Here is a 72089-nt window from a genome sequence, read left to right as displayed (position 1 = left end):
CACTCATCTGACTGTTTGACAGAGTAGAAAGTCCATATGAAGTCACTCACATATCTGGCGATTGGTGTGGTTGCTCACTGGGACACCATGGTTCTTCTTCATGGCTTTTCATTTTCCTCTGTTTCCTCACATCCTGGTGGTCTCAGAATTCCAGGAAGGCAAGCCCCAAAGCAAAAGTATATATCGAGTTTCTGACCACACCCCACCAACCCTGCCTACACACACATTTACTCATGCTCCATTGGACAAAGCAAGTCATACGGCCAAGCTCAGAGGCCATCTTTGAGAGAACTTAGATGGTTCCATTGAGGGTACAAGTAGCTGAGAACTTGTTACCTTTTTAATTCACCACTCTGGCTATTAACTCAATTTCATTTTTAATTTTATATGTTTGTTTGTTTTTTCTTTTATTCTTAATGAGGATTCATTGTGGTTTATATATTTTATTGTTTCAGGAATTTTCTCTCCAGAAAACTTTGGTAAACTTCATTAGGTCTTGGGTAAGTTTATTAGGTCTAATATTTTTTCTCTGTGTTTGTGTAAAATACATATACATTTTATTTATTACATATAATACTGAAATATATTTTATAATATAACAGTGTATATTATTATATGTTAATATAAATTATATACAATACCTACATAATACATGGATATTCTATCCCTTAGGGCCCTGGTTGGCAAACTGCGGCTGGCAAGCCACATGTGGCTCTTTGGCCCCTTAAGTGTGGCTCTTCCATAAAATACCACGTGTGGGTGCTACCTTGATAAGGAATGTACCAACCTATATAGTTTAAGTTTAAAAACTTTGGCTCTCAAAAGAAATTTCAATTGTTGTTCTGTTGATATTTGGCTCTGTTGACTAACGAGTTTGCCCACCACTGCCTAGGGCACTGCTTTAGCTTACTTCTATTGATTATATTTTCATTCTCATTATTTTCTAAATATTCTACAGTTGCAATTCTGGTTTCGATTCTGTTTCTTCAATCTTTGAATGGGGTGAGTTAAAAGAGAAAAAATTTTACATATTGATCATAACACTTTTGGTATTTTTATAACCAGAGACTAGGGTTTGTTTTTTCTTTATTGGATTTATTGAGGTGACATTGGTTAAAATAATTATATCTGTTCACTGCACTTCGTACTACATTAAAGTTTTAGCAATTATTGAGCTATTAATAGTGACCTAATTTATGACCCACTTTTTATAAGTTGGAAATATGAACAAAAAAGTTTATTCTATGTTTTCAGATTATAGCCTTTGACATGGATGTATGTAATCGATAAGGAAAATATTATAAATATATATATTGTAGTATATGTAAATAGTCTTTGACATTTTATAGATGTGAATTCAAATAATTCATAAGGGAATTTGTATACATATTACATTGTCATAAATTAGTCCACAAAGATTACCTTGATAATTTCTAAATTTAAATACAGACCAAAGTATAACTTTTCATTTTAATTAAGAATAAAAAAGTGCAATATAAAACAAAAACTTCTTAATAATCCTATTCAAAATAAAAGTTCAAATTAAAATTTCAGAATATTTAGAAAATAATCAGAATGAAAATAGAATGAATGGGATCAGGTTAAAGTTGTTCTCAGAGACAGAAATGTATATATCCATGTCCATATACATATACACAGATTTTAATTAATTTTATATAAATTTTTTTGTTTCCTTATTTTTTATCTATTTAATTTGTATTTATAGTCATTCTAGTATTTCATGAAGATTTTGTCAGTAATTTTGATAATGTCATTTCATAAATAAAATTTCTTAGAATCTAATTTTCATTCTGGATTATTATACTCTTTATCATTATAAATTCTCTTCATTTTTTCCAGTGCTTTCTGCCTAGAACTCAGTTTTCTGACATTTATATTGTGTCTTTTATTTTCAGGAATGGCAATTTCCTGGTATGTGTTTTCTCTGATATTCTTTATCTATGAAACTCAAAAACTTGATTTTTCCTCCCCAAAATATAAAATTTCAATTATAAAAATTAAAAATTTTCTCACCCCAGAGATATTTTCTTGTATATATATTTGAATATTATATCTTTCATTTTTGGTGCTCTCTACTTTTCTCTTTTAGTTCTTCTTTATCTGATCTGCATGTTTATTATTTTTTCTTCTATTTCTTCAATCTTAGGGCCTTTTGTATGTTTATACAATGAAACCTTTTTTCACATCAATCATTGTATTTTTAGTTGTATATTTTGCTTCATTATTTTTTGTTTTGTTCTTATTCAGTGAGAGGAGGGGAGGCAGAGAGAGATAGACTCCTTCATGCATCCTGACCAGAATCCACCCTTCAAGCCCACTAGGGGGGGGATGTTCTGCCCATCTAGGGCATTGCTTCATTGCTCAGCTACTGAACTCTTCTTAGCACCTGAGGCAGAGGCCATAGAGTCATCCTCAGCGCCTGAAGCCAGCTCATTCCACTTAAGCTATGGCTGCGGGAGAGAAGAGAGAGAGAGAAAGAAGTGAGAAGGGGAGGAGTGAAGAAGCAGATGGGCGCTTCTCCTGTGTGTCCTGATCAAGACTCAAACCCGAGACATCTACACACTGGCCTGACACTCTACCACTGAGCCAATTGGCCAGGGCTTATTGTTTCTAATTTGTGTTGGTTATAGAATAATGTTAATAAACCTTAATTTGTTTCCTTAGGTCTACACTGTTCTTTTTGTCTCATTCTGTTGTTTTGTATTGTAAGGGAGTAAAAATTTTTCTCAACCCTCCTTGAATGAGTCTGAAAGTTAAACTATTAGATTAAAAGAAGAAAAGAACACAAAGTTATTCACTATAAACTTTATGTGATATTGGGCCCTTCATAAAGAAATGAAGACAAAAAGAAACAGACTTGATTATTTTTATGCTGGGTTTGATAAAGTAGATAGATATGAAGGAATATGAGAGGTCAAAAAGTATGAAGTAACTATAGTAAACTGGGGTATTTAGCAAGGCCTGCTTGTTTAAATTTTTCTAGGTGTCCCTTTGTCAACTGAGACAAGGATACATCACTTTGTATAGGGAGGACACCTCTCTCATGAGGTTTTTAATGCCTGTTTCTAAGCAGAGGGTAGAAGAAAGAGCAGAGAGACCTTCCTGCTTCTGCTGTTTTCTCAAACTCCTTCATCTTAATATTTAGTATGCCAAGGCGCCATATTTTGGAGTAGTGTGTCTTGAACCACATCAGTATTTACTATTTTAATGCTTATTTTATTGACTTTGGCTCGCATTAATTTATTCCAAAACATGAAGCCCTTGTAAGAAACTTTTTTTTGTTTCCTGGAGTATGTTTTCTTCCAACTGTATTCTCCACCAACTTTTTCTTGATATGTTGTGGGTTTTTTCCTACTTCTTTTGTATATTTACATTTTTGCTGAGGTGGCTTAGCAGTGGTTGTGATAGAAAACTATTGTAAAAATTGAGATAACACAGAAAGGCTTGAAACTCTTGATTTTTTTTCTCTTAACCCAAGTCTACACTAGAAGATACTCGTGTATCCCATAGTATCCTATAAATGCTGCCACCTTAGAATTTATATTTTATTGTAACTATTTGTATTTCCCATTAAATCATTGCTGTTCAGAGAATTCCAATTAATCTGAATTAGAGTCACTCCAAGGGCTTACTGAATATAAAAATGCTTGAGTCATTATCCTATCTACTGAATCTAAATTAGTGAGGGTGAAGTTTAGAAATCTGTATTTTAAATTCAGATCCTAGTAAATCCTTTTGAATAAACCCTGAGTTCCTTGGAGGTATCCTGCTTATCATGGCTTTACCATAGTGCCAAAAATAAAGTAGGGTCTCAAGATATTAGTATTAGATAAGTGAACAAATTAATAATGAAGTTTCATATTACATGTATCTTATAATGTATGTGTTAGCCAAAAAAGGTGACATCAGTATTTAAATTCCAGTTTTCTTTTTTTTTTTTTACCATTAACTAGTCTAATATTGTTTTATGAAGTCTTTCATGAGTTTTTTCTCTGCCTTTTTCATTTTCAGGAACTTAAAAAAAGATTATTTCAATGAAATGTAGAAAAAAATTTATGCAATAAAAACTGTTCTGAAATAACTTGGCTTAGAATATCATTTAATGATTGATAACTATTTGACTCTAGAAGCAGCATCACTAGCAATCCATTGTTGATAAACTCTGACAGATTTAGGTTTGCCAAATACCTTTATCCTTAGTTGGAACTGAAAGAAGTTGATTGCAATAACCGTAGTGTTGTGAAATATGCTGGCATTGGAATCTGAAAGAGATAATTTTGAGTGTCATTTCTGTCTCTTGCTATCTGAAACTCAGTACTTTTTCAGGAGCACTTTTGATGAATGATTCAATGAGATCATAGGTCAATAATTAAGCACAAAGCATGCACTGATAAGTTATAATGATTATTTTTTAAATATAAATAATTTGAGGATAAAGTATAATAATTATGTCTGGAAGGAACCATAGTTTAATAATTGTAGCAACAGGCAAAGAAGACTTCAGTATAAAGTATTAGATTAATTATGTGAAAAAATATTTTAAAATTGGTAAGTATGAACTATATAGTGAACACTTGGAAAAGTGGGTAAATATAATATAGAATAAACCCAAATTTACCAGTCAAAATGTTTTTAATTAAAATGATTCTGGGAATTAGTATAGTACAAGTTTCATTTCAATTGCCTGAGCAGTGATTATGGAGGAAAAAACAAGAGTTGCTTAATGTGGCAGAAGATTCAGTTTCTCTTCATCAAGAACAATCAGAACATCAATCAAAAAAATTAACAGGAGTGATGTCAGAGGAACGGCGGAGTGAGAGATACTTCCAATCTTTTCCCTTGAAATTTCAACGAATTCAAAAACCAAATACAGAGAAAAAAAAACAAAACCCTGGAGCACCTGAAATATATATACACCAGATTATCTAAGATATGTTTGGAAAAGGCAACTGAAGATAGAATCTACTCCCAGAGGAAAAAAGTGGGACGATGGAGTTTCTCTCTTTCCTCACTGATCTAAGGAACAGAGGCACTTTTAGCATGGGTTTCATTTCAGATATGGGAGAAGTTGTGAGACTGAGGGACAGAAGAGAAGGAACTGAATTAAAGCAGGTGCGCAAATAAGAGCAGGACTGCGACAGTTCCCTGCATCTGCCTGAATCACGGGGCTCCATCAGAGGTCGTGGGTGCTGGGCATGCACATAGCAGGAACACGGCTTGGTGCCAGCATCTGCCTGCATTGCTACGATCATGGGCGCTGGGCATGTACATAGCCTATGGCGGGCTCCTGAGACCAGAGCGCAAATAGCCTATGGAGATAGGCTGGCGGGTCACTGAGGTGTGCTGGATCTGCCCCCGTAGCCCATGGAGTTTGGCCTGCCTCATGCAGAGGCAGGCTTGATTTGTGATCTGTGCCCTGCCCTTCCTGCTCCCAGAGCTTCTAGCATACAGCCCTTGCCTTGTCCAGGACTGCGCTTTGAGTGGTATCAGAGGAAGGACTCCGCTGTGCGTTGCTTTGCCAACAATGGTAGTAGCGGATCATCCACAGCTGAGTCACCAGGCCGCTTGCTCCTGTGAGAGGCAGAGGTGCTGGGCATTTGCTCTGTTGGGACATGGGGAGAGACACCTGGAGATCTGAGACTGCTATTGTTAGACACATAAAATTGCAAAGCCCTTAATGACAAGCCCCACCTACCAACATGACTATGGCCTTGCTACTTCATTACAACAGCAACACCTCAACCTCAGCAGAACTCCACCCAAGAGCCCCACAGAGGCAAAACTTGTATTACAGTGCCACCTGCCAGAAAAAGGGAAAAGTTACCTCTCAAAACTGCAAAATACACTTTTTTTTGCTTTTTCTCATTTTCTCTTCTTTCCTTTGTCTTCTTTCTCTTTTTTCATTTGAACTTCATTATCTATAGTGGCTATATTTTTTATTCTTGTTTTTTTTAGTGAGGATTTTATTTCTGAAACCTTCCCTTTTACTTCTTTTTTTTCTCTCTTCCCTTTACTTCTCCTTCCCTTTTCTCCTTTTTCTTATTTTTTCTTTTTTTCTCTCATCTGAATATCATTTTTTGTCAAATTATTACATTTTGAACATATACTTTTTTTTGTGGCATTTTGCTTGTTTTTTACTTCACTTTTTTCTATTTTTTTTTATTTTTCCTCAGTTCCTGCTCCTTGTTCTCTGTAGTTTCTGTTTCACTTCTCATTATCTATAGAATTTTAATTTTTTCATTGTGTTTTTTTAATTTTAATTTTATTTTTAGTTATCTCTTATTAGTGTTATTAACAATACCACTCTCAAATGCCATCAAGGAAAAGGAAATCAAATGTCATGGATACACAAGACAGAGATGTAGCTCAGATAGATGATGAAAAATCTCCACAAAAGAAATCTCAATTACATGGAAATCTTGGAGCTAAATGACAGAGTTCAAAATTGAAGTTCTAAAAAGACTCAGTGAGATAAAAGAAAACACTGAAAAGTAATTTAGTGAGCTCAAAAAAACAATTTAATAAAAAAAAGAATACTTCACCAAGGAAATTGAAATTATAGAAAAGAACCAGAGATGAAAACCTCAATACATGAATTGAAAAGTAAGGTAGCAAGCTTGGCTAATAGAAAAGGACAAATAAAGGACAGAATTAGTGACATTAAAGACAGCCAAATAGAGATACTACAGAGAGAAGAAGAGAGAGACTCTCAAATTTTAAAAAAAAATGAGAAAATCTTACAAGAATTGTCTGACTCCATCAGAAAGATCAATATAAGAATAATGGGAATATCAGAAGTAGAGGAAAGGGAAAAGGGAATGGAGAACATATTCAAACAAATAATTGATGAAAATTTCCTACACCCATGGAAAGAGTTAAAGCCTCAAATCCAAGAAGCTAACAGAACGCCAAGTTACCTTAACCCAAACAGACCTACTCTAAGTCACATTGTAATGAAATTATCACAAATCAATGACAAAGAAAAAATTCTCAAGACAACTGGAGAAAAAAAATATATAATATATAAAGGGAGGCCCATTAGGCTATGATCAGATTTCTCAGCAGAAACTTTACAGGACAGAAGGGAGTGGCCCCAATATTTAAAGTACTGAAAGACAGAAATTACCATCCAAGAATACTATATCCATCAAAGCTATCCTTCTAATATGAAGGGGAAATAAAAAACATTTATAGATACAGAAAAGATGAGGGAATTTACCACCAGACAAACCCTACTTTAGGAAATACCTTTGGAAAGGTGGTTATCCAACCAGATACAAAGAAGAAAACTACAAGTAAAAGCTCCAATAAGACCACAATAAAAGCAAGGATAACCTGTGACAACAATAACATAAAAGGGGAGAGGACAAAGATCAACAGTAGCAAAGGAGGAGGGAATGCAGAAGCATTCATGAGGTAATAGACTATAATGAATATAATAATTTTTTTAAATAACCTAAAGGTAATCACCCCTGAAAATGCCACTACTGAAACTCATAGCTTAAAAAAAAAAGAAACAGAGGAAAGAGGTATGAAATACCACCAAACAAAAGTAAATGACAAAAAAACAAACAAAAAGAACCAAACAAGACACAGAGCTATCATAAAGCAATATATAAAATGGCAATAAGAAACCCTCAAGTGTCAATAATTACATTAAATGTAAATGGATTGAACTCACCATTAAAGAGGCAAGGAGTAGCATATTGGATCAGAAAGCAAAATTCAACTGTATTCTGCCATCAAGAGACATATCTAAGCTACAACAATAAAAATAGATTCAAAGCTAAAGGTTGGAAAACAATTCTCTAAGCAAATACTCAAAGAAAAGCAGGTGTAGCCATACTCACGTCTATATTGACTACAAGACAACAAAGGTAATCAGAGACAAAACTGGGTATTTCATAATGATAAAGGGGACATTGTATCAAGAAGACATAACACTTTTTAATATATGTGCACTAAACCAAGGAGCACCAAAATATATATGACATCTACTAACTGATCTAAAAATAGAAACCAACAAAAATATAATCATACTTGGAGATCTCAGTACACCACTGATGGTTCTAGATTGTTCATCCAAATAGAAAATCAATGAAGAAATATTGGCCTTGCCTGACCTGTGGTGGTGCAGTGGATCAAGCGTCGACCTGGAATGCTGAGGTCACCAGTTCAAAACCTTGGGCTTGCCTGGTCAAGGCACATATGGGAGTTGATGCTTCCTGCTTCTCCCTCCCTCCCTTCTCTCTCTCTCTCTCTCTACCTCTCTCTCTTCTCTAAAAATGAATAAATAAATAAATAAAAATAATTTAAAAAAGAAATATTGACCTTAAATAAAACACTAGAGCAGTGGTTCTCAACCTGTGGGTCGCGACCCTGGTGGGGGTCGAACAACCAAAACACAGGGGTCGCCTATGGTCGCGACCCACAGGTTGAGAACCGCTGCACTAGAGAAAACAAATATGATAGACATCTATAGCATTTTTCTCCAGTGTACATGAAAGATTCTCAAGAATAGACCATATGTTAGGCCACAAAACTAACATCAACAAATTCAGAAAGATTGAAATTATTTTATTTTTCCTCAGTTCCTGCTCCTTGTTCCCTGTAGTTTTTGTTCCACTTCTCATTATCTATAGAATTTTAATTTTTTCATTGTATTTTTTTAATTTTAATTTTATTTTTAGTTATCTCTTATTAGTGTTATTAACAATACCACTCTCAAATGCCATCAAGGAAAAGGAAATCAAATATCATGGATACACAAGACAGAGATGTAGCTCAGATAGATGATGAAAAATCTCCACAAAAGAAACCTCAATTACATGGAAACCTTGGAGCTAAATGACAGAGTTCAAAATTGAAGTTCTAAAAAGACTCAGTGAGATACAAGAAAACACTGAAAAGTAATTTAGTGAGCTCAAAAAGCATATTCTCTGACTATAAGGCTATGAAACTATAATTCAAATGCAATAAGGAAGTAAAGAAACTCACAAAAATTTGAATATTAGACAACATACTTTTAAAAAATGACTCAGTCAAAGAAAAAATGAAAGTAGACATCAAAAGATACATACAGACAAACAAAAATTACAACACAACATATCAGAATCTCTGGGATAGAGCAAAAGCAGTAAGAAGAGGGAAGTTCATATCATTACAGGCTAATATCAAAAAACAAGAGAGATCCCAAGTAAACAACTTAACATCACATCTTAAGGAACTAGAAAAAGAAGAACAAAAGTAACCGATAACCAGCAGAAGAAAAGAAATAATAAAAATTAGAGCAGAAATAAAAGAAATAGAGAACAGAAAAACTATAGAAAAGATCGATAAAATAAAGAGCTGGATCTTTAAAAAGATTATCAAAATTGACAAACCCTTGGCAAAGCTCACTAAGAGAAAAAGAGAAAGGACTTATATAAACAAAATATGAAATAAAAGAGGAGAAATTACTACAGATATGGATACACAAAGGATCATTGTAGAATACTATGAAAAATTATATGCCACCAAATTCAACAATTTAGAAGAAATAGATAAATTCTTTGAACTATACAATATTCCTAGACTGAATCATGAAGAAATGGAAAGCCTAAATAGACCCATAAGCAGGAAGGAAATAGAAATAACCATAAAAAAACTCCCCAAAATAAAAGTCCAGGGCAAGATAGCTACATTAGTGAATTCTACCAAACATTCAAAGATTTGGTTCCTGTCCTTCTCAAAGTCTTTCAAAAAATTGAAGAAGAGGCAACACTTCGAAACACATTTTATGAGGCCAACATAACCCTCATATCAAAACCTGGCAAGGACAAAACAAAACAAGGAAACTACAGACCAGTATCTCTAATGAATACAGATGCAAAAATCCTAAACAAAATACTAGCAAATCGAATACAACAAAACATAAAAAAAAAAAGACATCACAATCAAGTGGAATTATCCCAGAGCACAGGATGGTTAAACATACATAAAACAATTATCGTAACATATCAACAAAACAAAACAAAAACCGTATGATCCTACCAATAGATGCAGAAAAGGTATTCGATAAAATACAACATCATTTTATGTTTAAAACACTCAATAAAATAGATACAGAAGGAAAATACCTCAACATAATAAGGCCATATATGACAAATCATCAGCTAACATCATACTAAATGGTAAAAAAACTGAAAACTTTTCCTCTAAAATTAGGAACAAGACAAGGCTGCCCACTTTCTCCATTTCTATTCAACATAGTGCTGGAAGTTCTAGCCAGAGTAATCAAAAAGAGAAAGAAATAAAAGGCATTCATATTGGGAAAGAAGAAATAAAGGTTTCACTTTCTGCAGATGACATGATCCTGTACATAAAAAACCCAGAGACTCCACAAAAAGACTAACAAAAACAATAAACCAATACAGTAAGGTTTCAGGATACAAAATTAATATACAGAAATTTATTGCTTTCATATATGCCAACAATGAAACTTTGGAAAAAAAACAAAAAATAATCCCCTTTACAGTTGCAACAACAAGAACAAAATAAAATATCTAGAAATAAACATAACAAAGAATGTAAAGGACCTATGTACTGAAAACTACAAAATATTACTAAAGGAAATCAAAGATAGATACAATGAAATGAAAAAAATATCCCATGCTCTTGGATAGGAAGAATAGATATAGTTAAAATGGTCATATTATCAAAGCAATCTACAAATTTCATGCAATTCCCATCAAAATTCGAATGTCATTTTTTTAAAGAAATGGCACAAAAAATATCATCAGGTTTGTATGGAACCATAAAAACCCCAAATAATCAAAGTAATCCTGAGAAAAAAACAAAACTGGAGGTATTACAATACCTGACTTCAAATTATACTACAGAGCCACGATAATCAAAACAGCATGATATTGGTAGAAAAATAGACACACAGACCAATGGAACAGAATCGAGAACTCAGAAATAAAACCACATATATATGGGCAAATCATCTCTAATAAAGAAGCCAAAAACACACACTGAAGAAAAGAAAGCCTTTTCAATAAATGGTGCTAGAAAAATTGAAAAGCCACCTGAAAAAGAAAGAAATGATTACAATTTGTCCCCCTGCATAAAAATTAATTTGAAATGATGAAAAACCTAAATATAAGACCTGAAACAATAAATTACATAGAAGAAAACATATGTACTAGACTCATGGACCTTGGCCATAGAGAAAATTTTATGAATTTGACCCCAAAGGCAAGGGAAGTGAATGCAAAGATAAATGAATGGGACTATATCAAACTAAGAAACTTCTGCACACAAAAGAAACTAACAACAAAACAAAAGACAGCCAACTAAATAGGAGATGACATTGGCAAACAACAGCTCAGATAAGGGGTTAATATTCAAAATATATAAAGAACTCACAAAACTCAGCAACAAATAAGCAAACAATCCAATAAAAAATGGGGTGAGGATATGAACAGACACTCCTCCCAAGAAGAAATACAAATGGCCCATAGATATATTAAAAGATGCTCATCCTCACTAGCTATTAGACAAATGCAAATCAAAACTACAATGAGATATCACCTCACACCTGTTCAAATAGTTATTATCAACAAGACAGGTAATAACAAGTGTTAGAGAGGCTGTGGAGAAAAAGGAACCCTCATTCACTGTTGGTGGGAATGTAAATTAGTACAACCACTATGGAATAAAGTATGATCGTTCCTTAAAAAATTAAGAATAAAACTACCATATGACCCAGCAATCCCTCTACTAGATATATACCCTCAAAACTCAAAATTATTGTTATGTAAAGACACATGTACCTCATGTTCATCGCAGCATTATTCAGTGGCCAAGACAGAGAAACAGCCAACATGCCCTTCAATAGAGGATTGGATAAAGAAGATGTGGTACATTTATACAGTGTAATACTACTCAGTCATAAGAAACAATGACATAGTATCATTTATGACAACACGGATGGACGTTAATAACATTATAGTGAGTGAAATAAATAAATCAGAAAAAGCTAAGAACTGTATGATTTCATACATAGGTGGGACACAAAACTGAGACTCATGGACATAAACAGGAGTGCCGGGCTTTCTGTGGGGTGGAAGATGGAGGAGGGGAGGGACATAAAGAGAAACAAATATAAGGTGATGGAGATTGATCTGACTTTGGGTGATGACTATAGAACACAATCAACTGTCCAAATGATGTGGAGATGCTTACCCAAAATCTATGTACTCTAGTTAACCAATGTTATGCTGTTAAATTTAATTGTCTAAATAAATTTAAAAAAAAAAAAAATTAACAGACTATGTTGAAAATTTAGAAGCTGGAGCTAACATGACAATGACAATTTCATCAAGGAGCCAAGAAAGATTGTAGAGACCAGCTCCATATCAATACGAAGATAAAACTCGGCTGTCCTTTATTTCAGTTTGGCTAGGCATGTGGTTCCTGGCTAACACTAGCATCTACAATAAATATAAGAATCAAATATAAAATTTGGGAATAATTTTGATAAATTGTATAATAGAAGTAGAACACCCAATAAAACATTGTATTTGTGGCCAAATTTATCAAGCTATTCTCTTGAAATTTAGCTTTACAATATTACATTTCCAAATTTTTATTGGATATGCATTGATCACTCTTATTTCACTATCATATTTTAATGCCAAAGCATTAAATTAATTATATTAATTTAATTAGATAATCATTTTTCTTTTATTCTCTTAAGCAAAAATATTTTTAGCTTCCAGTTGAATTTAATCAGAGGTTAGATGCAGTTAAAGTTTTTTTCTAGCCATGGAAGAATTTCATTTCTTCAGAAACTCAGATAGCAATATGTTGCTCACTCTTTCACATGCCTGCTATGTTCTATAATGCTATTCTCACTTTTCACCTGCCATTGACATTCATTTTAGAAAGTACATCAATCCTGTGTAAATATCCCTCACACAAGGTAAAACTTATTTCTCTCCCCATGTTCTCCTCACCTTAACTCACCCCATATTTACCTGCAACAGATAAATATATCTTTTCAATAAAATATTTTTTTTCCTCAAACACACAGATTTTCTCCAAGTCTGAAATTCACCAACTTGATTAAAATGTACATTACATCTTAATATTTGAGCCAAAGAGTACTCACTAAGATACAAAATTTCTTTTGGAGGGGGGAGGATTTTTACATATTTATTTCATATATTTTAAATCAAATTTTAATTTTTAAATTACAGTTGATACATGTTATCATATTAGTTTCAGATGTACACATCAGTGATTAAATATTATATAACTTACTAAGTGATTATTCTGATAAATCTCACATCCATCTGACACCATATAGAGTTATTAGAATGTTATTGGCTATATTTTCCATGCTGTACTTTACATCCCCATAACTATTCTGTAACTACCAGTTTGTACTTTTTAGTTCCTTCACCCTTTTCACCCATTCCCCCCAAACCCCCTTTCATCTGGCAACTGTCAAAAATGTTCTCTGTAGGACTTCAGTCAAGATGGTGGCAGAGGTAAATGCGGTACTGAATCCTCCCATAACATCAAAATCACAACCCAAAATCTAGCTAAATGGAAGTCCTATAACTCAGAATTTAAAGAAGAATCCACACTGTGACTGGTAGGAAGGACAGAGATGCAAAATGGTCAGTGATTTAAAATTGAGAGGGATATCTCAGCTGCAGAAGTCTCCCCTGAAAAGCAAGGGGTCCCAGAAACAACCAGATCTTCCAACCCAGGGTTCCAGAGTCAAAAAGAGAAGTCCCTAGGATATCTGGATGTAAAATCCAGCAGAGATTGAATGAGACACAGGGCTGCAGGAGTCCCAGGAAGCTCCTCTTAAAGGGCCCACACATGGACTTACAGTCACTCCCTCTAAGCTCCAGCACTGTGGCAGCAGCTTCAAAGGAACCAGGGACATACAGGAAGAAACTGAATTGTATGGCCTAATGTAGTAGGTGTTCTTTAGGGCCCAGTGGCACAACCTCCTTGTTTACCCAAGCTGGGCACTCGAAGTGCATCCACTATGTTGGCTGTGTATCCCCTCCTGTTGTAGTTGAGTCTTGATTGCTGTTGGTATATCAATGGGAGGGAATAATTCCAAGGCTGATCAGCTGCAAAAACTGGCTTTGACCACTTACCACCAACCTCCAACCCCCATGGATGATCAGCTGTACAGGGGCCCCCATCCTACAGAGCAGGACTTCCTTCAGTAGGGCTCTTGTGCCCACTAAGTCTGCCCCTTGACTGTGTTGCTTGTGGAGGTGATTGGGTGGTGGTTCTTCAAAGTGGTCTGAAGCTGTCCACTGGATGCCTGGCTCTGGGGCCTCCTGGGAGGTACAGGCTAAGGTCAGCTTCCACCTGTGTTCTGCCTGGGGCTGCCAGGCATGAGGTATAAAGCAATCTGCCCGTGGCTGCTACTTGTGCTAGGCTTGGAGTTTTCCAGGCAAGGCCAAGCTATGAACCAAGGTTAGCTGCTGTTAGTGCCAGGCCTGGGACCACTTACCAAGAGTTACAGGGTACACAGAGGCCAGATGCTGCTTGTTTGAGAGATTGTAAGAAAATCTAAAACATGAGCCAAGACAAGCCAAACAGTATGAGCCAGGTTGATGGAATCTTAAATATAACCCCTTCTTGCTGGCTTTGAGGGGGGAGGGCTCATCAAAGAAACAACGGCCTCTTCCAGCATTTGTCTGGGAGAAAGTTGCTCTCCCCCAGATTTTGCTTTGATGCTGGACAATTCAGGTCCTCCTAGTACGCCCCTGGTGCCTTTCAAGCTGCTACACCAGTGCTGGAGCTCAGAAGGAGTGAGTCTGTGTAAGTCTGAATGGGGATTCTTTAAAAGGAACTGCCTAGGATTCTCACAGCCTTCTGACTCCCTTAGCCTCAATCCTCACTGGTTTTTACAACCAGATGACCAGATGTTATGGGGACTTCTTTTCCTGGCAGCCTAGGCTGGGGTTCTGGTGTAGCGCTGAGAACTCTCAGTCCTCAGGGGGCTCGTCTGTAGCCAGAATATCACTCCAAATTTTTATCTGCCACACGTGGATGTGGGGCCAACCCATTCCATGCTTCTGCTCCTCCTACCAGTCTTGATGTGCCTTCTTTTTTAAATCCCTAGTTGTAGGACTTCCATTCAGCCATGTTTCAGGTGGTTCTGAATGATGGTTATTCTGTAGTTTAATAGTAATTTTTGATGTGATTGTGGGAAAAGGTGAGTACCACATTTTTTAAGATGCAGAGTTTCTTAGTACCACTGAATCCACACCTCCTCTAGGTCCAAGTTTATTCTAAAATACTTTCACTTAGAAAAACAATTTATGATTCACAGTGTCTATAACATGATTATTTATAACACACTAAAATATTATGATTTTATAATAATCACAATGTCACTTATTAGGACAAGCACCATATTATATTTTTTACACACATAATCTGATTTTTTATTATGTCTTTCTTTTCTTGCCTTGGCATTAAGCAGAGTAAAATGCTTGTTGAATGAATAAATGCATGCATTAATGGATGGATTAAGACATATAAACTCAATTTCAAATTGTTTATATTTCTGAACTTACAACAAAATAGATTTCTTTTTCTTCTAAAATTAACAGTTGGCTTTTACCAGGAAGACATTCTTTTATACCCTTTATACACTTTATCTTGACTCATCATCAGAACCACCTTATTATCATGATCCCTCTTGTAAGAATGAGGAGATAGAGACACAATGGGGCTGGTGGGTTAAAAGAATGAGGAGATAGAGACACAATGGGGCTGGTGGATTAAGTAGTTTTCCCATGGCCATTACACTCATGTGTAATAAAACTAGGGTCATGAATCTGTGTGGCCTGGCATCAGAGAACACTGCTAAACAATAGTACCCAACCCTGCCTCCCAGAGACAACATGGGTGGGATCTACACAAACATAGCTCTCTGATCCAACGCATATCATCCCCAGGCTTAGATAAAAAGAAAGACTTCCTAGCCCAGCCCTTCCCTTCAGGCAGGTTGGCTATGCTGCCAGTAGAGAAAAGGAGGAAATTTAGGCATTTCATGAGAAAACTGGATCCTGACCCATATGGTCAGAAAACCAGTAACCAACATCAGGATAGCCAAGCGGTCTAGGATGCTGTGTTTAGAAAACCAGCAGTCTGTAGTTGTAGAATCTGGCAATTGCACATGTGTTTTTATTTTACAGCATTGGAATCAGGCTTCCCCAGAGAGAAAACAAGCCCAATTTTAAAAGGGTATAATCCTGACTCTTTGTAAGATTGGCTAGGCATTCAGAGACTAGGCTGACCAGGTACAAGTACCTACCAACCTTTTATAAACATGCTAGTACATCATCCAAACCTTGACATTTTAAATGCAGAATTTAAAAATTAATTTAAACCACTGTATTATAATCAAGTTGAATAAGCTTGCTTTATATTTAAGGTTTATAGGCATCAGGGTAGAAATCTTCAGTATAAAGAAATGACTACAAGGAGAACCCAAAATCCTAAAGGATTTTTTCTCTTGAGTCCCCTAAGCAATATATTTCCTTTATGTGGTGAATTATTCAAAACAGAAACCCCTCAGAGAGAAATACAAGGAAGTTGTTCTTATATATGAGTTCTAAGTTAATTTGTTATTCATTAATCAAGAATCATTTATTTATACCTTTAGCCTAATAATTCTCCTTTTAGGACATTTTAAGAACAGAAAGAAATGATCAGTTATAAAGACTTATGTTAGTGTATCTATATGTGTCACCAACATCTGGGGTCCTTGGGAATTCCTGAGATGGAAATCAAGAGAGTTCACCACAAAATAATAATAATAATAATAATGCCCAGTGAGAGGTTTATTATAGCTTGGGTATGCAAAGGAGACAGCATTCAAAGGGGAAAAACACTGCTGCTCTTCAAACAAAGGCCAGGGAGAAGTTTTCAAGAAATTTAGTAAGAAAGATGATGTCTAAGTATGTAGAGGTAGAGGTAGGACTCTTCTGCTCTTGCAGGACAACTACATGCTTGCTCATGTGTCCTATGTCTCATTAGCATGTTAATGTTCCACTCAGGGGTGTGGTTTTTACTACTGTAATGAGGATAAGGTAACACAGGGATGGTTCTAAAGCTGAACTGCAAATGTGCTAGGATTGAGAAAATCTCAATGGAAATTCCAGTCTCTCTCTCTCCCCTTTATTTTACTGAGAAAGAGAGAGAGAGACAGACAGACAGTAAGGGAGAGAAATGAGAAGCATCACTTCTTCATTGCAGCTCCTTAGTTGTTGATTGATTGCTTTCTCATATGTGCCTTGACCAGGGGCTACAGCTAAGCCAATGAACCCTTGCTGAAGCCAGTGACCTTGGGCTTCAAGTTAGTGACCATGGAGTCATGTCTATGATCCCATGCTCAAGCAGGTAACCCCTGGCTCAGGCTGGTGACCCCTGGCTCAAGCCAGTGACCTTGGGGTCAAACTTGGTTCCTCAGCATCCCAGGTTGGTGCTCTGTCTGCTGCACCACCACCTGGTCAGGCAGAAATTTCAGTCTTATCAGGAGAGGTTCAACTTGTCTCATTTGAAATAGGAAACAATTAATAATATGGAAATAAAGAAAGTTTAATAATGTAAAAAATTTTAGGTAATTATCATCATTTGTACATCAAAATAGTCTACAGCTATTATGTCATAATACAGCAATAGAAATGTTTCTAATATTATAATAAAGTAAAAAAATAAGATATACAGCATAATCTCAATCTTGTAAAAGAAAAACAGATATGCATAAAAAAAGGACTGGAAAGGAAACACATCAAAATGTGATATTGGATATCTCTGGATGATAAGCTTATAGATGATTTCTACTTTTTTAAAGTTTTCAGTCTCTCTAAAATTTTTTTAATGTGATAAGTTAATTTTCATATTGGAAAAATTCTGTAATAATCTAGTGATTTCATGATAAATTGCTAGCTTTAAGCATCACAGAGGCGGAGTCAGCTACGGACATACGAATCAAGGCTTTGTGCAGCATTCGGCAAGGTAAGGAGACTGTGTTCATTTTGTCTTTTATGCTACAAATACATGAGGGACTCAGAGATTAAAATGTGGCCAGTGAGAATGCATTAGAAGGGAATAAGACTAGTATTTCTATAGTGCTTTTACTATTTCTACAACATGAACATTATCACTGTTTTTCTTGAGTGAGTCTTGTTTCATTAACCAGAAAAATAGCTTTAATTTTATTTTTATACTTTATTATGTGGTTGATATTTTGAACACCTATTCCTAAACATCTATTGCCAAGATCCTCTGATTATGTATGTTTTTACTCAGCAAGAAGTGGCTCAATAGGACTGAATGCCCTGGACGTTAGTTACTAGTGACAGAAATGAGTTGCTTTTGAAAGAATTTATTGCAACTTCCACGCAATAAAGAATGGCTACTTCTACTGCACATTCACAACCAAGCTTCTAGGAATATCAGATATATGATTATTATAACTGCCAGGCCTTATAACTTTGGCAAAAATTTTGGCAAGAAAATATTGTGGAAGCATCATAACCAAAATAAATGTACATACTGGGTTGTAATTCATAAATAGTGGTGAATAGTGCAGCAAACATTGCATTTTTGGAAACTGTGCATCTAATAACTGCATGACATTGACTCTCAATTGTTTAGGTTTCATTCTAATGGTTCATAAATGCTTCGGTTTCTCCAAGTGGCTTTTGCTTAGTTCTTGAATCTGCAAATGGGTTATTGGTGCAACACATACTCTTTTGAGCAGGAGCTGGTCTGTGTGAACTGAGAGACAATTATGGGGTTAAGATTTCCTATCTTTTAAACATTCTGTCAATAAAGATATATGTCCAAGAAATTGCTCATAAGATTTCAGTCACAAGTAATATTGTTTCACAGACCTTTCCATTCACTGTAACACATGCCAAATTTGGTACACTGAAAAGAGTTGTTTAAGGATGTCTCCATGGCTTTGGCCAGATAGCCTGATTGGTAGAACATCAGCCTGAAGCACAGTGGTTGCTGGTTCAGTCCTGGTCAGGGAACATACAGGAATGGATTGATGTTCCTCTCTCTCTCTCTCTCTATCTATCTCTTCCTCTTTCCCTCTCTCTCCCTTCCTCTCTGGCTAAAATCAATAAATAAAAATTTAAAAAATATATCTCCTTGGCTCAGAGTTGTATGTTATCATGTATTTGATAAGTCCCCAGAAAAAAAGGTATGGTTTTCAAGATAAACTTTGATGTTGTTAAGAAACAGCCAATGGTCTTTTACTAAGAGCAAAACTACTTAAGATCAACCTTTTTCTAAACCACCGCAGCAAAACCCACAGAAACTCAAAAAATAAATCTTACTGTGAACCATTTCATCTCTTGCCATATCTGGCATAGATTATAACCTCTGTTTCCCTCAGGAAAGAGTTTAGGACTCCATAAGAACTATTATGTACTGAGCGCCAGCCACTTGCCTGAATTTACCTACATTAAACTCATTACCATATTTAGAATTTAATGAACTTGTCCCCAAAACTCATAACTGTTAAGAGAAAGCACCTCAAAATCCAGGCCTATTGATTCCAAAGTCTGTGCTCTTTAAATAAAAAAAAAATAGCTTTATGATTTCTTATTTACTATCTCAAAAGTCAGATAATTCCTATAAGGTATGGGGAACAAAGGGAGGGCCGTTTTCACCAGAAGTCACATCAAGGGATTACTTGTTTTATTTTAGGGAGAAGGGATAATCATTCACTTAATTCCTTCCATTTGTGATGTTTTTATGCCAGTGGAGGAAATAATCTTAATGTTTGGTCCATGTTTGCAGTAGTAATATGAAGTTTTTCTCAAATATTTATTTATTAAAATAAGGTTTCTAAGAAACATACAACCATTAAGTAAAACCAGTTGTTGAGAAGTTTCCACCCAATGCAATTGAGTAGGTATTGTTCTTAGCCTCACTTTACAGAAAAGGAAACTAAGGCACAGAGTGGGTTAAATAAGTTGACCATAGTTGGTAAGTGGTTAGTCTGGGTTTGAGCCCAGGCACCCACTCTACTGAATCTCACATGTGATAATGAGAACTGACCCAAAGTTTGTAAACATTAAAAAGATACTATGCTAAGAAATGTATACCACAGCACATTTTTAAATATGCAAATTAATAATATATATATATATACACTATTCTTTTATTTGGACTATATGTAAATAATGATTGAAACATTGTATAATTATATAAATATTATGAGTTCCTGCTTTGAAAATATTTTGTAATTTATCATCTGAGTAAAAATAACTATTTCAATTTAGTGATATTAAATTTCTTGTGTTTCTTATTCCAAGTTTCTTTAACTAATTCTGAACTTGTAGGTAGAACAGGAAACATATAAGGCAAAATCAATATGCAATAATATTTTAGAAACCTTGATTATGAATAATCAGAGTTAGAGTCGATTTTGAGGATATAGTGTGCATGCATATTGCAATTGGTACTAGAAGTAGAGGTATATTCTGAAATGATCCAGAGGAGAAAATAGTTTGCAAAAATGGATTAACTTCAAGTTCAAGCTGTGCTCAAGAAAGATAGTATTGACATTGGATACCAAACAGTAATTAATTCTCTATCATTTTGGTTTATTCTGGGTTATATCATATGATTTTTTTTGCATGATATTTGCTTTCCTGATTTGAGTTTTCTAAGACAAGTCTAAAAATTAGTTTCTATTTTCTCATAGTAAGGGAAAGCAGTCCAGCCATATTTAAACCGAAGAAGGACATCAGCTGAGTATTTACTTGCAGCTATTATTATCAACCTATGTATTGGGACTCAGGATATCTGTGCTCTCTACACCAAACCATGTTCCTACATGACTGAACTGGAGAGGTACACCTTTATAACCTAACTGTCCAAAACTACTCTAATGGAATCTATGAAATAAAAGTAGCAGAATAAAAGATTTTAAGCCTTTTTTCCCACCCCAACATACCAAGGGATATGACACATCTCACCACTATCAGTGGGTCACCAGATATCATGAGAAATGAGGTCACCTGGTAGGTGTTCAAAACCTGGAGGGAAGATATATGTGTTTTTTAAATCTCACTAAAGCAATTTGGATATACTGCCTAGCTTGTCTTAGAAAATTACTCAGTGATAAAGGGATTTCTAAGGAGCAAAATTCCATACATTCAGTGAGCAGTTTACCAATGTTCATAATAGACAGTGATGACAACCATTGTTGCCACTAATAACAGTTACTACATCCTCTAGATTATTATTAAATTTAGTCCTATAATCATTCAGAATAATTATGCCCCTGTTGTATTTTAAAGACTGTTTTGTTTTAAAGTTTATGAGGGCCTTATAATATAAGAACCTATAAAACTATTAAAAGATCATTTGTATTTCATCTTGTTGGATTCTTGCTTATACAGAAGATCTGGAGACACAAATGAAGTTTTTCAATTATTTTACATGCACTGGCAAAGAAAACTGTCTTAGTCAGTTTAGGCTGCTATAAAAATATCGTTGCAGGAAGTGACCCCAATGGAGAATAAGATACTCAGACAACTTGATTAATAGAGGAAGGAAAATTTATTAGTAGCGGGTGGAGCACATGGAGTTAGTAGTACCAAAGCATGAGCTCCTTATAGATTTTCTTACTATAAGGTTATATACCTTTATAGTATCTAAGCAATGAGTGCATGATTCCTTTGTTTAAGGTTTTCTAACACTCAAGGAGAGGGGATGAGGAGTTTCAGTGGGGAGAGCAAGGAGGAAGGGGTTTCCAGATCACTGGTTGTAGCTACATATAGATTTTGCTTTTCTTGTTTTGTGTTGTAAGTGGCTCTAAGCAACCATTTAGAGAACTATGGGATGTAGTTAATTTATAACTGGCTGACTCAGTTATCCTTGCTGGCCCCTTTCCCTTGTATTCTACTGGTTTCTCCCCTCTCAAGGGAGAAGGGAGGCTTGCTTGCTCCCTCCTCATTCCTCCCTTTGAGACTCTAGAACTTTCTTTTATGCTGGATTCTCACATTCTTAGCACATGTATACTTTTCATCTACCCTGTAGTTTCTCTCCCAGCTGAGAGGCCTGCAGGTCTTCCTCTCGGTCATGGCATCTGGCTTATGGCTGCACATGCATCATACCTCAGTGCAACTTGACAGGTTTCCTTTAACTTTGGATTGAGCTATTGTTGGTCCTAACTATTTTGGTCCTATCTGCCTGCTTCTATCTTTACATCAAATACTATCATGGTAAGAAGATCTGTAAGATGATAAGACATAAGGCAGGTTATTCCCTGGGTCACACACTGAATATTGAGTTTGATAGGTACAGGTTCCTTTCTGAGTTCCCTTACACTCATAGAAGTTATAGAAAAGCAAGGTGGTGGAGACCTTTCGACCTTCCTTGGTGATATGGATACATAGTTCACAGTCCTCTGCCCTAGTTGCCCTCCCTCCTCAGAGTCCAATTATAAGAAGCCCCACAGTGAGGTTACTCAGGCTTTGGCTGTGCATGGACCAGCCAGTGTCTTGTTTGTGGTTGGAACAGGGCATGTTGTCTTTCTCAGGGTCAAGTTACAAGGGTTGGCAAGGTCAGTCTCTGCCGTATATGAGGGCATCTCTGCAGGGGCTGCAGGCTTCAGTCAGTTGTGGTGAATCCAGGCAGGTATGCCTTCTACCTTGGCAGCAGTGGGAGTGGTCAGGATCACAGTATAGGGTCCTTTCCACCTGGTTTGGAGGGGAGCTGGCTTCCAATCCTTGACACACACCTGATTCTGGTGGGGCAGTGGGAAGCACCTCTGGCTTGGGCAAGTTTATGCTGGGACTTGATAGATCTGGCACTAATGGGCCTGCATCAGTAGCAGTCTATGAGGTAGCCAGGGGGCCAGGTATGGAAGGGTGAAGCCTGGCCCGTACATAAGGTGGAGGAGCCAAAGTTTTTGCTTCTTCTGGTTCACTAGGGGTTAAAATTTCTGGACCAGTGGTGGCAGTGGCTCTCTGGATTTGGTGGAATGCTTACTTATCTTTGCTACCAACACAGTGGAAGCCTGACCTGTAAGCCAAGGGGGAGGGTGCAATACCAGTTTCAGCCAAGTGTCTGTGTAGGGAAACTGGGGTGGCCTGAATATCTAGTAACTACTTGCCACACTTTCTGCATAAGGGACCCATCCAGGCTCTCTTCTGTTTGCTACCCCACCCCAAAAGTGGGCCATTCTAGTTCACTCAAGGTTCTCAATTTCTCTGAGGTCCATAATCCCATGAGAACCCTTTCTTAAAGTTCTTGATCATTGTGGACAGGAAGTAGATTTTCCCTGTGGATCCCCCATGCCTCCCAGACAAACACCAGTCATGCCACAAGAAGGGATTGGAGGTCAGGTAGGGAAAACTTGGAGAGGATACTACTCACTTCATCTGTCACCTGCCACTCCCCTCACAGAGATAGCAGACCCTCTTGGATTGTGGTAGGCAGATATAAACTATCAGCATGCAATTCTTCCCCTTAGCTGTACAAGGCACCCTATAGAACCACAGTTTGGGACTCAACACTTGCGTCAGCCCTATGGGAGACAGTTGGAACCTTCTCCTTGTATTCATCTTGTTCACTCCACACTCACTCTCTTTCATACAGCCTCCCACAACCCATGGAGGGTTATGAGTCACCACTTCTAACCCATGTGGCCCACTCCCCACACCTGTGGAGGGTGACAAGTCACTACTCCTAACCTGTCCTGTGGAAGGTGATAAGTCACTACTCCAGAGAGTGATCAGGCCTCCCTTCTGCCTAGTAGGGCAGGACTTCAGCTATCAATAGCTACCTTGTGCCTCATATGACTTACCATGGCTCTGACATGCCATTATCCAATCCTTGCTGGGACCAGCAGATGAAACTTCCCCTTCTGTCCTGTTAGGCATCCACACAGGGAAACCCCCAGTGCACACTCAGCAGTTGCATCTAGAGGGCTGTTTGGGGGCTCCCCAGTGGGGTACCTGAAGTCTGCCAAATGAGGGTGTCATTCCTCCTTGCTTCCCAGCCAAGCACCAAAAATCTTTTGCAGGAAACAACCTTGACAGAGGCTAAGACACTCAGACAACTTGATTAATAGAGGAAGGAAAATTTACTAGTAGCCAGCAGAGCATGTAGGGCTAGGAGTACCAAAGCACAAGCTCCTCAAATTAGATTTTTTTACAGGTTATTTACCTTTACAGTATCTAAGCAATGGGTGCATGTTTCCTTTGCTTAAGGTTCCCCAGGACTCAAGGAGAGGGAAGGGGGAGTTTTTGTAGGGTCAGCAAAAGGGAAGGGGTTTCCAGATCACTGGTTGTAGCTACATACAGATCCTGCATTTCTTGCTTTGCATTGCAAGCAGCTTTAAGCAATCATTTAGAGAGCTATGGGATGTAGTTAATTTATAACTGGCTGATTCAGTTACCTGTGCTAGCTCCTTTCCCTTTTATTTTTCTGTTTTTTTCCCTCTCATTGGAGAAGGGAGGCTTGCTCCCTCAATATATTATAAACTGAGTAGCTTAAATAACAAATATTTATTTCTAACAGTTCTGGAGTCTAGAATGTCCAAAATAAAGGTGCTGGTAGATCCAGTTCTGCGAAGCGTTTCTTCCTGACTTGCAGATGACTGCCTCCTTGCTGTTTCCTCACAGGGCTGAGAGCAAGCTATTCTCCCTCTTCTTACAAAGACACTAATCCCGTCATGGGAGCTCTACTCTCATGACCTCATCTAAACCTAATTGTCTCTCAAAGACCTCACCTCCAATACCATCACATTGGGATTAGGGGATTCAATGTATGAATTTTGAGGTGACCCAAACATTCAGTCCACAGCTATGAGTATAAAAAATTCAATAATACTAATTATAAGTTATTTACCTATAAAATATCATAGATAAAGGAGCTTCTGTTTATAACTCTGTCATAGTTTCTCCTATCTTTTGTGATGATATTTTTCATAAGGCCTTGAGCAGGGAATATGAAAGGAGGAAAACTGACAAAGATTTTTGTTTTTGTATTTTTTCAAAGTTAGAAATGGGGAGACAGTCAGACAGACTCCAGCATGTGCCCGACCGGAATCCATCTGGCACGCCCATCTGGGGCATTGCTCCGTTGCAGCCAGAGCCATTATAGCACTTGAGGCAGAGGCCATGGAACCATCCTCAGTGCCTGGGCCAACTTTGCTCCAATGGAGCCTTGGCTACAGGAGGGGAAGAGAGAGATAGAGAGGAAGGAGAGGGGGAAAGGTGGAGAAGCAGATGGGTGCTTCTCCTGTGTGCCCTGGCTGGGAATTGTTTCCCAGACTTCCACAGGCTGGGCTGATGCTCTACCACTGAGCCACCTGTCCAGGGCCAAGAAAGATATTCTAAACTGAGATACTAGGAGTATTATAATGCATTCTGTAGTTTGATTCTAATGAGGTCCCTGGAGTCCTTAGCAAAGTTCCATGTTGTGAGAGTGACTGCCTTTTTAATGAGGTTCTTTTGAAATTCATGTCAGTAAATTACTTTAAATTAAGGCCACCCACGATGAACTAGACATTATATAATTCTGAAGAACTTTTTCTGATTAATCATAATTCTTTCTCTCCTGCCTATTGTTCCTCCCTCCTTCTTTTATTTTTATTCTCTTTTTTTTTTCTTGCTTGTTTTTAACCTTTTTGAGGAGATTATACAACTGATGTGTCTGGTATAGGTGAATACCACTTCAACCAACTCCATGTTAAGAAAGACTATCTCTTCAAGATTAATTTTAGTGGTATCCAAACATAGATTAGCTAGTGACACCACATTTATTTAGAAAGGAACACAAGGAAGTTATTTCAATTTAGTTACTTCATGGAAAGAAAAATTCTATTTTCTTATTGCCTCAAATAGGCTCTAAGCAGTTTCTATTAAGAACAGGTAAAATCAAGGCATGTGGGCAACAAGACACATGACCATGTAATCTAATGTTTTGTAAACTGAGTGGAGGTTTCCAAACATCTCAATTAGTTCTTTCCCAAGGGTAGTAGAATGTTAAAGATCATTCCATTTCTTTTCAGATGAAGAGGGTTAGAACAGCAGAGAACAATGTAATTACTTCAATTAAGCCAATATTTTTGTTTATATAGAGACGAAAATATGCCATAGTATTTCAGGATTTCCTCAGAGACATTTTCTTTTTGGATCTATATAAAATCATTTAGACCAGTGGTCCCCAACCTTTTTTGGGCCATGGACCAGTTTAATGTCAGAAAATATTTTCACGGACCAGCCTTTAGGGTGGGACGGATAAATGTATCACGTGGCTGAGACAAGCGTCAAGAGTGAGTCTTAGACGGATATAACAGAGGGAATCTGGTCATTTTTTAAAAATAAAACATCGTTCAGACTTAAATATAAATAAAAAGGAAATAATGTAAGTTATTTGTTCTTTCTCTGTGGACCGGTCCTAAATGGCCCATAAACCGGTACTGGTCCACGGCCCGGGGGTTGGGACCACTGATTTAGACCACATAGAACAAAGTTTGTTACATAAATTTTAGAGCTTCAACAAATCTCCAGTGATAATACAGGTGACATGTACTAAGTTATTTTATCCTTTGCATAGGAGCCTTGATTTTCTGCCCAGATATCTTCTTCATTATAATTATTAAAGTTATTTATAATGTCATCCTGAAATATGGGAGAATTAAGCATCTTCTATAGTCATTAAGATATTGTACATAATCCTAAATTTTCTAATTTTTTTATTGCTAGATTGTGAAGAATTCCCTAAATCTACTTAAATAATACACTGAAGCTATAAATCTTGTTTCTACATAAAGAAAAAATAATTATGGACAGAAATCAGACATATATAATTCTTGTTTCATTACTTTCCCTATGTAAACTTGTACTTTATCCTTATCCTGAACTGTCTTATTTTTTATTTGATAGAAGTTATTTTTATCTATATTATTAAATTAAAGAGTACTCACAATTCCTGGGCCTAGGATAAATTTTAAAGTGCTCTTTATGATGATATGTAATTAGAAAATATTTGGATGTTATATAGAATAATTCATTCATTCAAAAATACCATTAGTCTGTTCTCTGTATCCATGAGTCTATTTCTATTTTGCTTGTTTGTTTATTTTGCTCTTCAAATTTCACATAGAAGTAAAATCATATAGTATATTTGTCTTTCTCTGACTGACTTATTTCACTTGGCATAATACCCTCTAGGTCCATCCATGCTATTGCAAATGGTAAGATTTCATTCTTCTCAGAGAAGAGGGGTTTGAGACTGAGTGAAAAATATGAAAGCATTAAGCAGTACAAACTAGTAATTACAAAATAGTCATGAGGATATAAAATATGGCATAGGAAATATAGTCAATAATATTATAATAATTATATACAGTGCCAAGTGGATACTGAAAATATAAAGGGGACCACTTTATAAGGTATGACTGTCTAACAACTATGCGGTACACCTAAAACTAATACAAAATTGTATTGATGTAAACTGTAATTGAAAATAAAATTTTTAAAAAGTCCATTAGCAGCCTCCAAATGGGGATTGTACTGCCTGGTGCTGGCATTATGGGGTTCCAATCCAGTGTGGGCCACAGAAATGAAAAAAATTCTTAGCAAAGACATCTGAGGCCAGTGGTTTCAACATTTTATCTATTTACAGCAGAATCTGAGGTTGAGGGCATAGGTAACAGAGTCCAACTTTCCCAAGGCAGAGAATTAGAAAAATCTAAGTAAAGAACCAACCTGAGGTTTGTTCCAGAGCTCTCATTGCAGTGAAGGGTGCTCACCAGAAAACAAAGCCAGAAGTCCAGTCATGTCTACTTTGTCAACTTAAAAAGAGGCAGAAACTTAGTCTCTGTGCAAATGCCCTTCTTTGTCACTAGCGAGGCAGACATTGGGAGGACTACCTTAAGATTTCCCTCTCTGAGGCATGGATCAGGACTGAGTTAGAAAACAGTGAACCTAAGCTCTGGGTTGGAATTGTCTGGGGAAGACAGAGACTCATGAAATATAAAATTACAGCCTTGGAAGAAGCATAGTAAAAGCTCTAGTTTATTACTTTTACCCCTTAAAATTAATCTACCCTTGATACAAAGCCCTTTATCAGAGTTGAAAATTCCCCTTCTGCCCTAAAGGAGAAAACTCTGGTACAGTATTTGAGGTGATCCAGGGAATAATGATAATTAATGCACATGGGAGCTTCTCATTCTCTGAAGTGTTCCAAAGTACACTAATTTATTTGATTCGCACAACAATCTATGAGAGATTATTTTACAGATGAAGAATCTGAAGCATAAAAAGATTAGGTGGCCTGCCCTGTGGTGGCACAATGAATAAATTGTCAACCTAGAATGCTGAAGTCGCTGGTTTGAAAACCTAGGCTTGCCTGGTCAAGGGAGTTGATGTTTCCTGCTCCTTCCCCCTTTTCTCTCTCTTTCTTTTTCTCCTCTCTCTCTAAAAGAAAATGAATAAATTTAAAAAAATTTTAAAAATTAGGTAACTTGTTCAAGGTTTACTCACTCAATGAAGACTTAAACACAAGCACTCGCCCCCAGAAGTCATGCTTGTAACCACAAAAATATGTTTCCTCTTCAGCACAACCCTCCTTTTGTACTCCTCACTGAGTATGATTCCTTGCACAAAATCAAAGCCCAATAAAAATCTGTTGGACTGGAAGATAAATGAGGATGATACATTAGTGAATGGATAGATGAAAGAAATCCCAGCTGAGAGAATACAAGCTTTGTTTGAAAAATAATGCTGAGAAGTTTTCTATTATAGTCTCATAAAGCAGAAAACTATCACTTCACTAATAACCCAGCCAGCTCCATCTTTTATTAGCAAATGCTTTCTGTAAAGCTTTCAAAACTAAAATAGGACTCAAACTGGCTAAATACAATAAATAATATGTGCAGTTCTTTGAAAAAATAGAAATGAAAGGGAACATTAGAATAAATGGAAAAAATGTTCTGAGCCAAGCATCAAAAATTGCGTACACTCTTTTACTACTGTTTTTATATGTCAAAAGTAGTTCTTTAAATGCTCATTATTCATATTTTTATTAAAAGACATAGTGTTTTTAAAATTCTAACTTGAATGAAAGTGGATGGGAGGAAAAAGAGATTGTCATCAATATTTTCCCTCCTAACATATTTTTGTCTTCATTATATTGTAACATTAAGTCTAAGATTATAACATTTTTCTGGCATATTATAATGATCAGTAATGGACATCCCCACTACTATTATTGCTGGTCTTATTTTAGTATTTTACTAATATGTTCACTGAGCATGATTTCTATTAGAAGTGCGCTTGATAAAAAATTATCTCAGGTGTCTTTTATACTGTGATGCTCTAAGAACACATTTCTTTCTTTTTTATTATTAAGATATAATTGGCTTAAAATAGTATATTGCTTTCAAATGTACAACATAGTGTTTTGAATTTATATGCTTTCCTATGTAATCACTTCACTATGTCTAGTAACCATCTAGACATACTGCCACCAGGCCAAGTTATTACAATATAACTGACTATATTCCCTGTGCTGGTACACTATATCTCCATGGCTTATTTATTTTATAACTGGAAGTTTGTATTTCTCATTCCTCTTTACCTGTTTCACCCATCACCTCCACATTGCCCCTCTGGCCACCATCCGTTTGTTCTCTGTTTCTGTAACTATGTTTTATTTTGGGGTTTTTTGTTCATTTGTTTTCATTTTTAGGTTCCACATATAAGTGAAATCATACGGTATTTGTCTTTGTCTTACAAATTTCACTTATAATAGCCTCTAGGTCTATCAATATTACTTAAAATGACAAGATCTCATTCAATTTTTATTGCTGAGTAATATTCCATTTTACACACACACACACACACACACACACACACACACACCACCACCACCACCACCACCACCACCTTCTTTATCTAGGTTGCTTCCATATCTTGACTATTGTAAATAATGCTGCAATGAACATAATGGTGCATATATCTTTTTAAATTAGTGTTTTTATTTTCTTTGGATAAATACCAAGAACTGGAATTGCTAGATTATATAGAAGTTCTATTTTCAATTTTTTGAGGACTCTCCATATTGTTTCCAATATTGGTTGCACCAATTTGCACTCCCACCAATAGTGCACAAGGGTTCCCTTTTCTTCACATCTTTGTCAGCACTTGTTATTTGCTGACTTTTTGATACTAGCCATTCTGACAGGTGTAAGGTTGTATCTCATTGTGGTTTTGATTTGCATTTCCCTAATGATTAGTGGTGGAGCATTTTTTCATATGTCTATTTGCTTTCTGTATGCTTTCTTTGGAGAAATATCTATTTAGGTTCTCTGCCCAATTTTTAGTCAGATTGGTTTCCTATTCTATGTTGAGTTGTATGAGTTTTTTTATATATTTTGAATATTAACTGCTTATCAGATATATCATTTACAAATATCTTTTCCCATTCTGTAGGTTGTCTTTTCATTTTGTTGATGGTTTCCTTTGCTGAACAGAAGCTTTTTAGTTTGTTGTAGTCCCAATTTGTGTATTTCTTCTTTTGTTTCCTTTGCCTGAGAAAACATATCAAAAATGTATCTCTAAGACTGATGTCAAAAACCTTACTATCTATGTTTTCTTCTAAGAATTTTATGGTTTCAGTTCTTAAGTTTTTAATTATTTTAACTCTATTTTTGTATATAGTGTAAGAGACTGGTGCAGGTTTATTTTATTTATTTGTTTGTTTATTGCATGTTGACCAGTTGTGTATACATGCCTCAGCACCCCTGTTGGCTGGCTGCAGTGAGCTCCAGGGTGTAGGGGCAGGAAACAGGATGCAGCAGCCTTGCAAATCTGCCAGAGCACCTGAATAGACTTCCCACTTGCACCATCTAGATCAGTGTTTCCCAATGTGGGGCCCACGCCCCACGGGGGGGCAATTCGATAGTTAAGGGGGGCAATTTGAAAATGGATTCGACAAGACTTTAACTCTTTCACCCTGGGCCATTTAAATGCAATGCTAGATATCGGTGCCAAATTTAACAAAAAATGCAATTCTTAAATAATTGCGGTAAATAATTATTAAGTATAATTTCATTTGACGAGACCAAAATATCAACTGGGTGACTGGCGTCGTCAAGTAAACTTCGTCCTGGGTTCACCGCGGAGCGTGCCGTCTGCCGCGGGGAACCCCAGACGTTTTAAAAACTCACTAAACAACGCAGTTATTCTCACCTAATTGGCCCATCGCAACTTCTGTGGTGTTTCACATCATTCAGTTGGTGTTAATTTGAAATAAGTGTCAGTCAAAACTGTTCTAAAAGCTCGTTGATTTAATAAATATACATATATATATATTGTATAGATATAATTGGTAAGTATTTGATTTTATTTTTATCAATATTAAACTCTTTATTAAGTACTTCTTGCATCGGGGCTAGGAAGCACTAATATTTTATAAATATTATTGGGGCTATAATAGTGCATGCACAACAATTTTAATTTTAGAAGCATAACTTTCCAGAAAATTTTGTCAAGTGGAAAAAATATAGATACCTTTTGATTTGCAGTGGTAGTGTAGTAAATGTGTTATATACATTTAAATAAATATGAATTTTTAGTATACGTTTACTCTATGTCACATTGAATATATTTTAACACATATTTTAATATTAGTTTTTAATTGATCTTATTTTTATTTCTTATAGCCCATAGTAAAATGAGTGGTGCAAACAAGAAGAAAACTCGTCAATATTCGGAGGAATATTTAAAATTTGGGTTCATACCCGCTGTTCACGATAAGCGGATTCCTTTTTGTCTTTTATGCCAGCAATGCTTGACCAACGAATCAATGAAATGAGGTTGTCTTGAGGAGCATTTGAAGGCGAAACATAGTGCTCATATTAATTCAGATTTGAGTTACTTTAAAACTTTAAAGAAAACTTTTGAAAAAAGAACAACATTAAAATCTCTATTTACTGCTCATACTTCAAGTAATAATCGTGTTCTTGAGGCTAGTTATCAAATTTCTTTATTCATCGCTAAAACTGGAGAAAATCACACTATAGGAGAGAATTTAATAAAACCATCAATATCAGCATTTCTTAAAACGGTTCTTGAAAAAGATGACAAAGATGTAAAAGCTATGCCATTCAGTGACAATACTGTTAGCAGAAGAATAGACGAAATGAGTGAGGATATTGAAAAACAACTTATTGAAAAGCTGAAAACAAGAAAATTCTCCTTGCAAATGGATGAATCAACTTTGAGAGACAGTGAGGCAGTATTGATAACTTACGTAAGATATATTGATAAAGGACATTTTGCTGAAGAAATGTTGTTCTGTAAAAGATTAGAAAGCACCACTACCTCCAAAGATATATATAATAAGCTAAAAAACTACTTAGATGTCAATGATATACCAATGAAAAATATAACATCTTGTGCTGCAGATGGTGCTCTCAATATGATGGGCAAGAAAAATGGCTGCTTAAAATTGATGAAAGATGTGAATCTAGAAATGATTTTTGTGCATTGCGTTATTCATAGGGAAAACTTGGTAGCTAAAAACATCTCGCCTGTTCTGAATGAAGTATTACATACAGTAATAAAGTGTGTTAATGCTATTAAAGCTAGTGCCAAATGTGAGCGTCTTTTCAAGCTATTTTGTGAAGAACAAAATGAAGACCATGTGAGACTTTTACTTCATACTGAAGTAAGATGGCTATCTAAAGGAAACTGAAAAGATTTATGGAACTGTTTGATACTCTTAGTGATTTTTTAAGGGACAAACCTGAAATGAAGTATCTATTAACAATAGATGGTAAAGCATTTGTGAGTTATTTAGCCGATATCTTTGAAAAACTAAATATATTAAATAAGCAACTTCAAGGAACAAATAAAACTCTTGTCGATGCAAAAGCAAAGATATTTAGTTTCATTACCAATATTGAGTTATGTCAGAAACATATTAACAACAAAAACTTTAAACAGTTTCATTGGCTCCAAAAATGTGAAGTAACTGATACCGCTTTACTTGTTATTGTCAATCATTTGAATATTCTATCGGCTGATTTAAAAGAAAGATTTTCTGATTTAAAACAAATTGATTTCCCAACATGGATGATGCAGCCAATGTTAGTGGATTTGTCTGATATATCAAATATGCAGTATCAAGAAGAACTCGCAGAATTGCAAAATGATGAGTCAGTTAAAGCTTTATTTAATATCAAAGGAGCGATGGCATGGCTTTGTGAGGAAACAGAAATCAAATACCCAAATTCAACCAAATGTGCAAGAAAACTATTGCTACCGTTTCCATCTTCATTTTTAGCTGAATGTGGATTTAGTGCTGTAAATGATTTACTGGTAAAAAAAAGAAATCGGCTGGATATAACACAACGTGGAGACTTGAGACTAAAGCTAACCAAATTGGAACCTAATATAAAATCTGTGTGCAGCAAGCATCAAGCACAAAGATCACACTAAATTAAAATAATAAATTAATATAGAAAAATTTCTGTTTTTCATTATATGTTTTGAAATTTTACTTACTGTGTTTTGTTAACAATTTCATAGTGATTTCTTCCTAGAACGTATCATTTATGTTTATTAAGTGAACAAATCAATTTTTAATGTTAAAAATTATGTATGTTACATAGGGGGGGACATAAAAATTTTAGAAAGGTTAAGGTGGGGCATGGCACAAAAAAGGTTGGGAAACACTGATCTAGATAGAGGAGAAACATAAACAATGGTGCTCACCAGCACCTTTAATCCCAGAGAGTTCCCTAAGAGAGCTCTCACAGTTGCCCAACCTTCTCATTTTGGTCTTTCTCTCTTGTTTGTCATGAAGAAGCTGCTCAACCACTCTCAGTCGTCTCTCAGGAGAAATTGTTCTAAACGTAAATGTACATTTGGTGTGTTCATGTCAGGAACGAGTTCCACATCCTCCTATGCCACCATCTTGGACCTGAGTCTCCAATAACACATTTCTTTTCAGAATAGCAATTCTAAACCCAACATAGCTAATCCTACTGGGCTTGAGTTAAATTTTTCTTTTTGCTTATTCTGAAACCAAATTCTTTTTCACTGAGTGGGAAGAAACATACAAGAAAAAAATCTGGCATTGCCGTAAGCATTTAAGTTTTTATCCAAGTATCCAAATATTATTGATGTAGTCAATGCATGGCAGATTGTTTAAATGTAATTAAATTTTAAGATTTGGTGAATTTTCAAGTAACTGAAGGCTATATGTTGCCCTTGATAATAATTACTTTGTACAGAGAGTCTTTGTGAATTGACTGTGAAAAAATCATTTGCATGTTTTGTGGATTTTGGCTTTCAGCCACTCAGTTTAGCCCTCATCTGGTCATCTAGTCATATTTTCACAACAACTCAAGTGATAGGATCTTTTCCAGTATCGTTTTAAATGCCTTACAGCTGTCCTTGTTAGCCTTCCTATTCACCCATACAAAGAGCAAAGGGCAAATTATTTTCTTAGCTGAAATTAAGCAAAAACACTAGATTTTAAAATTTTTAGTTTTAGGTCTCACCTACGTCATTTCTTTTTATCCTCTCTTTAAAGACTAATACTTTGGTGCCCTGATCTTTAAGTCAAGGTGGTTTTCTATAGTCATTCTTCTTTTCATTCATTTATTAACTTGTTCACTCAACATAATTTCACTGAATTTCCAATATGTATCCAGTTGTATAATACATAAACAAATACTAGTTAATTGGCAGCCTAATAGTAATAAAGTAAAGGATGTGTACACAGGAATTAGAATGTCATGTGCAAAGTGAAATTATAGAGGTAAACACTACAATTATGGGATCTAAGATAACAGAGAAGTGGGGAGTAGGAAGAATTGGTGGGAGGACTAAAAACCATTTAATGTTTTATTCTAAAATATTTTGATTTTCAATTTTTTTGTTTCCTTTTTTTAAGTGAGAGGATGGGAGACAGACTCCCAATGTGCCCCAACTGGGATCAACCCCACAACCCCCATCTGGAGCCAATGCTCGAATCAACTGAGCTATCCTCAGTGCCTGAGGGCAATGCTCGGACCAACAGAGCTATCCTCAGCACCCAGAGCCAACCCTTGAACCAATTGAGCCACTGGCTCTTAGAGGGGGAAAAGAAAGAGGAGGGGGAGAAGAAGGAGAACAGAAGCAGATGGTTGCTTCTCATGTGTGCCCTGACCAGGTATCAAACCTGGGACGTCCACTTGCTGATCCATCCACTGAGCAAACTGGTCAGGTCCTTCATTCATATCTTGATAGAAACACATATACTAGAAACAGAACAAACCTGAACTCCAGTTCTGTCACCTACTACTTTGTGTCTTGACAACTAATCATTCTATGCCTGGTGAATTAGAGTTTTATTACTTTATTGGCTGGCCCACTTCCAGACTCCCCTTTAAATTTATAAGACTATTTTTGTTGCCTGAATCTTGGTGTTGGCCTATTTTCCCTACAGAAATTAAAGGATAATGATATTTGCTGTTCTATGGAAGTTAGGGCTAAGTATAGCATCTACCCAGACTGTTCTTTGTGGTTCCTGCCACCCAGCCTCCAATGCCACCTGCTCACTTTCAATACTTGGTTCTCCAGCCTTTTTCACATTCTCCCAACTAATTCCGTTTTATGTTTACATATCCTAATAGATTATGCAGTTGTTGTTGGGTGTATGCTTACGTGCACGTATATTGTTGAGCTATAAATTTTTTGTTTCTTACTATGTTAATACAACATTGTTTTTAAAACCAATTTGGCTGCATGAGTCTCTGGAGCTTCTCTTTTAATTATTGCATAATACCCCACGTATGCATCTACCATATTCTATTTATCCATACTGAGTGACAACCAGGCTGTTTCCTATACCTCCTACTACAAACATCATGAAGACAAATATCCTCATATCATCTGTCCTTTATGGACCTGTGCAAGGTTTCCCTGACATATACCTCAGAAGGGTAATTACTGGACTACCGAACATAGACATATTTTATTTCTTTAATACTTCTTTCCAGAATAGCTGTGACCATTTACACTTCCACCAACTGATCATGAAAGTTCCTGTCTATCCACTTCTTGCACAATATTTGTTATCACCCATGTTCTAATTTTTTGTCATTCAAATGGGAATAAAGTGATATCTTATAAAAAGTAAAAAAAGCATTTTTTAAATTACTATTGAATTTAAGTACCTATTCATGTACATGTTAGCTAGCTATTTCCCTTTTGTAAGATATCTCTCCTTATCTATTTATTTATTTTTCTATCTGATTTTTAAGCATTTGCCTCTGATTTGGAGGAAACCCCTGTTTATTCTAGATATTAGTTCCTTATTTTACACACTGGAAAAAAAATTATTCCAGTCTGCCATCTATTAAGTCAGTCTACAGTAAAGCACACTGATGAGAAATGATTAATTTTTGTGTAGTCTAAAACATCCATTATTTTACTTGTTGTATGTGGTTTGAGAGTCTTGTTTAAGAAGTGTTTTCCAATCTCTAAGTCATACAGATTCTCTATTACATTTTCTTTCTATTAGTTTGTAATTTTACCTTTCACATTGAAGTCATTAATTCATCTGGATTCTCTCTTTAAAATGTATGGTAAGGTAGAAAAATCTAATTTAATTTTGTACATAAAATGAGCTGGTTTTCTCAACCTCATTTACTAATAAAATATCCTTCTTTCTTGTTTTTATGGGACCATCATTGTCAAATAGCAAGTACCCAAAAATACCTGGAAACATTTGTGATCTACTTGTTCTGTTTCAATAGTTTACTTGTCTATTTCTGAACTAGTACCATATTTCTAGTCCATATTTCTAGGGACTGTGCAAAGATATATTTCTATGCACAGTTCCTGAATGGGTAAACCTCTCCACTTTGCTCTTTATTTTCAAAATTAACTTTTCATGAACCTTTATCCTTCCATATGTTTTTTAGAATGAGATGGTTGTCTTCCTCAGGAATATTGTAGACATTTATTGAGTGAATAGAAAGTAATTTTCTATTTATTATTGAAAAACTTCAAATTCTCTATTTTTCTATAAATTTATATATTTTATCTAGAATAAAATATTTACTTCCAAATAGATGTCTATAATTTTTAATTAAATATTAGAAATTTGTTTTGTATGGTTATTTCATCTTTTCACTCTGTATTTTTTATTTATATATTTTAATAGAACAGTTTTAAAAGAGATTCATTAATTTTATTGTTTGCAAAGAATGATATATTAAAAGTTTTATAATTTTTCTTCTATGCACTGCTCTATCTCTGTTCCACATAATTTGACACACATTGCTTTGTTATCTGACTCTAAATATTTCATTGTTTCTTTAATGTTTTATTCTTTAACTCAAAGTTCTACACTATTATGTTGTTTTCTGTTTTGTTTAATGTCTAGTTTTCAAATTTGTAGAATTTTATTAATGACTTTTGTTATTAACATTAATGTAATTGAATTGTAGTTAGGGAATATAATCTGTATAATGTTAATTCTTTTTTTTTTTTTAAATAAATTTTTATTAATGGTAATGAGATGACATTAATAAATCAGGGTACATATATTCAAAGAAAACATGTCTATGTTATTTTGTCATTAAATTATGTTGCATACCCCTCACCCAAAGTCAGATTGTCCTTCGCCACCCTCTATCTAGTTCTCTGTGCCCCTCCCCCTCCCCCTAACTCTCTCCCTCCCTCCTTCGCATGTCCTCCCTCCCCCCACCCCTGGTAACCACCACACTCTTGTCCATGTCTCTTAGTCTCGTTTATATGTTCCACCAATGTTTGGAATCATATAGTTCTTGTTTTTTTCTGATTTACTTATTTCACTCCGTATAATGTTATCAAGTTCCCACCATTTTACTGTAAATGATCTGATGTCATCATTTCTTATGGCTGAGTAGTATTCCATAGTGTATATGTGCCACATCTTCTTTATCCAGTCTTCTATTGAAGGGCTTTTTGGTTGTTTCCATGTCTTGGCCACTGTGAACAGTGCTGCAATGAACATGGGGCTACATGTGTCTTCACGTATCAATGTTTCTGAGGTTTTGGGGTATATACCCAGTAGAGGGATTGCTGGGTCATAAGGTAGTTCTATTTTCAGTTTTTTGAGGAACCACCATACTTTCCTCCATAATGGTTGTACTACTTTACAGTCCCACCAACAGTGAATGAGGGTTCCTTTTTCTCCACAGCCTCTCCAACATTTGCTATTACCTGTCTTGTTGATAATAGCTAATCTAACTGGGGTGAGGTGGTATCTCATTGTAGTTTTGATTTGCATTTCTCTAATAACTAATGAATCTGAGCATCTTTTCATATATTTGTTGGCCATTTGTATCTCTTCCTGGGAGAAGTGTCTGTTCATGTCCTCTTCCCATTTTTTTATTGGATTGTTTGTTTGTTTGTTGTTGAGTTTTATGAGTTCTTTGTAAATTTTGGATATTAGGCCCTTATCTGAGCTGTTGTTTGAAAATATCATTTCCCATTTAGTTGGCTGTCTGTTTATTTTGATATCAGTTTCTCTTGCTGAGCAAAAACTTTTTATTCTGATGTAGTCCCATTCATTTATCTTTGCCTCCACTTCTCTTGCCATTGGAGTCAAGTTCATAAAATGTTCTTTAAAACCCAGGTCCATGATTTTAGTACCTATGTCTTCTTCTATGTACTTTATTGTTTCAGGTCTTATATTTAGGTCTTTGATCCATTTTGAATTAATTTTAGTACACGGGGACAGGCTGTAGTCGAGTTTTATTCTTTTGCATGTGGCTTTCCAGTTTTCCCAACACCATTTGTTGAAGAGGCTTTCTTTTCTCCATTGTGTGTTGTTAGCCCCTTTATCAAAGATTATTTGACCATATATATGTGGTTTTATTTCTAGGCTCTCTATTCTGTTCCATTGGTCTGAGTGTCTATTTTTCTGCCAATACCATGCTGTTTTGATTATCATGGCCCTATAATATAGTTTAAAGTCAGGTATTGTAATGCCCCCAGCTTCATTCTTTTTCCTTAGGATTGTTTTGGCTATTCGGGGTCTTTTATAGTTCCATATAAATCTGATGATTTTTTGTTCCATTTCTTTAAAAAATGTCATAGGAATTTTGATGGGAATTGCATTAAATTTATATATTGCTTTGGGTAATATGGCCATTTTGATTATATTTATTCTTCCTATCCAAGAACAAGGAATATTTTTCCATCTCATTGTATCTTTTTCGATTTCCCTTAACAATGCTTTGTAATTTTCATTATAAAGGTCCTTTACATTCTTTGTTATGTTTATTCCTAGGTATTTTATTTTTTTTGTTGCAATCGTGAAGGGGATTATTTTTTTGAGTTCATTTTCTAATATTTCATTGTTGGCATATAGAAAGGCTATGGACTTTTGTATGTTAATTTTCTATCCTGCCACCTTACTGTATTGGTTTATTGTTTCTAATAATCTTTTTGTGGAGTCCTTCGGGTTTTCGATGTATAGGATCATATCATCAGCAAAAAGTGATACCTTTACTTCTTCTTTTCCGATATGGATGCCTTTTATTTCTTTGTCTTGTCTGATTGCTCTGGCCAGAACTTCTAGCACCACGTTAAATAAGAGTGGAGAGAGTGGACAACCCTGTCTTGTTCCTGATTTAAGGTAGAAAGTCCTCAGTTTTATGCCGTTTAATATGATGTTGGCTGATGGTTTATCATATATGGCCTTTATCATGTTGAGATATTTTCCTTCTATACCCATTTTGTTGAGAGTCTTAAACATAAAATTGTGTTGTATTTTATCAAAAGCTTTTTCTGCATCTATTGATAAGATCATGTGGTTTTTGTTCTTTGTTTTGTTGATATGGTGTATTACGTTAACCGTTTTGCGTATGTTGAACCATCCTTGAGATTCTGGGATGAATCCCACTTGATCATGATGTATTATTTTTTTAATATGTTGTTGTATTCGGTTTGCCAGTATTTTGTTTAGTATTTTAGAATCTGTATTCATTAGAGATATTGGTCTGTAGTTTTCTTTCTTTGTGCCATTCTTGCCAGGTTTTGGTATGAGGGTTATGTTGGCCTCATAAAATGTGTTTGGAAGTATTGCTTCTTCTTCAATTTTTTGGAAGACTTTCAGTAGAATAGCAACCAAGTCTTCTTTGAATGTTTGATAGAATTCACTAGTATAACCGTCTGGGCCTGGACTTTTATTTTTCGGGAGGTTTTTAATAGTTTTTTCTATTTCCTCCCTGCTGATTGGTCTGTTTAGGCTTTCTGCTTCTTCATGACTCAGTCTAGGAAGGTTGTATTGTTCTAGGAATTTATCCATTTCTTCTAGATTGTTGTATTTGGTGGCATATAATTTTTCATAGTATTCTACAATAATTCTTTGTATATCTATGATGTCTGTGGTGATCTCTCCTCTTTCATTTTGGATTTTATTTATTTGAGTCCTGTGCCTTTTTTCCTTGGTGAGTCTTGCCAAGGGTTTGTCAATTTTGTTGATCTTTTCAAAGAACCAGCTCCTTGTTTTATTGATTTTTTCTATAGTTTTTCTGTTCTCTATTTCATTTATTTCTGCTCTGATTTTTATTATCTCCTTTCTTCAGCTAGTTTTGGGTTGTCTTTGTTCTTCTTTTTCTAGTTCCTTAAGGTGTGAAGTTAAGTGGTTTACTTCGGCTCTCTCTTGTTTGTTCATATAGGCCTGAAGTGATATGAACTTTCCTCTTATTACTGCTTTTGCTGCATCCCAGAGATTCTGATATGTCGTATTTTCATTTTCATTTGTCTGTATATATCTTTTGATCTCTGCGCTTATTTCTTCTTTGACTCATTCATTTTTTAGAAGTATGTTGTTTAGATTCCACATTTTTGTGGGTTTTTCCCCCTCTTTTTTTGCAGTTGAATTCTAGTTTCAAGGCTTTATGATCAGAGAATATGCTTGGTACAATTTCAATTTTTCTAAATTTGCTGATATTGTCTTTGTGGCCCAACATATGGTCAATTCTTGAGAATGTTCTATGTACACTAGAGAAAAATGTATACTCTGTCACTTTGGGATGAAGTGTCCTGTAGATGTCTATCATATCCAGGTGTTCTAGTATTTCGTTTAAGGCCACTATATCTTTATTGATTCTCTGTTTGGATGACTGATCTAGAGCCGTCAGCGGTGTATTGAGGTCTTCAAGTATGATTGTATTTTTGTTAGTTTTTGTTTTAAGGTCAATAAGTAGCTGTCTTATATATTTTGGTGCTCCTTGGTTTGGTGCATATATATTAAGGATTGTTATGTCTTCTTGATTCAACTTCCACTTAATCATTATGAAATGACCATTTTTGTCTCTGAGTACTTTTTCTGTATTGTAGTCAGCATTATTAGATATGAGTATTGCTACGCCTGCTTTTTTTTGGGTGTTGTTTGCTTGGAGTATTGTTTTTCAGCCTTTCACTTTGAATTTGTTTTTATCCTTGTTGCTTAGATGTGTTTCTTGTAGGCAGCATATAGTTGGATTTTCTTTTTTAATCCATTCTGCTACTCTGTGTCTTTTTATTTGTAAGTTTAATCCATTTACATTTAGTGTAGTTATTGACACTTGTGGGTTCCCTACTGCCATTTTATAAATTGCTTTCTGTTAGTTTTGTATCTTGTTTGATTCTTCTCTTTTGTTTTTCTATCATTTGTTTTTGTTTGTTTGTGTTCCATACTTCTTTCCTCTATTGCTACCTTTTTTAAGTCAAGTGTTTTTGTGGTGGTTTTTTCAAGGGTGGTTACCATTAAGTAATGAAAAGGGTACCTACCATATTCATTGTAGTACCCTATCTTATGAGTATTTCTGCACTTCATCGTCCTTTGCTACTGTTAATCTCCATCCTCTCCCCCCCTTTTTTTCTTTGTTGTCACAGTTTAAGTTTGGTTTTATTGTGTTCTTGGTGGAGCTGTTACTTGTGGTGTTGTTTTCTTTTGTTCTTTGAATCTGATTGTAACAACCTCTTTAATATTTCCTGGAGTGGGGGCTTTCTGCTGATAAATTCTCTCATCTTTTCTGTATTTGTGAATGTTTTTATATCTCCTTCATACTTGAAGAATAGCTTTGATGGGTATAGTATTCTTGGCTGAAAGTTCCTCTCTTTCAGGACTTTAAATATTGGGTTCCACTCTCTTCTAGCTTGTAGAGTTTCTGCTGAGAAATCTGATGATAATCTAATAGGCCTTCCTTTATATGTTGTACTCTTCTTTTCCCTGGCTGCCTTGAGAATTTTTTCTTTGTCATTGGTTTGTGTCATCTTTATTATGATGTGCCTTGGAGTGGGTTTGTTGGGGTTAAGAAAACTCGGTGTTCTGTTTGCTTCTTGAATTTGAGGCTTTAGTTCTTTCCACAGGCTTGGGAAGTTCTCGTCTATTATTTGTTTGAGTATATTCTCCATTCCATTTTCTTTCTCTTCTCCCTCTGATTGTATAATGTTAATTCTTTGTTATTATTATTATTATTATTATTTTTGTATTCTTCCGAAGCTAGAAATGGGGAGAGACAGTCAGACAGACTCCCGCATGTGCCCGACCGGGATCCACCCGGCACGCCCACCAGGGGGCGACGCTCTGCCCCTCTGGGGGGTCGCTCTGTTGCGACCAGAGCCACTCCAGTGCCTGGGACAGAGGCCAAGGAGCCATCCCCAGCGCCCGGGCCATCTTTGCTCCAATGGAGCCTCGGCTGCTGGAGGTGAAGAGACAGAGAGGAAGGAGAGGGGGAGGGGTGGAGAAGCAGATGGGCGCTTCTCCTGTGTGCCCTGGCCGGGAATCAAACCCGGGACTTCTGCACGCCAGGCCGACGCTCTACCACTGAGCCAACCGGCCAGGGTCTCTTTGTTATTATTGATATGTCCCTTGTGACTTTGCTCCTGGTTTGTTGTATGTGATTGTTCCACATATGCACAAAAAAAAAAATTAATTACTAGCTCTATTAGTTCAAACTTAATGTATTATTCAAATATTTTCTACCTTTGTTTATATTTCATTGGATAGCTTATAAATTTCTAAGAGGACTTTGTTAAAATAGTAACTACTATAATTGATTTATCTCTTAGTAGTTATGACATATGTTTTAAGGATATGTAAAGATTTTATGTATCCTTATTCTTTTAACTATTAGTTAATGACTTTCTTTTTCATGATTTTTTAACCTAAAATTTTATTTTGACATAAAATTGTTACTCATATTTTTGTGATATGTCTTTTTCAATCTATGACAATATTTTGCAAACCGTTTTTAATTGAATTATCGGGATGACATTGGTTCACAAAGCCAAACAGGTTTTAAGTGCACAACTCAACAAACCAACATATCTGTCCACCACATTGTGTATCCTTCACCCCTAGTAATGTCTCTTTCTGTCCCCAGTCTCCCGTGCTTTGCCCACCTCCAGCTGGCTTCCACCCCCTTTTCCTCTGGCTGTCACCATATTGTAGATTGTGTTTATGTGTTGTGTATATGTTTTTGGCTAATCCCTTTGGTTTAAGTATACGTTATGCTTCTGGTCCCTTATTTTATTGAAACCCTCTGTGTTTTAAACCATTATTTGTACCTGGAATTATTGCTATTGTGCCAGATCATACTTCTGCCATATTATTTTTACTTTCTATTTATCATAATGTTTTCTCCTTTTTTACTTTCCTTTGGAGAGATAAATTTTTCTCCTACTTTTTTTAAGATTAATTTCTGAAACTTAATACTTGTATCTTCTCCCCAAGGAAGACCATTGCTTTTACATGCATTACTTCTCCCTAGTCTCCACCCCCTTTCTCTTATTGATAGTTTTGAAATATCATAAATATACTTTGTGGCCTGTGCTAATCACTGAACTATTTATCTTTTCTTTTCATGTAGTGCAAAGATTCCTCAACTTATTCTCTCTGTTGTTACACTTTCTACAAAAATGCTTTCTTCTCTGAATGAAAGACTTTCTGAAGCTTATGTATCTGAGAATATCTTTATAGCAATTCACATTTAAAATACTACTTAATTAGATATAAAATTCTAAGTTCAAGTTCTTTTCAGCACCTAGAAAATATTACTCCATTATCTTCCTCTTTTCTGTGTCTCTCTTCCAAAGTTTTATATCAATCTTGCTGTATTTTCTTCTTTTTCTCTGGAAGCATTTTTCTTTTTAATGGTTCAAATCTTATAATAATCTATTTATATGGGATATTTCTTTTCTACCCAATTTGATTCCAGGAATACTTGGCTCTTAACTTCTTCACATATTTCCATTTTTCTTCTTCTTTTCCAAGTGAAAGGAGGGAGATAGAGTGACAGACTCCCACATGCACCCTGACTAGGATCCACTCAGCAAACCCTGCCCCTATCTGGGGTCAATGCTCTGCTCATCTGGAGCCATGCTCATAATTGAGCTATTTAGCACTGGAGGTGAAGGCTCCATGGATCCATCCTAAGTGTCTGGGCCAACGTACTTGAGTCAATTGAGCCACAGCTGCGGAAGAGGAAGAGAGAGAGAAACAGAGAGAAGGGAAAAGGGAGAAGGAGATGGGAATAGGGAAGGGGGGAGCAGAAGGTTACTTCTCTTGGTCAATTCTTTGACTGGGAATCAAAGCCAGGACATCCACTCACAGGGTCTATGCTCTACCACTGAGGCATCCATCCAGGGCCACATATTTCCTATATAATTACATATAGATCTTCACCTTTCCTCTTTCATCACCTTGTTTACTAACTCTTCTTTAAAGAAATATCTTTTCTTTTTCCTTATGATGCCCTTTGGAAAATTCTTTAACAGATCATTAACCTACTTGAACTATACAGTCTTTTTAATAGTTAGCCTATCTTTTTTGTTCTTGATCTCTACTATAATATTTGTCATTTGTCATACCCATTATTTCCAATTGCCTCTTCTTTATAATGGCATAGTCCTGTTTTTCTTTTATCTCTCAGAGGAAGTCCATTATGTTTATTTCAATTTTTTTTGTTTAGTTTGTTTCATAATCCTGCCTCAGATAGCATAAATCATTCATTTTTATTTTTTTAAACAAAATCATTGTGCTCCTCACATGTTTGGTTATTATTCCTGAGAACTCATTTTCCTTTGGGGGCATCACTGACTCTGGTAGGCAATGAGGTAGGCAAGAAGGCCAAGCATAAGCCCTGCTTAACTGCTCTGGGATTTTAAGTGGTCAGAGAGTGATGGAAGTGCTTTCTTCCCTCAGAGAACCCTCATATTTTTTACCCACTCACTGCTCTTTTCCACAACTTGAATGCCCTTACTATAGCATGGCATGAGGTAGAGAAAGAAGTGAGATCAGGGGACCCAACGGCTGGATACTCACCTGCATTCCCCAGTGAGTTCTCTCAAACTCTCCTAATGCTACTCCTACAACCCTAGGCAGCTATTGCTTTTCTAGTTCTAGTTGCAATGCTCCAAGTAATGATCTGGCCAATGCCATGTGAAGATGATGAAAGAGAACCACTTTAAGGGTTTCCCCAGTGCTTCCTCTGACCATAACAACCTCTTCATCCCAGGCTGCCTTTTCTCCCCACCTACTAGGACAAATTTATCTTCTGTCCCTCTATTTTTTCTTGGGTTCTTCAGATTTACACTCTTACCTCTCACCTTGAAATAATCACCTGACATTGAGTAGAAATATGGAGTCTTCAGTCTAGTTCATAAAAATATTGTCTCTACTCACCCCAACATCCTTTCTACCCTCATTCCTGACCATCCTTCTTTCCTCTGCCCCCACAGAAAACATAACCACACAAAGGGACACATTAATATAGTGATTTCTTAAAAAAAAAAAAAAAAACCTGGTGGGGCAAAGGAGGGAAAAGAATGAGGAAGATGTACACATAGGAAAGAAAAGGATTTGTTCTCCTCTGCATTTCAGTGACTCTTGTCTCAGATTTCTACTTGTAGTAGATCCATTCTAAGTATGGTTCTCAACTCCACCTACATATTATGATCATCTATAGTTTCCAATACTTCCCAGATGATTCTAATGCGCATCCAAGGTTGAGAATCACTTGCCTTATGCAACCCAGATGTATCCCATTTTAATACTTAACCTTTGGTATACTGTACAGATAGGAGCTTTAGAAATTCCAAATTGGCTTCAACTGTTATAGACAAAGAACCACTATCAACAGTGATGTGAATCCTGGGGCATAAGGAAGTCACATAAGGCTGAGATATACAGGGTAAAAGTTCACAAATGCAAACCTCAAGAGACAGTTGTTTACCAAAGTCATTTGAATAATAACACCACATGGTAATAATTCATGGTAGAGAAATTTATAAGACAGTGCAAAAATTCCATTGTTGTAAGAGGATGTCCTTAACAAGCTAGTGAGTAGTGTTTAAAACCTGCTGTTGGGATATGTAACAGCATTATGAAATTGGATTAGCAGGTAATAAGTTTACTTTCTATGGCAAATGAAAACACATGGTCATAATAAATGCACATATTTTTAGTTAAGAACAAAAATATTAATTCTTGACTCCTTAATTTTCATATTTATGAAATTATTCTATTGTACAAGGTGTTCAAAGTATTATTACATAAAAATGTCTGGTGTATTGTTTTTAATTTTTTATTATTTACTTATTTATTTATTTTTTACAGAGACAGAGAGTGAGTCAGAGAGAGGGATAGACAGGGACAGACAGGAATGGAGAGAGATGTGAAGCATCAATCATTAGTTTTTCATTGCGCATTGCAACACCTTAGTTGTTCATTGATTGCTTTCTCATATGTGCCTTGACTGTGGGCCTTCAGCAGACTGAGTAACCCCTTACTGGAGCCAGCGACCCTGGTTTCAAGCTGGTGGGCTTTTCCTCAAACCAGATGAGCCCGCACTCAAGCTGGTGAGCTCGGGGTCTCGAACCCGGGTCCTCTGCATCGCAGTCCGATGCTCTATCCACTGTGCCACTGCCTGGTCAGGCTGGTGTATTGTTTTTAATCTACATTTGGCAGTTTGGTCTGTAATATGAGGGCTGTTATTTTAAGAAATATCCTTTCCCTAATGTAAGAATGGATTGCCTAACATTGCTTCCAAAAATGTGATGTTGGAAAGCAACAGTAAAATTTCTCAAAATATTTGTCTTAGTAGCTAGAAAAGAATCATCTTGAACAAAAGTTCTAGAAATTCATTTTGAGCTCTTTTATTAAAGACTCAGCAAATATTTACTATAAGCTAGTATTATTTGAGGCTCAATGTTAGAAACTACATGTCAGGCATTAAACACCTTAAAGTCTCTACTGTTTCCTCCAATATCAATATAAATGTGTTGGTAGATTTTCATATTTTATTAGATTAATTCAGCCTTTTAGGTAAATTTTCTGTTAATTCAAGGTTGAATTTCCAATCAAGGGTCCTTCTATGCTCTCTAACAATCACCTGGTCTGCCTGAGATAGCCTTGAGTTCTTACCAGTGGACAGTATACTAAAGAAAAAATTGTTTTGTTAGAAAAAATTTAGAAATGCATTATTTCATGAGTATCTTTAATCCATAAATTTTTCCTTAAACAATTTATTAGAGTTGACATACCAAAGCACAACCAGTGGAGTTCATATATAAAGACCAATATTGAGTAGATGCTCATTAAACATGTGTTGAGTTAATGAATAATAAAAGAAATTGAAAAGTTGGCAATTGAAAGGGAAGCATTTGATTGTAGAACATCCCAGAGTTACCCCAAATCAGTGAAACTTAAGTGGAACATGCTAAGATTGATGGGTACAAAACAGCTGCCAAAATTTTGGAAATTTCAAGAGGGGACTAATTGTTGCTAACATTTCAGACTAACATTTTAAATATAAAACTTGGAGAAATACTTTTCCCTCTTTCATTAACCATTACGCAAAAATTTTTATGCCAAAAAGAAAGTGTTTCAGATGAGATGTAACTAAAAGAAACATAATCAACTTTATCTCTAAAAACGTGTCCACAAAGTCATTATTTTTTGTTCAATGTTCTAACTAGAAAGCTTTCTTTGCTTATAACAGTGCTATACCTCTCCACCCTCATCTCACATCCGTTCCTCATCTCAAGCCTTTACTTATAATTTTTATAAAGTATAATTATTATTTTCATTAATACTATTATTATATATATGCAAAGTGCTTATTACTCATCCCACACATTTTCAAAATTGTTTGTCTTATAAAGTATTATTCTCTAATTGCATTAGGTTTATATGCCTTGTTTCCCTTAAATGGCAGAAAAATCCTTTGAAAACATTACTGTTCACTGTCTTCTATATACCTTCTCAGTGTCAAGCACAGTGGTCCCTAAATTAAAATTGATTAATCCAATTAAACAAATGGCAATATAGCAAGAAGTGTGACATTCTTTATGTGGGAATGACACAGCTTGAATCATTTTCAGAGAGAAAGTACTAATGACTAATGGCCACTCATTGGAAATAACCAGACTTAAGATGCTTGGATTAATATATTTTCTAAGGCCTGACCAGATGCTTGCACAGTGGATAGAGCATCAGACTGGGACGCGGAAGACCCAGGTTTGAAACTCATGGTCGTGAGTTTATCCAGCTTGAGCGTGGGGTCACTGACTTGAGTGTGGGAATATGGACATGACCCCATGATCACTGGCTTTAGCCCAAGATCACTAGCTTGAGCAAGGGGTCACTAGCTCTGCTGTAGGCCCCAGTCAAGTACATATCAGAACACAATCAATGAACCACTAAAGGTCCTGCAATGAGGGATTGATGCTTCTCATCTCTCTCCTTTTCTGTCTGTCTGTCCCTATCTGTCTTTCTCGCTGCCTCTATCTCTGTAATATATATATATATATATATATATATATATATATATATATATATATATTCTAAGAAGTGGTATGCATGTGTTTTTATTATGCAAAACAAAAATGTTCAGTGATCATTGTGAGGTTTCCTTTTCACATTTATATCAAAATAAAATATAAATACACAACAATTCCTTCACAGATGTTCTGTGATGTGGATTGTTTTGGTTATCTATTATTATATAAAATGAATTTCTTTAAACAACTTCATTTTGCTCAAAATCTTGTGGGCCATGAATACTGAAAAGGCTCAGTAATTTAGCTTGTCTCCAATCTATGTGGTGTTGCCTGAGGTGCAGGAGTTAGAGGATCCCATGTACAAGGTGGTTTTTCCTTTCACACGTTCGGTGCCTTGGTGCTCTTCAGCCCTTCTTCCTCTCTACATGGTATCTCATCCTCTAGGGTCTCTTCATGTGTCTTAGACTTCTCACAGCATGGTGATATCAGAGTCATCAGATCTCTAATAGAGCAGCTGGCCTCCAAGAATGTTCCAAGAAAGAGGAAAGAGAAACGGTCACTGGAACTTCACTTCTGTTCTTTTCTTAGGTTGAAACAGTCATGGAGCCTGACTTGATTCAAGGAAAGGAGAAATAGACCTCTTCCTTTCAATGAAAGGAAAGATTTAAAATTTACACCCCTTTAGAAATTTGTCACATGAGTTTACTGTCTTCCTATGAAACTAAGCTTCAGTGTAAAGTTGTTAACTTGGTTTATCTTGGGCACATGAGCTTCTGGAAACATTTGGAGCTTGTGCCCCATGAACACTCATATTCAAGTTAAACAAACTGCCCAGGGCTACCATGTAAAACTTTTCTAGAACACATTTGGAGTAGGTAAGACCGAAAGGTGCCTCTTCTGCATTGTCCCAAACTATTTTCAACAGATCATTCTTTCTGTGTCATTCTGTTATGTAGCCATATTCATAAACTGGAATCCATGGTTCTTCAGAAGTGGATATCAGAAGTCCAGAGGCTGCAAGATGGTGATGGAGTAGGCAAATGTACCAATTTCCACCTCCCAGAACCAAAGTAGATAACAACTTAATTTTAAGAACCATGATCTGAAAAAACCAACTTTGGACTAAAATAAGAGGACTCTTTAACCAAGCAACATGAAAGAAGCCACACAGAGACTGGTAGAAAAAGTGGAAACGTGGAGAGAGCAAACAGCAACCCAGAAAGACTTGCATGGCAGGAAGTGAGTTTAGCAGAGAGGGGAGGGACCTGGGCCCCAGGAACAAAGCCCCAGCCTGCAGTCTCAGAGCTTAAAAGAAGCATATGGATAGTATTTAGCTGTGAAACAAATCAGGATACTGTTTGTAAGAAAGAGACAGATTTCTCAGACCCAGGATTCTTCTTTTTTTTTTTTTTTTTATATAATTTTATTTTTTTAATGGGGTGACATCAATAAATCAGGATACATATATTCAAAGATAACAAGTCCAGGTTATCTTGTCGTTCAATTATGTAGGATTCTTCTTAAAGGGACTATGCAGAAAACCTTTTTTTACAACCACTCACCTGGGGCTTTGGGGATGGGGAGAGAAGAGAGGACTGGAGTAGCAGGAAGAGAGAGTAATCTAGAAGGCACAGGGAGAAACACTTTGAGGGACAGCCACCCTAACCCCTGGGCTGAGTCACTCCCCAAATCTGAAGTGAATATTTCCCCTGAAATCAGCAATACCAGCAAAGGGAAGCAGGACACCAGCCAGACAAGCTCTTCCACAGGACTCAGAGCAGAGTTGCTTAGAAGGAGGGAGACTTAAGAAATACAGTATTGAGTCTAGGATCTGAGGTGCAGTGCCTCCAACCACACTGCTGAGGGCTAGCCAGAGGGTGGGCGGTGGCAGGACACAGAAGGGTGGTCTCATTGGTGGGGTCGGAAGCTGGGCGGCCACGACTGAACCCCAACATGAGCTCAGTATCACCCAGTGGGAGCTGAAGAGGCACGTGAAACTGGTCTAGCCAGCTGTGGGACCACCTGCAATCCCACTTGCAGGGGAAAGGTGAAAGCCTGGGATCTGCAGAGACCCATGGCTGAGCACATGTATGCAGCCCTGCCTGACCCGCAGAGCTAGGGCTTGCTGCCCAACGCATGAGTGCAACTGCACCAGAAGAAGCAGGGCAAAAGCCCTGGAACAAGAAAAGACCTGCAGCTGAGAGCAGGCACACAGCCCTGCCCGGCTGTGGAGCTGGGGCTTGCAACCCAACTAACAGGTGCAGCTCCACCCTTGGGGGCAGAGCAAAAGCTGAGGCTTGTAGACCTGGGCACATGAACACAGCGCCTCCTGTAGAGGAGAGGCAGAAACTGCAGCAACAGCCAGAGCGGCAGATGCTGACAATGCACATACTGGAACACCTGAAGCAGTGGCAGAGGGGATGGTAGGCCTGCAGACAGACCACACCTAGGGAACACAGAGGTCACACCCATTGTACTACAGTGGCCACACCCTTTTTATACACAGACAAAATGGGAAGGCAGAGAAATGCAACCCAATTGAATCAAGAGAAATCCTCAAAAAAGGACTTGAATGAGTCAGATATAACCAAATTACCAGATGCAGAGTATAAAATAATGATTGTTAGGATGCTCAAAGATCTTAGAACAATAGATGATTATAAAGAACAACTAAATAAAGAAATTGCAAGTATAAAAAAGGACATTGAACTAATAAAAAAGAATCAGTCAGAAATGACAAATACAACATAAGAAATAAAGAACACAATGGAAGGAATTAAAAGCAGGATGGATGAAGCTGAGGATCAAATCAGAAAGTTAGAGGACAAGATAAACAAAGGCATGGAAAAAGAGCAGCAAAAAGAAAAAAAGACTCAAAAAGTCTAAGGAAACTCTAAGAGAGCTCTGTGACAACATGAAGAGAAATAACATCCACATCATAGGGGTTCTTGAAGAAGAAGAGAAAGAACAGGGATAGAGATTATGTTCAATCAAATCATAGCTGGAAACTTCCCTAAATTGATGCAGGAAAAAGTCACACAAGCTCAAGAAGCACAGAGAATTCCATTAAAGAGAAATCCAAATAAATCTACACCAAAACACATCATAATTTAAATACCAAAGCTAAATGATAAAGAGAAAATATTAAAAGCTACTAGAGAAAAAAAGGCTATCACCTACAAAGGAATCCCCATAAGGATGACATCTGACTTCTCAACAGAAACATTTGAGGCCAGAAGGGAGTGGCAAGAAATATTCAAAGTAATGCAGAACAATAACCTACAACCAAGACTACTTTATCCAGCAAGGCTATTGTTTAAAATTGAAGGAGAAAAAAAAAAGCTTCCCAGACCAAAAAAAAAGAACTCAAGGAATTCAATACAACCAATCCAATGCTACAAGAAATGTTAAGGGGCCTGTTGTAAACAGATCAAAGAAGGAAAAGAATAGAACAAAAGAGGAATATAGCTTTAAAGAATAAAATGACAATAAACAACTACATATCAATAATAACCTTACATGTAAATATATTAAATGATCCAATCAAAAGACATAGAGTAGCTGTGTGGATAAGAAAAAAAGATCTATACATATGCTATCTACAAGAGACACACCTTAAAGCAAAAGATGCACATAGACTGAAGGTAAAAGGATGGAAAAAAAATATTTTATGCAAATGGAAATGAAAAAAAAGCTGGAGTAGCAATACTTATATCAGAGAAAATGGACTTTAAAACAAAGGCTATAGTAAGAGATAAAGAAGAACACTGCATAATGATAAAGGGATCAATCCAACAAGAAGATATAACCATTATAAATATCTACGCACCAAACATAAGAGCACCTAAATATGTAAAGCCGATGTTGATGGACATAAAGGGCAAGATCAACAGCAATATTATAATAAGAGGGTATTTCAAAACCCCACTAACATCACTAGATAGATCCTTAAGAAAGAAAATTAACAAAGAAACAGTAGACTTAAAGGACACACTAGAGCAACTTGATTTAGTAGCTATCTTTAGAACCTTTCACCTTAAAGCATCAGAATATACATTCTTTTCAAGTGCTCATGGTACATTCCCTAGGTTAGACCACATGTTATGGCACAAAATAAGTCTCAACAAATTTAAGAAGATTGAAACCATATCAAGAAGCTTCTCTGACTACAATGGCATGAAACTAGAAATCAACCACAACAGAAAAACTGAAAAATACTCAAACATTTGGTAACTAAATAGCATGTAATTAAATAACTAATGGGTTAACAATGAGATCAAAGAAGAATTAAAAAATTCCTAGAACTGAATCATAATGAACATACAACTCAAAATTTATGGGAGACACAAAAGCAGTACTGAGAGGAAAGTTCATAGCATTACAGGCATACCTTAAGAAGCTAGAAAAAGCTCAAATAAACAATCCTGCATGAAAAAAAATAAAAAAGAACAGCAAGGAAAGCCAAGAGGTAGTAGAAGGAAGGAAATAATAAAGATCAGAGCAAAAATAAATGACATAGCAGCTAAAAAACAATACAGAGGATCAATGAAATAAGGAGCTGACACTTTAAAAAGGTAAACAATATTGATGAACCTTTAACCAGACACACACACAAAAAAAGAGAAGGACTCAAATAAATAAAATTAGAAATGAGAGTAGAGAAATAACAACTGACACAACAGAAATACAACGAATTGTAAGAAAATACTATGAAGACGTGTATGCCAAAAAAATAGACAACCTAGATGAAATGGACAGATTCCTTGAAACATTGACTTTTAAAACATATTTTTTTTTATATAATTTTATTTTTTTAATGGGGTGACATCAATAAATCAGGATACATATATTCAAAGATAACAAGTCCAGGTTATCTTGTCGTTCAATTATGTTGCATACCCACCACCCAAAGTCAGATTGTCCTCTGTCACCTTCTATCTTGTTTTCTTTGTGCCCCTCCCCACCCCCTATCCCTCTCCCATTCCCCCCTCCCCCCCGTAACCACCACACTCTTATAAATGTCTCTTAGTTTCACTATTATGTCCCACCTACATATGGAATAATACAGTTCCTGGTTTTTTCTGATTTACTTATTTCGCTTCGTATCATGTTATCAAGATCCCACCATTTTGCTGTAAATGTTCCGATGTCATCATTTCTTATGGCTGAGTAGTATTCCATAGTGTATATGTGCCACATCTTCTTTATCCAGTCATCTATTGATGGGCTTTTTGGTTGTTTCCATGTCCTGGCCACTGTGAACAATGCTGCAATAAACATGGGGCTGCATGTGTCTTTACGTATCAATGTTTCTGAGTTTTTGGGATATATACCCAGTAGAGGGATTGCTGGGTCATAAGGTAGTTCTATTTTCAGTTTTTTGAGGAACCACCATACTTTCTTCCATAATGGTTGTACTACTTTACATTCCCACCAACAGTGTATGAGGGTTCCTTTTTCTCCACAGCCTCTCCAACATTTGCTGTTACCTGACTTGCTAATAACAGCTAATCTAACAGGTGTGAGGTGGTATCTCATTGCCGTTAAAACATATTTTAAAAGTCAATCAGGAAGAATTAGAAAACCTAAACAGACCAATTACAACAAATGAGATCAAAACAGTTATCTAAAAACTCCCAACAAACAAAAGCCCAGGGACTGATGGCTTAACAAGTGCATTCTTCCAAATATTCAAAGAAGAACTAACTCCTAATACTTTTAAATCTATTTCAAAAAATTCAAAAAGAAGGAAGACTTCCAAGCTCCTTTTATGAGGTGAGTATAATTCTGATTTCAAAACCAGGCAAAGACAACACAAAAAAATAAAATTATAGGCCAATATCCCTGATGAATCTGGATGCTAAAATCCTAAACAAAATATTAGCCAACCGGGTCCAGCAATATATATAAAAAATCATACACCATGATCAAGTGGGATTTATTCTGGGAAGGCAAGGCTGGTACAATATTTGCAAATCAATCAATGTGATTCATCACCTAATCAAAAGGAATGATAATTTCAATAGATGCAGAAAAAGCATTTAATAAAACATAGCACCATTCATGATCAAAACTCTCAGCAAAGTGGAAATACAGTGAACATACCTCAACATGATAAAGGCCATCAATGACAAACCCACAGCAAACATCATACTCAATGGGCAAAAATTAAAAGCAATCCCCTTAAGATCAGGAACAAGGCAGGGTGCCCCATTTCACCACTCTTATTCAACATAGTTCTGGAAGTCCTAGCCACAGCAATCAGACAAGAAGAAATAGAAGGCATCCAAATCGGAAAAGAAGAAGTAAAACTATCATTATTTGCAGATGATATGATACTAGAAAGGTATATTAGGTATATAGAAAACCCTAAAATCTCAGTCAAAAAACTACTGAACCTGATAAATGAATTTGGCAAGGTGACAGAATATGAAATTAATATTCAGACAACAGGCATTTTTATAATCCAACAATGAATTGTCAGAAAGAGAAATTAAGGAAAAAATTCCCTTTACTATTGCAACAAAAAAAAATAAAGTACCTAGGAGTAAACTTAACCAAGGAAACCAAAGACTTGTACTCGGAAAATTACAAAGCATTGATAAAAAAAAAATCAAGGAAGATACAAACAAGTGGAAGTATATACCATGCTCATGATTAAGAAGAATAAACATCGTTAAAATGTGTATATTACCCAAAGCAATTTATAAATTCAATGCAATACTAATTAAAATACCAATGACATACTTCAAAGATATAGAACACATATTTCAAAAATTATATGGAACGAAAAAAGAACACAAATAGCCTCAGCAATCTTGAAAAGGAAGAATAAAGTGGGAGGTATCACACTTCCTGATATCAAGTTATACTACAAGGCCATTATACTCAAAAGAGCTTGGTATTGGCATAAGAACAGGCATATACATCAATGGAACAGAGCAGAGAACCCAGCAATAAACCCATACCTTTATGGACAACTGATATGTGACAAAGAAGGTAAGAGCATACAATGGAGTAAAGACAGCCACTTCAACAAATGCTGTTGGAAAAATTGGACAGCTACCTTCAAAAAAATGAAAATAGACCACCAACTTACACCATTCACAAAAGTAAACTCAAAATGGATAAAAGACTTAAACGTAAGCCGTAAAACCATAAGCATCTTAGAAGAAAACATAGGCAGTAAGCTCTTTGACATCTCTCACAGCAATTTATTTGCTGATTTAACTCCACGAGCAAATGAAATAAAAGACAGGACAAACAACTGACCTGTGGTGGTGCAGTGGATAAAGCGTCGACCTGGAAATGCTGAGGTCGCTGGTTCAAAACCCTGGGCTTGCCTGGTCAAGGCACATATGGGAGTTGATGCTTCCAGCTCCTCCCCCCTGTCTCTCTCTCTCTCTCTCTCTCCTCTCTAAAATGAATTAAAAAAATTAAAAAAAAAAGACAGGACAAACAAAAGGGACTATATCAAACTAAAAAGCTTTTGCACAGATAAAGACAATATGAGCAGAATAAAAAGACAAAGTACACAATGGGAGAACATATTCGACAATACTTCTGATAAGGGGTTAATAACCAAAATTTATAAAGAACTTGTTAAACTCAACACCAGGAAGACAAACAATCCAATCAAAAATGGGCACAAAAAAAAAAAATGAATACACACTTCTCCAAAGAGGACATACAGATGGCCAATAGGCATATGAAAAAATGCTCAACATCACTAATCATTAGAGAAATGCGAATTAAAACCACAATGAGATATTACCTCACACCAGTCAGAATGGCGCTCATCAACAAAACAACATGGAATAAGTCTGGCGAGGATGAGGAGAAAAGGAAACCCTTCTGCACTGCTGGTGGGAATGTAGACTAGTGCAGCCACTGTGGAGATTCCAGTATGGAGATTCCTCAAAAAATTAAAAATTGAACTGCTTTTTGACCCAGCTCTCCCACTTCTAGGAATATACCCTAAGAACACCATAGAACTGTTCCAAAAGGAGAAATTTACCCCCATGTTTTGGGCAGCATTGTTCACAATAACAAAGATCTGGAAACAGCCCAAGTGTCCGTCAGTGGACGAGTGGATTATAAAGCAGTGGTACATATATACAATGAATACTATGAGGCCATGAAAAAGAAGGAAATCTTACCTTTTGCAACAACATGGATGGACATGGAAACTATTATGTTAAGTAAAATAAGCCAGGCAGAAAAGGAAAAATAGCATATGACCTCACTCATTGGAGGAATCCAATAAGCAATGTGAACTGAGGAACAGAATTGAGACAGGGGAGATCAAAGGGACCAGAGGAAAAGAGAACAGAGGGAAAGGGATGATAGAATGGGATAAAGCTGAAGGGAAGGGGGGAGGGCGTTGTGGGGAGGGAGGCAAGGGAGATGTTGAGGGGAATATGGGAAAGAGGGGATGCATTCAGGGCAACACTAGAATCTATGTAAACACAATAAATTAAAATCAATTTAAAAAGTAAAAAAAATACAATGAAATAAAATAAAAATTAGTTTCTCCTAAAAAAAAAAGAAGTCCATAATTCTGAAATTGTAACAAAACTGTATATATGCATTTTTTCAAGGAAAATAATTATTGGTTTAATAAAATTTCTTAAGTATTGTTCATTCCCTAGAAAAGATTAAAAACCACTCTACTAGAAGGATCTATGCTGATTCTTTTTCTTTTTAATTCTTAGTGTACAAGCATGTTGTTTAATCTCTACATATTTGTATGTGTTTGTTTGTTTTTTTCCTATAGTTGATTTCTAGTTTCATGCCATTGTCGTCAGAAAATAGACTTCATATAATTTTAATATTCCTGAATTTATTGAAGCTTGTTTTGTGGCCTACTATGTGATCTATCTTAGAAAATGTTTCATGTATTCTTGAGAAAAATATGTGACCAACAGTTTTTGGATGAAATGTGCTATAAATGTCTATCAAGACAAACTGCACCAATGTGGCATTTAAGAACATTATTTTCTCATTAATTTTCTCTCTGGATGATTTATTTATTGAAGTGAGTGGAGTATTCAAGTCCCCAACTCTTATAGTATTATGGTTAATTTCTGCCTTTATATCCATCAGCATTTCTGTTATATATGTGGGTGCTCCTATGTGGAGTGTGCAGCTATCAGAATTATTACATCCTCTTCTTGGACTGACCCCTTTGAATTTTTGTAATGTCTTTTTTTGTCTCTTTTCACATGATTTGTTTTGAAATCTATTGTCTGATATAAATATTGTTATCCCAGCTTTCTTTTCATTTCCACTTGCACAGACTACCTTTTTCTATCCACTTTTAGTCTGTGTGTGTCTTTTGATCTGAAGTGAGTCTCTTGTAAGCAGCATAATGTTAGGTCACTTTTAAAAAATCTAATCTGCCACTCTACATTTTTTGATTGGATTATTTAGTCCATTTGAATCATTTGAATTTAGAGTAATTATTGATAGGTATGTGCTTATTTCTTCTTTGTTACCTGTTTTTTGGTTGTCTTATTGTTCCCCACTCTTCCTTTCTTTTTTTCTTATATTCCAAGTTGAAAGGGGAGTAGACAGACTCCCACATGCAACCCAACTGAGATCCACCCAGCAACCCTTTTTTGGGGCTGATGCTCTGCCCATCTGGTGCCATGCTTGCAATCGAGCTACTTTTAGTGCCTGAGATGGAGACTCCATGGAGCTGATGCTCTCTAACCAATTAAGCCATGACTGCAGGAAGGAAAGAAAGAGAGAGAGAGAGAAAAAGAGTAAGGGGAGGGGTGGAGAAGTAGATGGTCACTCTTATGTGTGCCCTGACTGAGAATAGAACCTGGGACTTCCACACACTGGGCTCTACCACTGAGCCAACCAGAGAAGGCCTCTTTTTTTATTTAGAAAGTTAAATTTAATGAGGTGACATTGATCAATAAAATTAATAAACATCTCTATAGCATTTAAACTGTTGATTGTGTTGTGTATCCATCACCCAAAGTGAAATCACTCTCTGTCAACACATATTTGTCCCTCTTTACACCCTCCTCCACTCCCCTCCCTCACTACTCCTTCCCCCTGAGAACCATTTCACTTTTATTTATGTCCATGAGTTTCAGTTTTATATCTCACCTATGTTTGAAATCATATAGTTCTTAGCTTTTTCTGATTTACTTTTTCACTCAATATAATGTTCTCAAAGTCCATTCATGTTGTCATAATGGCAATATGTCATTATTTCTTATGTATGAGTAGTGTTCTATTGTATATATGTACCACATCTTCTTTATCCAATCCTCCATCAAAGGGCTCTTTTGTTGTTTTCATGTCTTGGACTTCTCCTGACCTCTTTCCTTTTGATTTATTGGTTTTCTTTAGTGTTTCTATTGTAATCTCCTTTCCCTCCCTTATATCTATATCTATAGAAGTTTATTTTAAGCTGATAGGTATTTAAGATCAAGAAATTCTAAAAGCACTACATTTTTATTTCCTCCTTCACTCTTTATGTTCTTGATGTGCTGTGTTATATTTTTTTGTTTTGTGTCTCTCCTGATTATTTATTTTAGTTACACTTAATTTTGCTACTATTGTCTTTTAAACTTTCTAATACTTTTGAAGTGGTTGGCTCATGGTAGTTATTATATATTATAAGCCTGAGTAATATCTTTTTTAATACATTCCTTTGAGTAACGTATACAAAAGCAAAAATAAAAGTAAACAAATTGGACTTTGTAATGCTAAAAACTTTCTGCACAATGAAGAAAACCTTTAACAAAACAAAAACAACATCCTACTGAATGGGTGAATATACTTGCAAATGATATATCCAATAAGGGATTGATATCCAAAATATATAAGAAACATAAATAACAATACCAAAGAATAAACAATCCAATTGAAAAAGAGGACATCAAAGACATTTCTTCAAAGAAGACATACAGATGACCAATAGATATATAAAAAGATGCTCAACATCACTAATCATCAGGGAAATTAAATCAAAACCACAATGAAATACCACCTCACATCAATCAGAATGGCTATTATCAAAAAGCCAACAAATAACATGTGTTGGTCAGAATGTGGAGAAAAATAAATCCTTGTGTTCTGTTGATGGGAGTGCAAACTGGTGCAACCCCTATGAAAAACTGTATGAAGAGTCTTCAAAAAACTAAAAATCAATATACCATATGATTCAGCAATTCCATTTCTGGGTAGTTATTAAAAAAAAAAGATATGTGTAACCCTGTGTTCATTAAAGCATTATTTACAATAGGCAAAATATGGAAGTAACATTGGTGTCCATAGGTAGATGAATAGATAAAGGTGTGGTACCTATAAACAATGGAATATTACACAGCAATAACAAATTAAGGTCTTGCCATTTGCAACAACATGGATGGATGTAGGTGGTCTTATGCTAAGTAAAATAAGTCAGGTTGAGAAAGACAAAAACTATATGGTTTCACTTATATGTACAATCCAAAAACAAACAAACAATACAAAACAAAAATAAACTCAGAGGAATAGAGACCAAAGGGATGGTTACCAAAATGAAGAGAGTAAGAGGATGATGAGTGAAAAAGGAAGATATTTAATAAAGTCATAAGTTTGTGCAGTGATAGATTACTAGAATTAGTGGGATAATCACATTGTACACCTGAAATATAACCAATATATGATTGTGTAACAGCCCTAGCCAAATAGCTTAGTTGGTTAGAGCATTATTCCAATATGCCAAGGTTGTGGGTTTGATCCCCAGTCAAGGCACATACAGGAACAAATCAAAGTTTCTGCTTCTCTCCCTCACTCCCTCTCCCTTCCTCTCTCTCTCTCTAAAATCAATCAATAAAAGTTTTAAAAAGATTATATACCAACTATACTTAAAAATGAAAATGAAAAAGAACAAAAGAAAAAAGAAAATAACCCTATACTAGAGTGAACCATGTAAGTTGTCAGTTTACACATATTGAGATATTTGCCTAAGTATCTTCATTGTACTACTTTTGTTATGAAGAAATAGATATTTTAATGGCATTATTTTGATTTTTTAATAAATCATTATTTTCAAGTACAGTTGACATACGGTATTATTATATTTGTTTCAGGTGTATACCCCAGTGGTTATATAACTTTCTAAGTGATCATCCTGATAAATCTTGCACCCACCTGACACCATACATAGTTATTAGAATATTAACTATATTCCCTATGCTATAATTTACATCCCCATGACTATTCTGTAACATCCAATTTTTACTTCTTAATCCGTTTACTTTTTTCACCCAATCCTCAAGATCAGAGGCAGATATAAAGGCAGGCGCACCAGGCACATGCCCTCGATCCCAACTTCTGAAGAGCCCTGCAAAACCCCAACTTGACTATACACATACTACACTGCATAGGCCCCGCGTGGCTGTGCCCGGGGCCTCAACAGACCTTAATTTGCCTCTGCACAACATCCTCTTTCATATGGCAATTGTCAAAATGTTCTCGGTATCTATGAGCCTCTTTCTGTTCTGCGTGTTTATTTCTTTTGTTTTTTTAAGATTTAATTGTTGATAGATATGTATTTATTGCCATACTATTGTTCATATATTTTATCTTTTTTACCCCTCTTCTTATTAAAAAATAACTTTCAGTATTTCATGTACTACTGGTTTAGTGATAATGAACTCATTTGTTTTTTCTTATCGGAGAAGCTCGTTATATGTCCTTTAATTCTAAATGGTAGCTTTGCAGGTAGAGTAATCTTGGTTCTAGGTTCTTGCTTTCATCACTTTGAATATTTCTTGCCAATCCCTTCTAGCCTGAAACATTTCTGTTGAGAAGTCAGTTGGCACCCTTGTAGGTAACTGCTTTTCTCTTGCTGTTTTGAAGATTCTCTCTTTGTCTTTAACCTCTGACATTTTAATTATAATGTGCCTTGGTGGGGGCCTCCTTGGGGTCATCTTGTTTGGGACTTTCTTCACTTCTTATACTTCTATGTCTATTTCCTTTACCAAGTTAGGTAAGTTTTCTGTCATTATTTTTTTCAAACCAGTTTTCAATTTTGTGCTTTCAGTCTTCTCCTTCCAGCACCCCCATAATGCAAATGTTGGTGTACTTGAAGTTGTCCCAGAGGTTTCTTCCAGTATTCTCATGTTTTTTAATTCCTTTGTCATTTTGGATGTTCTAATTGTTTTTTGATTTTTTGTTTGTCTGTTTTTTCTTCCTTATATTCCAAATTGCTGGTGTGATTCTGGGCCTCATCTACTCTACTGTTGATTTCCTATAAATTATTATTTCAGTTAGTGAATTCCTCATTTCTGACTGGTGCTTTTTTGCGGTTTCTATATCCTTTTCCATGATGTTTAAGTTCTCACTGAGTTCCTTGAGCATCCTTATGACCATTGTTTTGAATTCTGTATTTCGTTGTTTGCTTGCCTTCATTTTATTTAGTTCTTTTCTGGAGATTTCTCCTGTTATTTCATTTGGACTTATTTTTTTTTGTCTTTGCATTTTGGATGCTTCCCTATGTTGTTTATATGTATTAGGTAGAGCTTCTACCTCTCCCAGACTTGGTAGAGTGGCCTTGTGTAGTAGGTATACTATAGGGCTCAGTGACATAGCTTCTGCAGTCACCTGAGCTGGGCACTCAAGGATTATCCTTGTGTGGGCTATGTACACTCTTCTGTTGTGGTTAAGCCTTGATTTCTGTTAGTATCACTGGAAGGGTGATACTTGACTCCCTAGGCCAGCTGGCTGTGAGGACAAGCTGCAACAAGTGCTGCTGTGCAGGAGATGACACACTGGAGTAGAACTTGCTTCAATGGGGCTTTGGTGCTCACTGAGTCCACCCTTTAATGTGTCACTCATGTAGGTAGTAGAATTGTAAACTGGCTTCATCTGAAGATGTCCACCTGGCGCACTGACTTTGGGACCACCCAACATGAGCTACAGAGCAATCTGCAGATGGCTGCTACATGTGCTGGGCTTGGAGATGCCCAGGACAAGCCAAGTCATGTACTGACCTATTTTGATTTTCTTATTCTCCAGCAGCTTTCCCTCTGAAAGAAGCACTTGCTATAAGTAGGCAACCCAAATATCTAGAAAGGTGTCTGCATGACAAGTAACAATTATCCATCTTCATCCTCCCAAGTAATTTCAAGGAAGAAAATAAAAAGTGAGTCTTGCGCCCTGGCATTTTATGTTATTTACAAATCAAAACAATCATAGAATCAAAAGTATAATAATACCACCAATAATGGGAGGTCTTATTTCTGAGCTCAGAAAGAACAAAGGAACACTTGACAATAAAATTCAATGCTGTTGCACAACATATGTGGTTCTCTCTTCCCTTTTTGGGCACAAAGAAATTTTTACTTCCCTGACCTCTTAGGTTAAGCATGGCTAATCAATGAGCTGGCTAGCTATTGTCAATAAAATATCAGCCCTGGTTATTTTAGTTGGCTTAGTAGTAGAGCATCAGCCCAGTGTATGGATATCCTGGGTTCAATTCCAGGTCAGGGCACACAGAAGAAGCTACCATCTACTTCTCCACACCTTTTCTTCTCCCTTCTCTCTCTCTTTTCCCCTCCCACAACCATAGCTCAGTTGAAGCAAGTTGGCCCTGGGCACTGAAGATGGCTCCATGGCCTTGCCTCAGGTACTAAAATAGCTCAGTTGCCAAGCAACAGAGCAATGGCCCCAGGTGTGCAAAGCATCAGCAGTAGGGGGCTTGCAGGCTGGATCCTGCTTAGGGCACATATGAGATTCTGTAACTCTCTTCCTGCTCCTCACTTAAGAAAATTAAAATAAAATAAAATAAAAATCAGTGAAAGTGATGGGTGTCACTTCTAGATAAAATTGTTTAAGACCTTGTGCATGATTTTCCATCTCTTCCTTTCTCTGCTTCAGCGGCTGGTGACATTGCAGATGACAGAATCACCATCAACTGAGTTCCTGAATGGAGTAAAGTCCCATGATAAACACTAGCATGAATAAGAATAAATCTTTATTGTTTTAAGCCCCTAAGATTTGGAGTTGTTTGTTTCTTTAGAACCTGGGTTATCCTGAGTGATATACACAGTAGTTCCTCACCATATTGTGGATGACTTTTCGCAGTCTCACTATATCGCAGACTTTAAAATTGTATATATCTAATTTTGTATCACAAATTTTTCACTAAATCGTGAGATTTTGTGGTATATAGGTATTTTTATATATTTATTCTTTTAATTATTTGGAGAGTGTTTAAGATCATAGGAAGTGTTTATAAAAGTGTGGGAAAGATTAAATAATAATCTGGGAAAGGTTTATAAGAGTGTAAGAAGGGTTTATAAAGCCTTAAATATTTTTATTTAGATAATTAATGTTAACAGGGTGACATTGATTAACTAGAGTACATAGATTCAAAGAGAACATCTACAGATCATTTTGACATTTGATTATGCTGTATACCCATCACCAAAAGTCAAATTGTCCTTCATCACCTTCTATTTGGTTTTCTTTGTGCCCCTTGCCTGCCCCTACCTCCTCCCTTGATTCCCTTCCCTTCCACCTGGTAACCACTATACTCTTGTCCATGTTCATGAGTATCAATTTTGTGTCCCACCTATGTATGTAATCATATAGTTCTTAGTTTTTTCTGATTTACTTATTTCACTTGGTATAATGTTATCAAGATCCATCTATGCTGTCATAAATGATCCTATATCATCATTTCTTATGGCTGAGTAGTATTCCATAGTATATATGTAACACATCTTCTTTATCCAATCTTCTATTGAAGAGCTTTTTGATTGTTTCCATGTCTTGGCCACTGTGAAAAATCCTGCAATGAATATGGGGCTGCATGTATCTTTACATACCAATGTTTTTGAGTTTTGAAGGTAAATAACCAGGAGAAAGATTGCTGGGCCATATGGTAGTTCTAGTCTTAATTTTTTTATTGATTTTAATTTATTGTGTTTACACAGATTCTAGTGTCGCCACAAATGCATCCCCCCTCCCCCCATATTGCCCTCAACATCCCCTTTGCCCCCCTCCACATAGCACCCTGCCCCCTTCCCTTCAGGTTTATCCCATGCTATCATCCCCTTTCCCTTGGTCCTCTTTTCCTCTGGTCCCTTTGATCCCTCCTCTGTCTCAGTTCCGTTGCTCAGTTTGATTTGTTTATTGGATTCCTCAAATGAGTGAGGTCATATGATAATTTTCTTTTTCTGCCTGGCTTATTTCACTTAATATAATAGTTTCCAGGTCCATCTATGTTGTCGCAAAAGGTAATATTTCCTTCCATTTCATGGCCCCATAGTATTCCATTATAAATATATATACCACTGCTTTTTAATCCACTCGTCCACTGATGGACACTTGGGCTGTTTCCAGATCTTCGTCATTGTGAACAATGCTGCCATGAACATGGGGGTGCATTTCTACTTTTGAATCAATAATTGGTGATCTTGGGATATATTCCTAAAAGAGGAATGGCTGGGTCAAAAGGCACTTCGATTTTTAATTTTTTGAGGAATCTCCATACTGTTCTCCACAGTGGCTGCACCAGTCTGCATTCCCACTAGCAGTGCAGGAGGATTCTCTTTTCTCCAAATCCTCGTCAGCACTTATTATGTGCTGTTTTGTTGATGAGCGCCATTCTGACTGGTGTGAGGTGGTATCTCATTGTGGTTTTAATTTGCATTCTCTAATGATTAGTGATGTTAAACATTTTTTTATCTATCTATTGGCCATCTGTATGTCCTCTTTGGAGAGGTGTATATTCATTTCTTTTGCCCAGTTTGTGATCGGATTGTTTATCTTCCTGGTGTTGAGTTTTACAAGTTCTTTATAAATTTTGGTTATTAACCCCTTATCAGACATATTGTCGAATCTGTTTTTTCATTGTGTACTTTGTCTTTTTATTCTGCTCATATTGTCTTTAGCTGTGCAAAAGCTTTTTAGTTTGATATAGTCCCATGTGTTTATCCTGTCCTTTATTTCACTTGCCTATGGAGATAAATCAGCAAATATATATATTGCTTGCTGCAAGAGATGTCGGAAAGCTTACTGCCTATTTTTTCTTCTAAGATGTTTATGGTTTCATGGCTTACATTTAAGTCTTTTATTCATTTTGAGATTATTTTTGTGAATGGTGTAAGTTGGTGGTCTAGTTTCATTTTTTTGCAGGTAGCTGTCCAGTTTTCCCAACACGATTTGTTGAAGAGGCTGTCTTTACTCCATTGTATGCTCTTACCTCCTTTGTCACATATCAGTTGTCCATAAAGGTGTGGGTTTATTTCTGGATTCTCTGCTCTGTTCCATTCATGTATATGCCTGTTCTTATGCCAGTACCAAGCTCTTTTGAGTATAATGGCCTTGTAGTATAACTTAATATCAGGAAGTGTGATACCTCCCACTTTATTCTTCCTTTTCAAGATTGCTGAGGCTATTCATGTTCTTTTTTGGTTCCACATAAATTTTTGGAATATGAGTTCTATATCTTTGAAGTATGTCATTGGTATTTTCATTAGTATTGCATTGAATTTATAAATTGTTTTGGGTAATAGAGACATTTTAATGATATTTATTCTTCCTATCCATAAACACAATATATGTTTCCATTTGTATGTATTTCTTAATTTCTTTTATCAATGTTTTATAATTTTCTGAGTATAAGTCTTTAATCTTTTAGTTAAATATACTCCTAAGTACTTTATTTTTTTGTTGCAATAGTGAAGGTGATTGTTTCCTTAATTTCTTTCCGACTGTACATTGTTGGTGTATATAAATGCCTCTTATTTCTGAGTATTAATTTTATATCCTGTCACCTTGATGAATTCATTTATCAGGTCCAGTAGTTTTTTGACTGAGACTTTAGGGTTCTCTATGTACAATATTATATCATCAGCAAATAATGATAGTTTTACTTCTTCTTTTCCAATTTGGATGCCTTTTATTTCTCCTTCTTGTCTGCTGTGCCTAGTACTTCCAGAACTATGTTGAATAAGAGTGGTGAAAGGGGGCACCCCTGTCCTGTTTCTGATCTTAAGAGGATAGCTTTTAATTTTTGCTCATTGAATATGATGTTGACTCTGGGTTTGTCATAGATGGTCTTTATCATGTTGAGTTATGTTCCCTGTATTCCCACTTTGCTGAGAGTTTTGATCATAAATGGATGCTGAATTTTATCAAATGCTTTTTTTGCATCTATTGAAATTATTATGTGGTTTTTCTCCTTCCTTTGTTTATGTGATGAATCTCATTCATTGATTTGCAAATATTGTACCAGCCTTGCCTCCCCAGAAAAAATCCCACTTGATCATGGTATATGATTTTTTTTTTATATATATTGCTGGATCTAGTTTGCTAATATTTTGTTGAGGATTTTAGCATCTATATTCATCAGGGATAATGGCCTATAATATCCTTTCTTTGTGGTGTCTTTACATGGTTTTGGAATCAGAATTATACTCACCTCATAAAAGGAATTTGGAAGTCTTCCTTCCTCTTGAATTTTTTAAAATACCTTGAGAAGGATACGAGTTAGTTTTTCTTTGAATATTTGGTAGAGTTCATCTATGAAGCCATCTGGCCCATGGCTTTTGTTTGTTTGGAGTTTTTTGATAACTATTTCGATCTCACTTGTTGTAATTGCTCTGTTTAGGTTTCCTAATTCTTCCCGATTGATTTTTGAAAAATTATATGTTTCAATGAATTTGTCTATTTCACCTAGGTTGTCTAATTTTTTGGCAATCAGTTTTCATAGTATTTTTTTTTTACAATCCTTTGTATTTCTGTTGTGTCAGTTGTTATTTTTCTACTCTCATTTCTAATTTTATTTATTTGAGTCCTCTCTCTTTTCTTCTTGGTGAGTCTGATTAAAAATTCATTAATCTTGTTTACCTTTTCAAAGAACCAACTCCTGGTTTCATTGATCCTCTGTATTGTTTTTTAGCCTCTTTGTCATTTATTTCCACTCTGATTTTATTATTTCCTTCCTTCTACTAGCTCTGGGCTTTACTTGCTGTTCTTTTTCTAGTTCCTTTACATGTAGGATTAAGCTGTTTATCTGAGATTTTTCTAACTTCTTAAGGTATGCCTGTAGTGCAATAAACTTCCCTCTCAGGACTGCTTTTGCTGTGTCCCATAAATTTTGAGTTGTTGTATGCTCATTATTATTTGCTTCTAAGAATTTTTAAATTTCTTCTTTGATCTCATTGTTAACCCATTCATTATTTAATAACATGCTATTTAGTTTCCAAGTGTATGAGTATTTTTTAGTTTTTCTGTTGTGATTGATTTCTAGTTTTATGTCATTGTGATCAGAGAAGATGCTTGATATGATATTAATCTCTTAAATTTGTTGAGTCCCCTTTTATGCCCTAACATGTGGTCAGTCTTAGAGAATGTACCATGAGCACTTGAAAAGAATGTATATTCTTCTGCTATACGGTGAAAGGTTTTAAAGATATCTATTAAATCCAGTTGATCTAGTGTGTCCTTTAAGTCTGCTGTTTCTTTGTTAATTTTCTTTCTTAAGGATCTATCTAGTGATGTTAGTGGGGTATTGAAATCCAATACTATTATAGTATTGCTGTTGATCTCGCCCTTTATATCCATCAAAGTATGCTTTATATATTCAGGTGCTCCTATATTAGGTGCATAAATATTTATAATGGTTATATCTTCCTGTTGGATTGCTCTCTTTATCATTATTTAGTGACCTTCTTTATTTCTTACAATAGACTTTGTTTTAAAGTCTATTTTGTCGATATAAGTATTGCTACACCAGCTTTTTTTTTTCATTTCCATTTGCATGGAATATATTTTTCCACCCTTTTACTTTCAGTCTATGTGTATCTTTTGTTTTGAGGTGGGTCTCTTCTAGACAACATATGTATGGGTCTCATTTTCTTATCCACACTGCTACCCTTTCTTTTTATTGGATCATTTACTCTATTTTCATTTAAGGTTATTATTGATATGTAGTTTTTTATTGCCATTTTATTCTTTAAAGCTACATTCCCTTTTTTATTATATTATTTTCCCTCTTTGTTCTGTTTACAACAGGCCTCTTAACATTTCTTGTAGCATTGGTCTGGCTGTAATAAATTCCTTGATTTTTTTTTTTTTTTTTGGTCTGGGAAGCTTTTTATTTCTTTTTCAATTTTAAATAATATCCTTGCTAGATGAAGAATTGTTGGTTGTAGGCTCTTGTTTTGCATTACTTTGAACATTTCTTGCCATTTCCTTCTGCCCCAATTGTTTCTGTTGAGAAGTCAGATGTCATCCTTATGACGGCTTCTCTGTAGGTAATAGACTGCTTTTCTCTTACAGCTTTTAGTATTCTTTATCTCTTAGTTTTGGTATTTTAATTATGATGTGTCTTGGCGTAGATTTCTTTGGGGTTCTCTTTAATGGAATTCTCTGTGCTTCTTGAACTTGTGTGACTTTTTCCTGCATTAGTTTAGGAAAGTTTTCAGCTATGATTTCTTGGACCAAAGACTCTATCCCTTGTTCTTTCTCTTCTTCTTCAGGAACCCCTATGATGTGAATGTTAGTTCTCTTTATGTTGTCACAGAGCTCTCTTAGAGTTTCCTCAGACTTTTTGAGTCTTTTCTTTTTGGTGCTCTGCTTCAATGCCTTCATTTATCTTGTCCTCTAACTCGCTGATTGGATCCTCAGCTTCATCCATCCTGCTTTATTTCCTTCCATTGTGGTCTTCATTTCTGATATTGTATTTGTCATTTCTGACTGATTCTTTTTTATTATTTCAATGTCTTTTTTTATACTTGCTATTTCTTTATTTAGGTGCTCATTATGTCCATCTATTGTTGTTCTAAGATCTTTGAGCATCCTAACAATCATTATTTTAAACTCTGCATCCAGTAATTTGGTTATGTATGACTCATTCAAGTCCTTTTCTGGAGATTTTTTTTTTATTCATTTGGGCTGTATTTCTCTGCCTTCCCATTTTGCCTGCATATAATAACAGTGTCACCACAGGAGTCCAATGGTGCAGACTTTGTGTTCCCTAGGTGTGGTCTGTCAGCAGGCCTACCATCCCCTCTGCCACTGCCTCAGGCATTCAGGTATGGGTATTGCCGTTGCCAGCATGCTGTGGCTGTCATTGTAGATTCTGCCTCTCCTCTGCAGGCAGGGCTGTGTTCACATGCCCAGGCTACAAGACCTGGCTGGCCTTGGCCTTTGCTTCACCCCAGTGGGTGAGGCTGCACCCATGCACCATGCTGAGGCTGCAAGCCTCGGCATTGTGGGCAGGGCTATGTGCCCAAGCTCAGCTGTGGGTATCCCCCAGATTCCCAGATTTTGCCCCACTCTTGCAGGTGAGACTGCAGCCATACCACTCTTGCTCCCCCGGCCAACAGCCATGGGTCAGACCACTTTCATGCACCCTTTTTGCCCCCATAGTGGCCCTCAGCCTCTGCCCCATCTGGGCTGGACTGAACTCCTGCCAGGCCTTAGCTGTGGTTAGTACAGCTTCCATTCCCACCCATAGGACTGCAGTTCCACATCCTGCCACCACCTGCCTTCCAGCTAGCCTTTAGAAGTGTGGGTAGGGAAAATGTAGCTCAGACCCTAGTACTCAATACTTTATCCTTGATGGTGCCCTCCTACTAAGCGACTGTGCTCTGAGTGCAGCAGCAGAGGTTCTGTTTGGCTGGTGACCTGCATCCCTTTGATGGTATTGCTGGTTCCAGGGGAAATATTTGCTTCAGATTTGGGGAGTGACTCAGCCCAGGGGTTAGAATGGTTGTCCTTCAAAGTATTTTTCCCTGTGCCTCCTAGACTACACTCTCTTTCTGTTATTCAGTCCTCAGCTCTCTCCCTGTCCCCCAGAGTCCCCAGTGAGTAGTTGTGAAAGAGGTTTTCTGTATGGTCCCTTTAAGAAGAATCCTGGGTCTGAGAAATCTGTCTCTTTCTCACAAACAGTATCCTGGTTTGTTTCTCAGTTAAATACTGTTTGTACACCTCTTCTAGGCTGTGGGGATGCAGCCTGGGGCTTTGTTCCTGGGGCCCAGGACCCTATCCTCTCCATTAAGCTCACCTCCTGAAAGTGCCTCCGGGCTACCAATCACTCTTGGGAGCTGGGCGGCCCTTTTCACGTTTCTGCTTTTCCTACCTGTGTTAGTGTGGCTTCTTCAGTGATCCTTGGTTAAAGAGTCCTCTTAGTTTAGTCCAAAGTTGGTTTTTCCAGATGATGGTTTTTAAAATTAAGTTGTAATCCATGTTGGTTCTGTGAGGTAGAAGTTGATATGTCTGCCTACTTCATTGCCATTTTCCCCTCCATTCTTAATTTTTTTGAGAAACCACCATACTTTCTTCCATAATGGTTTTACTACTTTATATTCACACCAACAGTGAATGAGGGTTCCTTTTTTTCCACAGCCTCTCCAACACTTGTTATTTACTGACTTGTTAATAATAGCTAGTCTAAAAGTTGTGAGGTGGTATCTCATTGTAGTTTTGATTTGCATTTCTCTAATTAGTGAAGATAAGCATCATTTTGTATATCTATTAGCCATTTGTATTTCTACCTGGGAGCAGTGTCTGTTCATGTCCACTTCCCATTTTTTTATTGGATTGTTTGCTTGTCTGTTGAGTTTTGTGAGTTCTTTGTATATTTTGGATATTAGGCCCTGATCCGAGCTGTTGTTTGAAAATATCATCTCCCATTTAGTTGTCTGTCCATTTGTTTTGTTGTCAGTATCTTTTGCTGTGCAAAAGCTTCTTAGTCTGATGTAGTCCCATTCATTTATCTTTGCCTTCACTTCCCTTGCCTTTGAAGTCAAATTCATAAAATGTTCTTTATGGCCAAGGTCCATAAGGTTAGTACGTGTTTTCCTTTATGTAATTTATTGTTTCAGGTTTTATATTTAGGTCTTTGATACATTTTGAATTAATTTTGGTACAAGGGGACATACTGTAGTCAGATATCATTCTTTTGCATGTGGCTCTCTAGTGTTCCCAGCACCATTTATTGAAGAGGTTTTCTTTTTTACATTGTGTATTTTTGGCTCTTTTAACATAAATGATTTGCCCATATATATGTGGCTTTATTTCTGGGCTCTCTATTCTGTTCCCTTGGTCTGAGTGTCTACTTTTTTTGCCAATACCATGCTGTTTTGATTACCTTGACTCTATAATATAACTTGAAGTCATGTTTTGTTCTTTTTCCTTAGGATTACTTTGGCTATTCGGGTTTTTATATTTCTATATAAACCTGATAATTTTTTGTTC

This window comes from Saccopteryx leptura, chromosome 2 (assembly GCF_036850995.1).
Source record: "Saccopteryx leptura isolate mSacLep1 chromosome 2, mSacLep1_pri_phased_curated, whole genome shotgun sequence".
Classification (NCBI taxonomy): domain Eukaryota; kingdom Metazoa; phylum Chordata; class Mammalia; order Chiroptera; family Emballonuridae; genus Saccopteryx; species Saccopteryx leptura.
Note: the sequence above shows the minus strand (reverse complement) of the source record.